Raw genomic sequence first — 72,089 nt, 5'->3', positions numbered from 1 at the left:
CAAGGTTAAATTTGTATTTGATCATTTGTTACACCTTTTTGTAGGGACTGTCACATTTAGCTTTAGTTTTATACAAAACTATAACATTCAAACAGCAGAACCGTATCAGATTTTATTTTACTGCTTTAGAGAATACAATGTGAAGACTTCAGAAACACTATTTGTCTAAAACTTTTCCTACCACTATAAAGTTTCATTTTAAAAATTTTATAGAATTAGGCTTTCAAAGAAAAGAGGATTTCTTATATTCATCATCTTAAATCTTATGTCTTTTAATGACTTTTATATTTTTTCCATAAATTCCATTGACCTCAGACTAGTACAGTTAATAGACACAACAAGTTTTGTTTGCTTAAATCTTTAATAAGTGCATTCTCAGCCATATTTTAAGCAACTGCATTGATTGTGTATTTAATATTTATGGTTTTCTTTGGGGTCTAATTCATCTTTATTCCATACTAATATTTTTTCCCAAAGAGAGTATTTGAAGTCTTACTACATATATTCCACATCTGCTGAATTAATATTGTGATTTACTTGTTGGCTTTTGAATAACCTTCTATTAGGCTGTTTTTTCTTGAGGATACAGATTTTGTAATGTGCTTGATTCTCCAGGACCTCTGAAAGTTAGATACATATGCTTTATGTCTGTGAGAGGAAGTTATTGAATTAAACATATTCTGTCTTACTTGTAAAATGTCATAATCTAGCTATGTGTAACATTTACATGGTTGTGTTTATACAAAAAAACCCTTTTAATTTTATGTAGCTTTACCTCTTTGAGTGAACTCTACATTCACATGAAAAAGAAATAAAAGAGAAGAGTAGAGAGTGAGAAGTTCTCCCTTCTTTGTCTCTTGACTATGCAGATTCTCTCCCTGGAGACAGGAACTGTTTTTGGATATCCTTCCAAGGGTATATTATGAATATATGTATTAATTTTCTGTGCAAATATCAACACACTCTTTTCCATTCCCTGTTTTTTCTTACTAAAATTGTACTTTGGGAAGTTTTTTTAATGCATATACGTTTGTCTTATTTTTATTTCAAGATACTAGAATGACTGTAAGTTATATCTTTCTGTAGATGAGTATAACTGACCTATTCATTTTTTTAAAAATTAAATACTTGTGGGGCACCTGGGTGGCCCAGTCTGTTAAGTGTCTGTCTTCAGATCAGGTCATGATCCTGGAGTCCTGGGATTGAGCCCCACATGGGGCTCCCTGCTCAATAGCAAGTCGACTTCTATCTCTCCCTTGCCTCTCTTCCTACTCCCGTTCCCTCTCTCAAATAAATAAAATCTTAAAAAAGAAGAAAAACAATCAAGTAGTCACGATATTTTTCTGCTTGGGCTATCATAACAAAATATCATAGGTTGGATAGTTTAAATAATAGGAAGTTATTTTTCACAAATCTAGATGCTGGGAAGTTCAAGATCAAGGTATCAACTAATTCTGTGCCTAGTGAGGACTCTTCCTAGTTTCTAGATGGCCTCCTTTTCACTGTGTCCTCACATGAGAGAGAGAGCTCTGGTGTTTCTTCCCCTTATCACAAGGGCACGAGCCCTATTGGGTTAGAAGCCTCATATTTAGCTTTTATCATCTTCTCACAGGCCTTATCTCCAATTTCACTCACTTTGGGGACTGGAACTTCAACATGAGTCTTGGACATCAACATTTAGTATATATACTTCTTGTGTTTAAGTAAATGAAAGAAGGCACAACATGAAACAACATATATAATCAAAAGAATAATGACCCCCAAATTCTGATTAGTCAAGACTGAGTTTGTCATGATTAGATGACAGCCATATTTGATGAAAATGTAATCCAGCTAGTCTAGTATAAGAGAAACTGAAGGTATAATTTACTGTACTAGACTTATTTACAGAGCCTTAGAAAATTATTTGAAAGAGAGACATAGAAATACACAGTTCGATCAGTCAGCTGAATGCTGTATGACAAAAGGAGAATGAAATATGTTGCAGTATATTTGCTTTTTTTAATGCAAGTATGAACAATACGCAAGAAAATCCCATAGAAGATTAAATGTTTATACTCTTAAATTTATAATGAGCGTCTGTTGTTGGAAAAGCCAAATTAAATGTGTACGATTTGAATCTAATTTCTTGATCTTTAATGCCTATGTTAAAATAGCCATAAGACCTAAGTTGTATGTGTGCCAGGAACACACATATCAGATCTTCAAGGGCTCACACAAACTTGTCTCCTCAGCTTATTGAATTAATTGTCCATTGCGTTGCTAACACCTACCAAAACAGTAGTTATGAGTTCCCTGGAGAAAAATGCATATTTTAATTTTTTATGGACCATACATGGACACTATTTTTGAAATGTCTATTCATGTACTTTTCCAATTTTCCATAATTTTGTATACTAAACTTAAAACTAATAGGGGATAGATGATAATAGAGAGATAGATAGACTTATTTATAAATTTCATTATTTCCCATATATATGACTAAATAAAATAAATATAATTTGTCTTCTCCCACTCCCATTGGTCAAATGTGAGTAAAAAAGTATCTTCTACCAATTTGACAACTGCCATTTAATTTTCTCTAGCTGTGCCTTGATTTTTATGCATCTCAATGTAACAACTTTTTTAAAAATTCTTTTTGGGTATTGCATATTTTAAAGAAACATTATGCTATCTAGAACCAAGACCTATACTTTAGAAGATTTTTAACTTACTGTATTTAGCATGTACATATTTAATTTATCAAGAATCTTTTTTGAATCTGAAAGAGTTCTACATCATTTTATATCTGTGTAGATACACAGTCACCCAGCATGACTTATTAAATATTCTGTATTTTTCCTACTTATCTGCCCTTCATACTCATTCAGTAATTAGAGCTATGTTCTGTTCCTAGATCTTTAAAAAGGAACACATGAAGTAATATCACAGTATCTTACATACATAGCTTTTTTAAAAAATGTTTTGATATTTGCTGGGGCAGATTTTCCTTGTTCATCTCAGGTAATGTATTTTTTTAAAATCATTCATTTTTTCTAATCTTGAGTGTTTGCCTTTCCATATATATTTCATTACATGCTTCTCAAATTCTAAAAAATGCCTGTTGAAAATTTCATTGGAACTTTTTAGAATCGATATATCAGCTTTTTTTCAGAACCTGTTTTTATCCCCTTTCTCCCCCCCACAATTAGGGGGTCTCTTCTGATTTGGTTATAGCACATTTTTCTGGGGTCTTTGCCACCGTTTTAGTAGTTTATTTGCTCCTTCATATCCTCTTATCAAGATCAGTTTTATCTTTAATACAATGAGTTTTCCAATCTTTTAGTGTGCATATATTTCCATTAATGTAGGTCTTTTTTACTGTTTCCCTTAGTTTTTATTTTTCCATAAAAGTCTTATGTACATTTGTATTTATACATTCTTCTCAAGAATGTGAAAATTTCTACTATCCAGCTATTCTTGATGTGTAGAAAAGCAATTGGTCTTAGCATATTGAATTGTACCAAGAATGCTAGCTAAACTTCTTTAGCTATAAGCTATAATACTATATATGTATATATACACTATAACACTATATATACATATATGTGTATATATGTATGTATGCATATATTTTATATATGTGTGTGTGTGTGTGTGTGTGTATTTACTTCTTTGGTATTTAAAATAGAGGATCATATCATAAGCTCACCTTCTTGATAGTCCTCAAAACTTTCTTCTCTCATTCTCTATATAATTGGATTGGTCATGAAATAAAATTTTGAAGTGAAGTGATGGTAGCAGTTTCTGTTATACTATTCCTGATTTAATGTTACCTTTTGAAATATTCACATGTAAAGTGATATTGCTGTGGGATTCTTGCAGATAAATTTTATCCAGTTAAGAGATTTCCCTCCTATTCCTAGATTACACAGATTTACACATATAACATAAATAATTATATATTATTTAATAGATGCTAAACTCTAAAAATAAATGCCTTGCCTTTATAGTAATACTGATATTAATTTGCACCAAAAACAAGGCTTTTTCTTCAATTATGCCTCAATACAAATGGAAAGAACAAAATGACAGGGAAGAAACAAGCCTGCTAAAAAGTCCCATTAGTAAGAGCAACTTCCTAAAGCTGGAAGGCTATAAGATTGATGTTTTTAACCATGAATCTTTAATTTTTTGAAAGTTTGCAAATAAAAGATGTAATAAGAGAAAAAAATAATGTTCCGGTGTTAAACCAGATCAGTATTGTTGACCTAAGCCTATTTCATGATCATCTATTTTGCTTTATTCTCTAGGGTTTATATATTTTTTAGAATCTTGCATCAGTAAGTGTAGTTTAGTTTTTAAATTTTCTTATACTGTGTTCATTACTTTTAGAATCAAGTATATGCAAGCTTTATAAAAATGAGTTAGAGCGTGTCTCTGACAATTGGAAAACTTAGGTAAAAATGATATTTATGACTATGATATTATTTTATGAGACATAAAATATGAAACTACTGGTTCAGTGTATTTTGAAAATGATCATTTGGGTTTTTGTTGCTGCTTTTAAATTTCTTATTGAGTAAATTCTGTAGTTTATTTTTACATAAAATACAATTTTTATATATGATTTTCTCTTTCTTTTCTGAATATATAATCAGTTCCCCTTTAGGTTTGTAATATTTTTATGCTTTTTAAATCAAACTTGGCAAATCATCTTAATCCTGTTCTCTGTCAAAATTTTCCATTACCATTTTGATTTTTCAATTTTCTGGACGGTCATTTATTTTGCTTTATATATTGAAGGCTACTTTATGATATTTGGAGATGGTAAACTGCAAATATCTGCAATTCGAGCAAGTAGAGCTTTTCAGGAGGCAATTAGTTACAATGATCAGGAATTTAGAAATAAAATTTGTGTTGGAGAATTAGAATTCATAGTCACAAAAGTATATGGATAATAACTGAAGTCATGGTAGTAAGCAGGATCACCCAAAGTAAATTTGTCAAATGAGAACAGCAGTGGGATAGGATCTAAATCTAGGAAAACTCAATATTTAAAAAAGAGCTGGACAAAGTGAAGCCTAGAAATGCTAAGTGAGAAGTAGCAGGCAGATTAGTAGGAGAAAATTCAGGAGAATCTGTCTTGGCAGATAACAGACCATTCACAACAAAGTGCATGAACAATGGAGAGAATGTTGTAGAAAGATCAGTTAATGATAAAGAAGTAAGTATTGAATTAGAGCAGGAAGGTAAAAATGGCATTGGCATGAAAAGTGCCAAATTGTTGGAGCAGCTGTGAAGAGAAGCAGATGGTAAATCAGAAGACTCTTTCAAGATATTTAATCATGAAGTAAAGAGAACTATTGTGAAATAGGAGGTCAAAACAGGAAATGCAAACATATAAGAGAGATATGAGAATATTTAAATGTTGAGGATGGGAAAAGAGCAAGAATTTTTGGAAAAGTGATGTTACTGAGGCAGAATGAAGACTTGGGATTCAGAGGATAGTTTTTCAACTATAATAAAGATGCATGAGGAGATGAAGGACTATTGGTCTTTGGTGGCAGGAAATTGATGGTATATCATCTGTTGGTTTCTATCTTCTCTGTGACGTAGAAGAGGAGACCATCTACTGGGTTTTGGGGAAAATATGAAACACATTTTTTGAAAGTATGGAAAAGACATGGACAAAATGAAACTTCCTGGCATCAAGCATTGGATATTTGGAATTTTAGGCTCCATTATCCAAGTGAGAATTGCCTTTTCTTACCAAAGGACATGTGAGAAGTCATTCCTATGCCACAGACAGGATAGAAACTGCAGAAAAATATCAACAAAGGACACACTGAAAATTGATGCATTATATAGCAAACTTATTAACTGGCAAGATCATCAGTTGTAATATTTCAAAATTTACTTTAAGGGAACACATTCTTCTATATGAATCAATCTTCAGGATGTATTAATTAAGCCAACTCTTCTATATTGTTCTAATAACAATCAAAATAATAGTTAAATCTACTTCATAATTACACATTAAGAGCAAACTTTCAGATAGAGTTGCCTAATATATCAGGATGATAAATGTGTACAATGAAATCTTAGAAGGTACTCAATCATTATGGAGAAAAAAAACTATTTCATGTGATCATCTGTCATGTTCTTTAAGCAATAGTTAATTAGCTTACCAAAGTCCCCATTTTTAGGATGAAATGTTGACTAATCTGAATGTGAAAATCCTTTAAAATATGAAAAATAAAAGCTCACATTAATCTTTAAGCTGAAAATAAGTTCTTTCTCTGTTAAAGCTGTTATCAGTGCCAGTATTAGATCATGAAAAAATATTGTTAGTATCTGAATATTAATATAAATAAACCACAGTGCAAGTCAGGAATAAATAACATGTAAAATATTTATATTTTCTTTAATATGTAATTGATTTTTAGTAAATATAGATATATTTAAGTGTTTAAAATAATTTTATATATAACTTATTTTTTCAAACTTCTTTTCTGTATAAGGTCTTATATATGTTTAAGTTTTTATATGTATAAGTTATATTGTGAGAAGATCTTATTTTGTAATCTTTGGACATCATAGCATAAGCATAATCTAGGCACCTGTTATCCTTCCTATGTTTAAATAATTTATAGTATTATTTAAGATATTGTATTCAAAGACCACATTGACATACATATTATTATTAAATAAGCAGTATTTTAAGATAATATTCAAAATAATAATATTTTAAATAAAAGCTGTTATTATGAAATTTCACAATCTATTTTAAGAAGAATATTGTTTGACCTGTCAATTCCCTGGTGAGCTGCATCTCTGATAACTGAAGCCTTTTTACATAATGAGATTTTATTTAAAATACTTAACACCCTTTAAAGATTTTTACTGAGAATATTATTGTCCTTGGATTAGTTCTTTATTTGTCAAAATTTTTACATTAGGAATAATGATTACTCCATTGTGAGGAAATTTTGCTCACTTAAAGAAAAGCATAAAAACAGAACAATCATTGTAAGTTTGATGCGATGTAACTGACTTAGAAGAAAATAATTACTACCTGTGATTTCTTGCTGAAATTTAAAAAAGCTTACATTTTAAAACTTGACTTAAATTTTATATAATTATAACTTATGTACACTATATACTGTATATTAGCTTCTGTCTTGAAACAAAGTAATAACAAAGCTTTCACATTAACATTTATGATGTTTATCATGATACTAATTCTGAATAGATGCCATTGAAATTATCTAAATAAAGCAATTAGGCAGAAACTATATAATATTTTGGTCTATTTGAAGTCCCAAAGACATCTGTTTGAATAACTGAGGCAGGAGTAGTCACTCACAGCAAAGAAGGCAGTGCCTCAAATGCAAATTTTATTTTCCACTCTAAAATACAGAAATAGTTAAAAAATCCTAATAATAAGTACTTAAAATAGTATTATTTCCTGTTTTCATTTATAAAGCCTATATTTGAATAATTTCAATTTCTTTTTCAAAAAGTGTTATGACTGTGCTCTACTGGAATTCATTTGACTCTCTCCCCTTATGAAATGTCATTCAGTTGCATAATTTTTTAGACACTTAGATATTAAAATAGTCTTTTTTTTCTGTTTTCAGGATACAGTCCCATTTATTTTAAAACATCAGTATCATATGTTATTAAAGGCTCTACTTGTATACCCCTCAACTACCCCTTTAAGAGAGAAGCAGTGCCTCTTGCTGTTTGGATTGTGTTCTACACATGCACTTCTTTGCTCCTCTTCCCAAAGATATTCCATGTCTGCTCAAGCCAGTGTTGTTTCGCTTTTCATAGTGGATTCAACTAATCATCTATAGACATGGAATGGCTGAGATCTGCCTCCAACAGGCCTCACAGGTCTGACCCCTCCAAGCATCCCATCTAGGGAATGGTGCCATGTCATATACTTCTTTTGACCCTAATGTGTGGTAGTCCCCAGCAAGCCACCCTCTAAACTCTTGCCTACTAGCTACAACTACAACTCTGAAGCGTGGAAAATTAGGTGAGATCTAACTTCTGTACCTCTTAAGAATCAGGAACTCAGTATGAAGGTCTTTGTTCTTTCTGGCTGATCATATTGCCTCTACCCAGTGCCCTTTCTGGCAGCGCAAGAGAAAGTCAGAAAACCTAGTGACTGATATGTTCACCCAGAATGTTTTCTACCATTCTTTTTCTAACAGATACCCCAAAATGTTTGAGTAAAGAAGGAAGAGACGTTTATAACATTGGGTATGGTATGATTTTAGAAAAGTGATCACAGAAGGCTCTACCTCAGCTTTTGTACAATTATTGTCATAAATTTATTTCTACTTTGTTTAAAAACCCAGACATACAGAGTTCTTATTTGGGAGTAAAACAGTCAATAGCAAAGGAGGCACTCACTTTCAGGCACATGGATTTGTGGGGATTGCTCTGCCTGAACCCCAGAGTTAGTGAAGGTCTAAAGAGTAAGTAAGGTACCAAGAGTGCAAAGCTTAAAGGGGAATTCACTTTCAAGGGCTGATCCTGCTCTTCCCTGAGTCTGAAAATGAGTACCTCCTTAAATTTTATTCTCTGAACACTTACGAATTTTACTATAGTCTTTTTATCATCCAATCTTTCCTTTAGACTTCTGAATATAGGAAATATAGCTATAAACTCTTACTGTCCTTAGCTATTAATTTTTTGTGTGTGTCTGTGTGGATCATTTCTTGATTGTTATCAATAATGATTTTGGGCTTTATTTTCCTAGTTCTTTGCATGATTGGTAATTTGGATTGAATGATAGGCACTGTGAATTTATTTTTATAAGTAATCATTTTTAATGACTCCTATATATATTATTATTATTTGTTATTAACATATAATGTATTATTTGTTTCAGGGGTACAAGTCTGTGAATCATCAGTCTTACACAGTTCACAGCACTCACCATAGCACATACCCCTCCATTGTCCATAAACCAGCCACTCTATCCCTCCCCCGGCATGCCCTAGCAACATTCAATTTGTTTCCTGAGATTAAGAGTCCCTTATGGTTTCTCTCCTTCCTGACCCTATCTTGTTTCATTTTTTCCCTCCTTACACCTCCATGACCCCCTGACCTGCCTCCAAATTCCTCTTATAAGAGAGATCATATGATACTTGTCTTTCTCTGATTCACTTATTTCGGTTAGCATAATACCATCTAGTTCCATCCATTGTCATTGCAAATGGCAAGATTTCATTTTGTCTTTTTTGATCGCTGCATAATATTCCATTGTATATATATACCACATCTTCTTTATCCATTCATCTTTTGATGGACATCTAGGCTCTTCCCATAGTTTGGCTATTGTGGACATTGCTGCTATAAACACTCGGGTGCATGTGTCCCTTCAGATCACTACATTTGTATCTTTAGGGTAAATACCCAGTAGTGAGATTACTGAATTGTACTCTTATACATATTATTGAGACTTATTCTGAGGCACAGTTATAAATTATTATAATTATTATAATTATTTTTAAAAGGCATGTTTTAGGAAATAGTGAAGTAAAATTGCCTTTATTTGAAACTGCAGATTGTTTACTAAAATATCATGAGTAATCTAGAAAACAACTTAGATATGGTAAGTAAAATTAACAAGGTCATGAGATACAAAATCAATATATAAAAATTGTTTTTATTTTTATATACTAGTAGTGAACCATTAGAAAATAAAATTGGAATATCTATTTATAGTAACATTAAATGTAAACTCAATGCTTTTGAGTCATTAAAGTATTTCTACATGTATCATTGTGATAGTGTTTTACCACCAACTAACTGCCTTTTTTCCTAGTTACTGTAACAAATATTTGATGATAGGCTTATTAATTTGCTTATCCAAACATTAATTGTATTTGTTTTTGTTTTATTTGTGGAGTCAAATAAGATTTGAATAGCATGCAAAAATATCTATTTACATCAGTATTAAACAAAATACATAAGAATAAATACCAGAAAAGGCCAATCTCTTCACTGAAAACTATGTAATATTGCTTAGAGAAATTAAGAAAGACCTAAATTATTTGTCCACCATGTATATGGATTGAAATACTCAAATTCTTTAGAGTCCATTCTCCCCACATTGATCGATATGGAACTCCAGTCTAAATTTCAAGGCATTTTTAAAGACAATTCTAGATTTATATGATTAAAAAAATCTTGGAATAGACATAAAAACTTTAAAAAATAATGTTGAAGTGGTCTTATAGGGGTTTTTTAGTCACAGGCCCTGAAGCATGTGCAAAGTAGACATTGAATGGCCACATAAGGAGGTCAAGTCATGGTACAGGTAGAGAGAATGTTGCAGGACCTAAAGCACACTTTTATTAGGGTCCATAGGTGGAGTGCTTTAGGATTCTCAGGCTAAGGCCATATTTGTCAATTGAAACGAAAACAAAACAAAACAGCGTTTCGGCAAGCTTTGGGGCATACAAGGGGAAGACACTGGAAGGTGGGGAAGACTGGTTATCATAAAGATCTTTGAGAGGGTCGCATAGGAACTTATATTTGCTTGTGAATCTGTGAGCTGTTTTCTAGGGCATGTGATCTTGGAAGGAGCTAGGATCAGTTCAAGGCCCCTGCAGGTATCTTGGCCACACAAAAAGGATGCTGAGGCAGCAGTCTTAGGCAGTTGTTTTGTTGAAGTCTCAACATGAGGATAGGACACACATACACTCTGTCACACACAAACACACACACACACACAGAGTCATCTTCAATACTATCTTTTCTTCCAATAATGTACAGAGTTATGCTATATCTGGAACATCTTCCCATATACGATAAAATTTTAGCTTGCTTTTATCCTTCATCTGGCTCCTTTTTCTCTACCACAACCACTCTTTTTATAATTTTCTGGAATTTTACTTTGTAATTTTTACACTTTGATAATTTTGACAAATGTTTTAAAAATATGATCCCAAGGGTATAAACTTATAAAAATATGACTTTTTAGAAAATAAAAAAAAAAACTCATGCCCTTCAGAAGAGTGTTACATAAAATATTTTGGAGTTGATGAACCAACGGCAAAGCTAAAAAATTCCCATAATTTCTCCTTTTATGTATCTTGATATCAATTTGTCTGAAATATTTATTTGAATTATTAACACTGTTTAAAAGGTAGGAATTACCTAAAGTTCCATTCAGATACAGGCAACAAAATGCTCTGATGTGCAGCTGAACATAAAACTAGTCAAAATCCTAAATCTAAGGGACCGATATAAAAACTTATTAATGAAAACCAGTTTTGCTGATAGAGTATCTCTAGTGTATTAGTGTGCTTTGAACTCTACTTATCTCACAAAAAAAAATTATTGCTATTTATCATGTTAATTAACAAACTGATGTTTAACAGAACTAAATATAGCCACAACACTTGTAATAAATACGTTTGGATTATGGGATTTAATTTGAGTTTTTAAAATGCTATCCAAGCAACCCTGGATTTTGTATTCTCAGTTACAGCACTGCTGTATGATGTAGAGTAGAACTCTTTGGCTCTCTCATATGCCCCGCCACCCGCAACTGCTATCTATGTTGCAGAATTTTAAATTGAATTACAGACAATCTAGCCATACTGTGATAGACACTGTGTTCAGAGTTTCATATGGTATCTTCCCTGACCGTGGGTAATTCACACTCTAGGAAGACAAACAATACTATTTCAGAGTTGCTACTGCTATTCAGAGTGTGTGTGTATATATATATATATATATTTTTTTTTTTTTTTCCCCTGGACTATCTAGACAGACTACAGTTAATCCTCATTATTTGCAGATTCCTCATTTGCAAATTCACCTACTTGCTAAAGTTTATTTGTAACCCCAAATCAATACTTGTTGTGTTTTCATAATCATTTGCAGAGATGCGTATAGCAGTGAGAAAATGAGCCGTCCTACATGCATGTTCTCAGCCGAAGCTGAACAACTGAACAAGGTGCCACTATGCTTTTTTGTTTCAGTTCTCATACAGAGATGACCAGAGGAGGGAGACAGAGTGGGCAGCTGCTCTGTGTGGTACAAGGAGCTCTGGTTTGGACCACTGGATAGGGTATGAATCCCAATCTTGGTACCTCTCAGTGAGGCAACCTCAGGCAATTTTAATACTTCTGAAACTCATTTTCTCTTGTAAAATAAAGAAATTAGAATCTAATAGGATGAGCTGTTTTTAGGATTTATAATATGAAATCTATTATAATCTAGGATTTTTTTAAACTTTATAATCTATATACATAAACTCCCCACCAAGATTAGTTTTCGGTATATATTAGAGCAGTGTTAGTGGCAGTTTTATAAAACATAACTGCTGTGGATGACAACCAACTGTATGTGTGTAACTGGTTCCTTAAAATATGTTGTCTCCAAAGCAAATTTCTTTTTTTTTTTCTCATTTTATTTATTTTTTCAGCGTAACAGTATTCATTCTTTTTGCACAACACCCAGTGCTCCATGCAAAACGTGCCCTCCCCATTACCCACCACCTGTTCCCCCAACCTCCCACCCCTGACCCTTCAAAACCCTCAGGTTGCCCCAACCTCCCACCCCTGACCCTTCAAAACCCTCAGGTTGTTTTTCAGAGTCCATAGTCTCTTATGGTTCGCCTCCCCTCCCCAATGTCCATAGCCCACTCCCCCTCTCCCAATCCCACCTCCCCCCAGCAACCCCCAGTTTGTTTTGTGAGATTAAGAGTCATTTATGGTTTGTCTCCCTCCCAATCCCATCTTGTTTCATTTACTCTTCTCCTATCCCCCTACCCCCCCGTGTTGCTTCTCCATGTCCTCATATCAGGGAGATCATATGATAGTTGTCTTTCTCCGATTGACTTATTTCACTAAGCATGATACCCTCTAGTTCCATCCACGTCGTCGCAAATGGCATGATTTCATTTCTTTTGATGGCTGCATAGTATTCCATTGTGTATATATACCACATCTTCTTTATCCATTCATCTGTTGATGGACATCTAGGTTCTTTCCATAGTCTGGCTATTGTAGACATTGCTGCTATAAACATTCGGGTACACGTGCCCCTTCGGATCACTATGTTTGTATCTTTAGGGTAAATACCCAGTAGTGCAATTGCTGGGTCATAGGGTAGTTCTATTTTCAACATTTTGAGGAACCTCCATGCTGTTTTCCAGAGTGGTTGCACCAGCTTGCATTCCCACCAGCAGTGGAGGAGGGTTCCCCTTTCTCCACATCCTCGCCAGCATCTGTCATGTCCTGACTTGTTAATTTTAGCCATTCTGACTGGTGTGAGGTGATATCTCATTGTGGTTTTTTTTTTTTTTTTTCTCATTTTATTTATTTTTTCAGCGTAACAGTATTCATTCTTTTTGCACAACACCCAGTGCTCCATGCAAAACGTGCCCTCCCCATTACCCACCACCTGTTCCCCCAACCTCCCACCCCTGACCCTTCAAAACCCTCAGGTTGCCCCAACCTCCCTCCCCTGACCCTTCAAAACCCTCAGGTTGTTTTTCAGAGTCCATAGTCTCTTATGGTTCGCTTCCCCTCCCCAATGTCCATAGCCCGCTCCCCCTCCCCCAATCCCACCTCCCCGCAGCAACCCCCAGTTTGTTTTGTGAGATTAAGAGTCATTTATGGTTTGTCTCCCTCCCAATCCCATCTTGTTTCATTTATTCTTCTCCTATCTCCTACCCCCCCATGTTGCTTCTCCATGTCCTCATATCAGGGAGATCATATGATAGTTGTCTTTCTCCGATTGACTTATTTCACTAAGCATGATACGCTCTAGTTCCATCCACGTCGTTGCAAATGGCAAGATTTCATTTCTTTTGATGGCTGCATAGTATTCCATTGTGTATATATACCACCTCTTCTTTATCCATTCATCTGTTGATGGACATCTAGGTTCTTTCTATAGTCTGGCTATTGTAGACATTGCTGCTATAAACATTCGGGTACACGTGCCCCTTCGGATCACTATGTTTGTATCTTTAGGGTAAATACCCAGTAGTGCAAATGCTGGGTCATAGGGTAGTTCTATTTTCAACATTTTGAGGAACCTCCATGCTGTTTTCCAGAGTGGTTGCACCAGCTTGCATTCCCACCAACAGTGGAGGAGGGTTCCCCTTTCTCCACATCCTCTCCAGCATCTGTCATTTCCTGACTTGTTCATTTTAGCCATTCTGACTGGTGTGAGGTGATATCTCATTGTGGTTTTGATTTGTATTTCCCTGATGGCGAGTGACGTGGAGCATTTTTTCATGTGTCTGTTGGCCATCTGGATGTCTTCTTTGCAGAAATGTCTGTTCATGTCCTCTGCCCATTTCTTGATTGGATTGTTTGTTCTTTGGGTGTTGAGTTTGCTAAGTTCCTTATAGATTTTGGATACTAGCCCTTTATCTGATATGTCATTTGCAAATATCTTCTCCCATTCTGTCAGTTGCCTTTTGGTTTTGTTAACTGTTTCCTTTGCTGTGCAAAAGCTTTTGATCTTGATGAAATCCCAACAGTTCATTTTTGCCCTTGCTTCCCTTGCCTTTGCCGTTGTTCCTAGGAAGATGTTGCTACGGCTGAGGTCAAAGAGGTTGCTGCCTGCATTCTCCTCAAGGATTTTGATGGATTCCTTTCTCACATTGAGGTCCTTCATCCATTTGGAGTCTATTTTTGTGTGTGGTGTAAGGAAGTGGTCCAATTTCATTTTTCTGCATGTGGCTGTCCAATTTTCCCAGCACCATTTATTGAAGAGGCTGTCTTTTTTCCATTGGACATTCTTTCCTGCTTTATCGAAGATTAGTTGACCATAGAGTTGAGGGTCGATTTCTGGGCTCTCTATTCTGTTCCACTGATCTATGTGTCTGTTTTTGTGCCAGTACCATGCTGTCTTGATGATGACAGCTTTGTAATAGAGCTTGAAGTCCGGAATTGTGATGCCACCAACTTTGGCTTTGTTCTTCAATATTCCTTTGGCTATTCGAGGTCTTTTCTGGTTCCATATGAATTTGAGGATTATTTGTTCCATTTCTTTGAAAAAAATGGATGGTATTTTGATAGGGATTGCATTAAATGTGTAGATTGCTTTAGGTAGCATAGACATTTTCACAATATTTATTCTTCCAATCCAGGAGCATGGAACATTTTTCCATTTCTTTGTGTCTTCCTCAATTTCTTTCATGAGTACTTTATAATTTTCTGTGTATAGATTCTTAGTCTCTTTGGTTAGGTTTATTCCTAGGTATCTTATAGTTTTGGGTACAATTGTAAATGGGATTGACTCCTTAATTTCTCTTTCTTCAGTCTTGTTGTTGGTGTACAGAAATGCAACTGATTTCTGTGCATTGATTTTATATCCTGACACTTTACTGAATTCCTGTACAAGTTCTAGCAGTTTTGGAGTGGAGTCTTTTGGGTTTTCCACATATAGTATCATATCATCTGCGAAGAGTGATAGTTTGACTTCTTCTTTACCAATTTGGATGCCTTTAATTTCTTTTTGTTGTCTGATTGCTGAGGCTAGGACTTCTAGTACTATGTTGAATAGCAGTGGTGATAATGGACATCCCTGCCGTGTTCCTGACCTTAACGGAAAAGCTTTCAGTTTTTCTCCATTGAGAACGATATTTGCGGTGGGTTTTTCATAGATGGCTTTGATAATATTGAGGTATGTGCCCTCTATCCCCACACTTTGAAGAGTTTTGATCAGGAAGGGATGCTGTACTTTGTCAAATGCTTTTTCAGCATCTATTGAGAGTATCATATGGTTCTTGTTCTTTCTTTTATTCATGTGTTCTATCACAATGATTGATTTGCGGATGTTGAACCAACCCTGCAGCCCTGGAATAAATCCCACTTGATCGTGGTGAATAATCCTTTTAATGTACTGTTGAATCCTATTGGCTAGTATTTTGGCGAGAATTTTTGCATCTGTGTTCATCAAGGATATTGGTCTGTAGTTCTCTTTTTTGGTAGGATCCTTGTCTGGTTTTGGGATCAAGGTGATGCTGGCCTCATAAAATGAGTTTGGAAGTTTTCCTTCCGTTTCTATTTTTTGGAACAGTTTCAAGAGAATAGGAATTAGTTCTTCTTTAAATGTTTGGTAGAATTCCCCTGGGAAGCCATCTGGCCCTGGGCTTTTGTTTGTTTGGAGATTTTGGATGACTGTTTCAATCTCCTTACTGGTTATGGGCCTGTTCAGGTTTTCTATTTCTTCCTGGTTCAGTTGTGGTAGTTTATATGTCTCTAGGAATGCATCCATTTCTTCCAGATTGTCCAATTTGTTGGCGTAGAGTTACTCATAGTATGTTCTTATAATTGTCTGTATTTCTTTGGTGTTAGTTGTGATCTCTCCTCTTTCATTCATGATTTTATTGATTTGGGTCCTTTCTCTTTTCTTTTTGATGAGTCTGGCCAGGGGTTTATCAATCTTATTGATTCTTTCAAAGAACCAGCTCCTAGTTTCATTGATTTTTTCTATTGTTTTTTTGGTTTCTATTTCATTGATTTCTGCTCTGATCTTTATGATTTCTCTTCTCCTGCTGGGTTTAGGGTTTCTTTCTTGTTCTTTCTCCAGCTCCTTTACGTGTAGGGTTAGGTTGTGTACTTGGGACCTTTCTTGTTTCTTGAGAAAGGCTTGTACCGCTATATATTTTCCTCTCAGGACTGCCTTTGCTGGTCCCACAGATTTTGAACCGTTGTGTTTTCATTATCATTTGTTTCCATGAATTTTTTCAATTCTTCTTTAATTTCCTGGTTAACCCATTCATTCTTTAGAAGGATGCTGTTTAGTCTCCATGTATTTGGGTTCTTTCCAGCTTTCCTCTTGTGATTGAGTTCTAGCTTCAGATCATTGTGGTCTGAAAATATGCAGGGAATAATCCTAATCTTTTGATACCTGTTGAGACCTGATTTGTGACCCAGGATGTGATCTATTCTGGAGAAGGTTCCATGTGCACTAGAGAAGAATGTGTATTCTGTTGCTTTGGGATGAAATGTTCTGAATATATCTGTGATGTCCATCTGGTCCAGTGTGTCATTTAAGGCCTTTATTTCCTTGTTGATCTTTTGCTTGGATGATCTGTCCATTTCAGTGAGGGGAGTGTTCAAGTTCCCTACTATTATTGTATTATTATTGATGTGTTTCTTTGATTTTGTTATTAATTGGTTGATATAGTTGGCTGCTCCCACGTTAGGGGCATAGATATTTAAAATGGTTAGATCTTCTTGTTGGACAGACCCTTTGAGTAGGATATAGTGTCCTTCCTCATCTCTTATTATAGTCTTTGGCTTAAAATCTAATTGATCTGATATAAGGATTGCCACCCCAGCTTTCTTCTGATGCCCATTAGCATGGTACATTGTTTTCCACCCCCTCACTTTAAATCTGGAGGTGTCTTCACGTCTAAAATGAGTTTCTTGTAGGCAACATACTGATGGGTTTTGTTTTTTTATCCATTCTGATACCCTGTGTCTTTTGATTGGGGCATTTAGCCCATTAACATTCAGGATAACTATTGAGAGATATGAATTTAGTGCCATTATTAGCCTGTAAGGTGACTGTTACTGTATATTGTCTCTGTACCTTTCTGATCTACTACTTTTAGGCTCTCTCTTTGCTTAGAGGACCCCTTTCAATATTTCCTGTAGAGCTGGTTTGGTGTTTGCAAATTCTTTCAGTTTTTGTTTGTCCTGGAAGCTTTTGATCTCTCCTTCTATTTTCAATGATAGCCTAGCTGGATAGAGTATTCTTGGCTGCATGTTTTTCTCGTTGAGTGCTCTGAATATATCATGCCAGCTCTTTCTGGCCTGCCAGGTCTCTGTGGATAAGTCTGCCGCCAATCTAATATTTTTACCATTGTATGTTACAGACTTCTTTTCTCGGGCTGCTTTCAGTATTTTCTCTTTGTCACTAAGACTTGTAAATTTTACTATTAGGTGACGGGGTGTGGACCTATTCTTGTTGACTTTGAGGGGGGTTCTCTGCATCTCCTGGATTTTGATGCTTGTTCCCTTTGCCATATTAGGGAAATTCTCTCCAATGATTCTCTCCAATAGACCTTCTGCTCCCCTCTCTGTTTCTTCTTCTTCTGGAATCCCAATTATTCTAATGTTGTTTCGTCTTATGGTGTCACTTATCTCTCGAATTCTCCCCTCATGGTCCAGTAGCTGTTTGTCCCTCTTTTGCTCGGCTTCCTTATTCTCTGTCATTTGGTCTTCTATATCACTAATTCTTTCTTCTGCCTCATTTATCCTAGCAGTGAGAGCCTCCATTTTTGATTGCACCTCATTAATAGCTTTTTTGATTTCAACTTGGTTAGATTTTAGTTCTTTAATTTCTCCAGAAAGGGCTTTAATATCCCCAGAGAGGGTTTCTCTAATATCTTCCATGCCTTTTTCGAGCCCGGCTAGAATGTTCAGAATCGTCATTCTGAACTCTTGATCTGACATATTACCCATGTCTGTGTTGATTAGGTCCCTAGCCTTCGGTACTGTCTCTTGTTCTTTTGTTTGTGGTGATTTTTTCCGCCTTGTCATTTTGTCCAGATAAGAGGATATGAAGGATCAAATAAACTACTAAAGGGTGGCAAAGACCCCGGAAAAATGCGCTGTAACCAAATCAGAAGAGACCCCAAATTGTGGGGGGGAGAAAGGGGATAAAAACAGCTTCTGAAAAAAAAAGAAAAAAAAAAAGAAAGAAAAAAATTTAAAAAATAAAACAAATAAAAAATATAAAAACGAAAGAAAAATATATATATTTAGATGAACTAGTCAAAAAATGTTAAAAAAGAAAAGGGTAAAAGTTTAAAAAATATTTAGCAGAAGAAGAAAAAAGAAAAAAGAAAAAAAAAATTGAAAAAAGAAAAAAAAATTGAAGTAGCTCCAAGACTAAAGAATCATGGGGAGAAAGCCATGAGTTCCGTGCTTTGCTTTCTCCTCCTCTGGAATTGCTCTGCTGTCTTAGGAATTGAATCTGCTTTCTCCTTGATAGATGAACTTCGTCCTGGCTGGATATTTTGTTGATCTTCTGGGGGAGGGGCCTGTTGTAGTGACTCTCAAGTGTCTTTGCCCGAGGCGGGATTGCACCGCCCTTACTGGCGGCCGGACTAAGTAATTGGCTCGGGTTCGCTTTTGGGAGCTTCTGTTCCGGGAACGCTTTCCGTAGAGTTCCGGAGGATGGGAATGAAAATGGCGGCCTCCCAGTCTCCAGCCCGGAGGAGCCGAGAGCCTGGGGCCCCACTCCTCAGTGCGCCCCCAGAGGACAGCACCCAATCACTCCCGTATCCCCAGCCTCTAGCCGCGCTCCGAGCTCACCCAGCCCGCGACCAGTTCAAGGTAACCCCGAGCTGAGAGTTTAGTGCTCGGCTCTGTCTCTCCAGCCGGCTTCTCCGTTCTGATACCTGCGAGCTCTCCGACACTCCGACACCCCCGATCCTTCTGTGACCCTGCGGGGCCTGGGGCCATGCTGGCCCCGCATGGGCTTCACCCTGGTTTAGCCCCTGGAGCAATGTCCCTCAGTGGAACAGACTTTTAAAAGTCCTGATTTTGTGCTCCGTTCCTCCGCCGCTTGCCGGGAGCCGGCCCCTCCCCCCGCGGTCTATCTTCCCGTCGTTTTAGATTCACTTCTCCGCCAGTCCTACCTTTCAGAAAGTGGTTGATTTTCTGTTTCTAGAGTTGCTGTTCTTCTTCTCTTCACTCTCCCGTTGGATTTGTAGGTGTTTGCAATGTTTAGATAGCTATCGAGCTGATCTCCTGCTACCTGATGTAGTCTCAGGCTGCTACTTCTCCGCCATCTTGACTCCTCCTCCCCAAAGCAAATTTCTTTAAGAAAGAAGCAAAGAAACAAGTAAAATGTACATCCTGAACATCTTCAATTACCTTCTAGAAGTCTATTGAAGACATTCATATTAAAAGGCAGTGATCCGTTTTGCATGGAGCACTGGGTGTTGTGCAAAAAGAATGAATACTGTTATGCTGAAAAATAAATAAATTAAACTGTAAAAAAAAAAAAAAAAAAAAAAAAAAGGCAGTGATCACCAGACTCCTGAGGCTTAAGTTTCCAGGGACAATCTCAACAATAATATCAAAGGAATGGATACGAAACAAACAGAACTCCTCTCTATCACAATTGAGACCTTATTTTTCAGCTTCCATTTCTGGATATATTGAAGGAGAGAGTCCCTCTCTGTTTATGGTCAAAGATAATGGCTATTACCTGTTGACAGTTTTAACAGATCCACTTAGAAGAACCTGACTAGATTGCTCTGTGACAGTATCAGCAGGAGTTCTCACCCCCAGCTCAAGCAATCTATAAACCCAGCATGAGAGACCATGATAAAATCAGTTGTAAAGCTCATACAATGGGTGAAATAGGTAGTAAGTCTGCATTTTTCATGAATTTTGAGGGGAGAAATGGCACAGCAGTTAATCACAGCATGATAACTTTAAAATGACTTGCTGATGAGTTCCCAAAAAAAGGCCCTAGTAAATCATTGAAGGGTATGGAAAAACTATTTGCTAAGCATAATTTAGCATGCTTTCTGCATAGGTCATTTATAAAGCATCATGCCAATTCTTTGCCACTTTTAAGAAAGGCCTAGATGATGCTCATTTGTTCCACACTTAGCTGGTAGGGAAATTGTTCAGTAATCTCAACCATATATGCAGAATTGGAGAGGAAAACCCACCCTCTTAAATCCTTTTTAGTTTCTTTACTTAAGAAAAACAACTGTTTCATTTTGTTTTGGTTTGGTTTGATTTTTTAGTGATTAAAATATACCATGCATTGAGGTTGGAGTAATATTTGACCCTTAGTATACTATATCTGTGTTCCATTTCCTGACTTCTCTTGCCTCTCCCAAATGTCTTTGTCCTCCCACATACGAAGCCAATGTGTTATATTCAGATGTTTGTAATTCTTCAACTCAGTATTTTTTTTTTTACCATTTAGAACGTTCATTTATACTTACTAAAATCAATTTTAAAGAAATTTAGACATAGTTTTATCACAATCACACTTACGTATATAAAAGGGAAAATAGAAGCAAAATAAATTGTCACCCATGACTTTGAGTCAAATTCTTCTAAATCACTTTTTTGTCCACATTTTTCCAACAGTATTCTCGAGATGAATCATCAACTAACTTTTGTCAAGCTTAAGAAATATGAAGAACAATGAGAAAAGATTGTCTGCAATACACTATTTCTCAACCTCTTCTTAGAAAACAAAAAAACATATGAGCCATATGTAAAATAAAAGCAACTTAGGGGGCACCTGGGTGGCTCAGTGGGTTAAGCCGCTGCCTTTGGCTCAGGTCATGATCTCAGGGTCCTGGGATCGAGTCCCACATCGGGCTCTCTACTCAGCGGAGAGCCTGCTTCCTCCTCTCTCTCTGCCTGCCTCTCTGTGATTTCTCTCTGTCAAATAAATAAAATCTTAAAAAAAAAAAAAGCAACTTAGAAGATACGATCACATAGAAATTATCCTACCCAATTTTTCCATTGAAGGATCACGCTCAACTTTGTTGCTGCTGTTGTTATCGTCTGTATTTTTCCAAAGTATAAATATTCAAAAATTTAAAATATTAACTTATCAAAGAGTTTATTCCATTCATTAATTAATGAGGGAACCCTAGGTAGTTCTGAGATCACTTGACAGTCCAGAAATTTATGGATAATATTCGAAAAGAATATTAGAATAAGATAGCAAGGTTACATGTTAAAGCCCTGTAGAACATTATGCCCCCTCTGGGGTGTCTTTACTGAATAGGATTCAATTTAATTTGTTCTAAATCTAGAAGTTAACTTCACTGAGTCTGAGGCCTCAGTAAATAGAAAATATCAAAATAAAACAAAAATATGCCTCCCAGAACTTAAATAAATCGTCCCTTTTTTATTTTATTTATTTATATTTAAATATTTTATTTATTTATTAGAGAGAGAGAGACAGCAAGAGTGCATAAGCAGGGAGAATGGAAGGCAGAAGGAGAGGGAGAAGCAGGCTCCCCACTGAGTAGGGAGCCGAATGGGATCCTGGGTTCTGCTAGATCCCAGGGTTCTGAGAGCATGACCTGAGCTGAAAGCTAGTACTCAACTGCCTGAGCCTAGTGCCCCTAAATGGTCCTTTTAATAGGCAATGTTTCAGTAGAATATAGGAAAACATCCTTTGGTCTTATTTTAAATTGTGTAGATTTTAATAGCAGTTATTACTTATCTTTTTTCCATACTAATTATAGTTTAAATGGGATATTGGCTAATCCATACACATATATTTAAGAAACATTTATTTAAAGTTTAAAGTCTTTATACTTTCACTTTATTGTATTCTACTTACTATTTATTCTACTTACTAAATTCTTCAGTCAAAAGACATAGAGTGGCTAAGTGAATAAAAAATAAGATGTGTCACTAAGCTGACAACAAGGGACTCACTTTAGATACAAAGACACACAGAGACTGAAAGTGAAGTGATGAAAAAAGATGTTCCATGCAAATGGAAACAAAAAAAAATGTGGACTGGAATAGCTATACTTTACATCAGGCAAAATAGACTTTAAAACAAAGAGTGTAATAAAAGACAAAAGTCGGGTGTTGCATGATGTTAGAAGAATCAATCCAACAGGAGGATATAACATTGGTAAATATTTATGCACCCAACCTAGGATCACATACATATATGAAACAAACATTAACAGACCTAAAAGGGAAAACAGACAGTAATACAATAATAGTAAAGGAATTTAGTACCCCTCTCACATCAATGGATAGATCATTCAGACAGAAGATCAATAAGAAAACATAGGTCTTAAAGGACATATTAGACCAGGTGGACTTAACAGAACATTCCATTAAAAGATACAGGACATTCAATCAAAAATCAGTAGAATATACATTCTGCTCAAGTGGACAACAAACACTTTCCAGGATAGATTATGCATTAAGCCACAAAGCAGGTCTTAATAAAATTTAAGAGAATTGAAGTCATATCAAATATCTCTTTGAACTACAGTGGTACAGCAATTGCAGTTTTAAGAGGGAAATTCATAGTGATAAATGCTTACCTCAAGAAACAAATCGCAGATAAACAATCCAAATTTACATCTAAAAGAGCTAGAAAAAGGAGAACAGATGTGAGGATGTGGAGAAAAGAGACCCCTGTGAGCTGTTGGTGAGAATGAGAGTTGGTCATAGAACTACCATGTGGTCCAGCAATTCAACTACTTGATACTTATCTGAAGAAAATGAAAACACTAACTTGAAACAAAATACACACCCTCATTTTCATTCCTGCATTATTAACAAAGGCCAAGAGATAGAAACCACTTAAGTGTTCATCGATAGATGAATGGGTAGAAAAATTGTGGCAGATATATTCAGTGGACTATTAGTCAACTGTAAAAAGTAAGGACATTTTGCCATTTAGGACAACACAGATGGACCTTGAGTGTAAGTGAAATAAATCAGAGAAAGACAAATACCATATAACCTCTCATAAATATGAAATCATGAAAAATAAAAAAGAAAACCAGAGGCAAAAACAAAAACAAAGACACCTAGCTCATGGATACTAAGAACGAATTGGTAGTTGGTGGTTGCCAGGGGCAGGAGTGGGTCGTGGGAGAAATGGGTGAAAGGAGTAAAAACAAAAACAGACAAATAAGAACAAAAAAATCAACTTTATTTTGTTTCTTTTACTGTTTTAAAAACATATGCTAAATCATTATTTACTCCATGTGTCCATCTTAAACTAACTTTGTAAAAGATATATATAAAATATCTCCATCCACTCATTTCTAAAGTAAATGTTCCTTGACTTTAAATGAGATTGCTGAAGTGAATCTGTGGGTTGTTCATTTCTAAAGTAAATCTGTGGATATGTTCTTTTAATGTATTAAATCATATGAGTTTAGGTAAGAAGAAAATTCTGGAATCATTATGTGCCATTCTCTTTTGGGGGAATGATGAAATTTAAACCCCAACAGCTTAAGTGGTGTTTTAAGATTATAGTGCTAGTCTATGACAATCTAAAGCCTGGAGGTCATTTATAAAACAGTCTATTCTTTCTAATTTGCCAAGCTTGAATCTGATTCACAATTTTAGATGGTGTGTATTAACTTAATTTCCATATTCCTCATATACACTGTTATCATGGACATCTATTTAAAAATCGTATTTTCTTTAGAGGAAATTAACTTTTTGAGATAGTCTTCATTTTGTTGTATATTTCAAAAAGAGATACTTTGTGCTTTATGAAGTATTCCTAAAATCAAATGATCTATAAGAAATAAATTTTGAGTCATATGTGAAAATGTAGGTGACATTTTAATCATTACATTTATCAAAAAAATGAAATACTCATAATTTGCAAATAACCTTTCTCCTACAAATACTCTATAATTTATACATTTAGTAAATGATTGAATAAATACTTATTGGATATTCTATTGAGTTTCTGAGATATAAAGCATTTTCCAAATAAGATTACTACAGTACTATTTGATAGATTCAATTCTGTCTGGTGATAAAGTTAGTAATGGATTACTGGTATTTTTTCCTGCTGAATCTTAGGCACTATTTTGTAATGAAAGGAGTATGGATTAATCCAGGAAGCTAGAGACATAAATTCAATTCCCTCTCACAAACTAGGGCTTCTTATAGTAATGCTTGAACAAATTATTCAAATTCTCCAGACCACAGTTTCTTTATCAATAAAATAAAGGAGGTGGATTAAAGGATATTTAAGTCCTTCCAGAACTAACATAGTAAGACTTTCATAAGTGTTGCCAAAATAGTGATACTACATGGTTCGTTTGCTTAGAATTCATTCAGAGAAACAACAATAACAACAAACAAACAAACAAAAACCAGTGTTATTTTATTAAGCTTGATGAAGCATCAGTGATCAGCATAAGCTTCAAACCACCCACAGATATTATAATTACCTTGGCACTCTTAGCCAATTAATATCACATTTTTACAAAGTTAAGTATTTAAACTCTACTTCATGCAGAGGATTGTTAAAATCACTACACATTTTATTTTTAACAGTTACCAAAAGAAAATTTTATAACTCACTATAGAAATGAGAGTAACTTAATTAACATAGTATTTATTCCATCTCATTTCATTCAAATTGTGCTTTAAGTCATATCTGCTGAGAGTTCTCTCTCCCTTAAAATTTAAAATAAAATAGGCCCAAACTTCAACTGTAAAAATATTGAGAGATTGAGCACCCCAATCAAATATTTCCAAATAGTATTTCTGTAGGGATGTGAGGAAGTATAGTGTGCTTAATTCAGGATTCCCATTATCTACTGAATTTTGGATATTTCTAATATATCAGTACTTCCAGTTTTTTCATCCTTTTCACTTTGCCTTCACATTCACTAAAAATTTTAGACAACAGTATGGAAAGTACTGCAATAAGTTACAGGCAATAATTAAAATATATTAACTCTTCCTCTTTGAAGTCTTTAGCTATGACCCCCCAATGAGTCATATTTTATTCTGCTATGGGAGGTACTGTCACGCTGCCTTATTCTGATTCAACATTTTCTCTTCTCTTGCTAGCTCACTTTTACAGCTCTTGTTTATTTCTGATGTTCATTGAGAACATGTTACAAATACAGAATGTCAAAGAAATTATCTATGGAATGAACATAGCTTCTTCTGGGGTGCCTGGGTGGTTTAGTCATTAAGTGTCTGCCTTTAGCTTAGGTCATAATCTTAGGATCTTGGATCCCAGGATCCAGCCATGTGTAGTGCTTCCAGCTTGTGGGGAATTCTGCTTTTCTCTCTCTCTCTTTGTCTCTCTCTTTACCTTTGCCCCTCCGCACTGCTCATTTTCTCTCTCACAAATAAATAAATAAAATATTGACAAAATAAAAAATAAATTAAAAAAGTAAACATGCATGCAGATGTATATAATTATTTTTTGTATATTTTCTGGAAGGGTTTAATATGCGTTAGAAAAGCATAGAATTGGGTTATGGACATTGGGGAGGATATGTGTTATGGGGAGTGCTGTGAAGTGTGTAAGCCTGACAATTCACAGACCTGTACCCCTAGGGCAAATAATACATTATATGTTAATAAAAATACTATTAAAAATTTAAAAATAGGAAAAAGAAAAGAAAAGAAAAGCATTAAAAAAAATATGAGGAGAAATTTTGGTTAGAAAACCAGGGTAAGGGGCGCCTGGGTGGCTCAGTGGGTTAAAGCCCGTGCCTTTCAGCTCAGGTCAGCGATCCCAGGATCCTGGGATGGAGCCCTGCACTGGGCTCTCTGCTCAGCAGGGAGCCTGCCTCTCCTCTCTCTGTGCCTGCTTCTCTGCCTACTTGTGATTTCTGTCTGTCAAATAAATAAATAAAATCTTAAAAAAAAAAGAAAACCAGGGTAATTTGAAGTATTTATGTAAAAACCTCCATTTTGCCTGGTTATTTTCATAAATAATTTGAGAAATTATTTTCTATGAAAATGGTACCAATACATTTATAAAATTCTGTTTACTAATGCTTGGTAAAGCAAGGTACTTTGAGGAGAAAACTAAGAAGTTTCTGTTTCTATTTTAATAGTACCAATCTGAAATAATAGAATGATTTTTTCGGTGATAAAAGTGATCTGGAATTAGATAAGGCTGATGGTTGCTCAACGTTATTTAAGACCACTGAATTGTATACTTCAAAAGGCTAAATTTCATGTATGTATCAATACAACTGTTAAAATAAGATGAAAATAGTAAGTAATATTTATGATATGAATTAGCACTTTGAAGATTACAAAAACATTAATTTTAGTAGATTTAAGATAGAATTAGAGATCTTTATTGTTTTTGCATTTCTAACCTCCAAAAGTATTTTGAAAGCTCATACATAATCCAACACAGTTCCAAGATGCCATCCAAAGTTTCTTACTAGATTAAATATTTGAAAGGTAAATAATTTCCAAATTTGAACATCAATGTTCAAAATGACTTTAAAACTTACATTATTTTTGAACATATCAAAAACATAATCATTTAATTCATACCACGATACACTTAGAAATACAAAACGATTTGCATGAACATGATGCAACTGGGAGGTAACATCTGTATCAAGAAGTATATAAGAAATAATGGAGATATGAACTCAGTGACAAAATAAGGAAAGGGGAATATGCTAGAGATACTTGAAGAATAAACTGATAAAGGAAACTGTGAACGAGAATAAAATAGTGAATCTAGAAAACTCTTCAGTTAGTTATGAACATTAAAGATTTATTGATGAATGTGAATAGTTTGCCTATGCAAACTTTGGATTACAGACTCTGCAGTGTTAATAATACAATTTACATTAAAATGTCCAATATACACTTATAAGTAATCTTTACCTATAGGTAAGAATCTAAGCTCCCTCTTGGCTCAAACTTGCCTGTGGAAAAATCCATGCTTAAGGTGGCAGAAGGTGATCAGCGACCCTAACAGCAAAGAATATTGATGCTATAGGTAGGTTCTCAAACCTTTTTGATTAATATTGTCTACAAGACTAACAGTGAATCCCACAGTAAAAACAACTTCTAATCTAAGAATGTTATAAATTTTCTAAGTTTATCAACCATCCAACTGAGAGACAGTTTAATAATAATAATACCCACAAGGGCTAATAGATTTTTTAAGAAGAATTTTCAGGCTTGAATACTATGCTAGACCTGTACTTCTCAAATTTGGCTGCATTTAGAATCACTTGGAAGCTTTGAAAAATACAATATCAAGAATGCATACCCCAAATCAGAAAGAACTAAATAGAGGACCCAAAATTTATATATATATATATATATATATATATATATATATATATATACTCATTATGCCCTTTTTAAAAAGATTTTATTTATTTATTTGACAGACAGAGATCACAAGTAGGCAGAGAGGTAGACAGAGAGAGAGGAGGAAGCAGGCTCCCCGCTGAGCAGAGAGCCCAATGAGGGGCTCGATCTCAGGGTCCTGGGATCATGACCTGAGCCAAAGGCAGAGACTTTGGCTGTGCCACCCAGGTACCCCTATGCCTTTTTAAAATATATATATATCCACATATATATTCATTTTATGCCCTTTTGCCATAATGTAGGTTTTCAGATTCTTGAAATTCAGAAATGTGACAGAGATACAGAATTATAACATTCAGTGCATGTGGAACAGTATCCTCTTATAAAATGGGTAAAATGTTTTGTTTAAATACACACACCCCTAAAGTAAAAACTATAAAACCATGGACACAAAGAAGAGTCTAACATCTTTTTTGGTTCCTACAAACATATGAATGTTATAATTTCCTGTGATTATCGAAAGTGTTATGTAGTGATTAATAATATCTTTGGAAGAATTATACTGAATACAGATTATAGTTTATATTTCAAAGTTTAATGTTTTACCAAATTATTTATAATGATAATATCCTATAATGATAATATCCTATATAATGATATATCCTATATATCATTATAAATAATTTGGTAAAACATTAAATCAAAAAGCATTATTTGATGTTATTTAATAAAATTCCATCACACTGGGGTGCCTGGGTGGCTCAGTGGGTTAAAGCCTCTGCCTTCAGCTCGGATCATGATCTCGGGGTCCTGGGATCCAGCCCCACATGGGGTTCTCTGCTCCGCAGGGAGCCTGCTTCCTCCTCCTTCTCTGCCTGCCTCTCTGCCTACTTGTGATCTCTGTCGGTCAAATAAATAAATAAAATCTTAAAAAAAAAATTCTGTCACACTGTTTGAAATATTTTAGAGAAGGTAGAAAGGATGATTGGGAGAGGGGGAGCGGGCTATGGACATTGGGGAGGGGAGGCGAACCATAAGAGACTATGGACTCTGAAAAAGAACCTGAGGGTTTTGAAGGGTCAGGGGTGGGAGGTTGGGGGAACAGGTGGTGGGTAATGGGGAGGGCACGTTTTGCATGGAGCACTGGGTGTTGTGCAAAAAGAATGAATACTGTTACGCTGAAAAAATAAATAAAATGGGAAAAATAAATAAAATAAAATAAAATTTAAAGATTTCAAAGAGTTACTTGGTTTAAAACAACGTAGCTCAAAGATGGAAGCTAAAATTACATTTAAAGTTAGATAAATTAATTTAGGGTATCATAAATTTAAAAATTGGAAACAATTATTAAAGAGACATAAAACTACTTTGTCTATCAAAGTATGTGGAGATAAATTTCACAAAGTAATTACACATGGTGTTTAAATTGCTCAAATGTATACTTTATTTGATTGTATAAAACATACTAAAACTAGGATGCCTGGGTGGGGGCAGTCTGTTAAGCATCCAACTCTTGATTTTGGCTCAGATTGTTATCTTGGTGTCCTGGGATTGAGCCCTGAGTTGGGCTCCTCCTCTAATGAGGAGTCTGCTCTCCAGCTCTCCCTCTCTTTCTGCCCTTCCTGCTTGTGCACTCTCTCTCTCTCTCTTTCTTTCTCTTTCAAATAAATAAATAAATCTTAAAAACATACTAAAATCGTAACACTGATTTGTTTGGTCAATAGTACAATGTGATTGAGTTATTCCTCTTTTTGGGAATTAGATATTAAGGTACAGAGGTGAAAAAACTATGTACACAAAATGCCTTACAGCCTAGTCTTGGAGTGAAAACATGGCCTTCATTTTTATATCCATAGAAAATATGACCCTGTAGTTCAGTGGAAAATCTTTGGAGTGGCTGGAAAGGGAAAAGATTGTTTTTAATGCCAAGTTTTTTTTTTTTTATTTATTACTCCTTTCTCCTTTATTTTATTTCAAGTATTCTGGACTTTGTTTAATATTAGCTTTTGATGTTCCTTAACAGATTTTGAAGAATTATGACATTTGTAGAATTGGAAGATACTTTACTATACAGAAGGAGGATTTGGTATAGGGAAATGTGACTTTTCTAGAATTATGGAGCAAAACACAGTAATAGTCTAACCTAGATTTGACATCTCTAGCATTATCTTCCATCTGTTCTTCAAACATAGGCCAGCATGATGCATTTTCAAAAAAGAATGACTGGCCAGTGAATCTTGTGGTCAAATAGAAAGATAATCTCTTTCAGTCCCATTCTTTCTGCTAAATCTGGATATTTTTATTCTTGTTATAAATGACTTTGGGACCTTACCACCATTCATCATAATGAGACCTATTCTTTTTTTTTTTTTTTTCCCAGTGTTCCAAGATTCATTGTTTATGCACCACACCCAGTGAGTGCTCCATGCAATACATGCCCTCCTTAATACCCACCAACAGGCTCACCCGTCCCCCTGCCCTGCTCCCTTCCAAAACGCTTAGTTTGCTTCTCAGAGTCCATAGTTCTATCTGTATACCTTTAGCAACTAAACTCTCTTAGGATTGATTCCAAAACAGGTTTTGGTGTATAGAAGACAGATAATATGGCCTTTATTGATACCACATATTGGTAATATATAGTACTAAAATGTACTTTTTCTATTTTGCTTTCATTATCCAAATCATCTTCCCAATTTCTTAATTAAGCTTACGTAATATTAGACACAAATTTAAAATAATCTAAAGATTTACATTTATTAAGTTATACAAAATACATATAAAAATAGAGTAAGAATATAAAAGATCAAAATATCAGTAGCCTCAAGTGATTTTTGCCAAAATAGCCTAAGAAATACCTGATAAAATTAGAGAGAGAGTGGGGTGCCTGGGTGGCTCAGTCATTAAGTGTCTGCAGCTCAGGTCATGATCCTGGGATCCTGGGATCAAGTCCCGCACCCAGCCCTGTATCAAGCCTCGCTTCCAACCCCACATCCAGCCCTGCATGGAGCCTGACATGGAGACCCGCATCTGGCCCCCTGTTCTGCGGGAAGCCTGCTTCTCCCTCTCCCGCTCCCCCTGCTTGTGTTCCTTCTCTCACTGTGTCTCTCTCTGTCAAATAAATAAACTCTTTTAAAAAATTCGATAGTAAAAGGAAATTTTGATAGTATTGTAATGTGTAATGCCATAGGGATTAATATTACTAAGATTTTTTTCAGAAACTATTTTACCATAGTTATTTTTATTTTATTATAATATTGCAATATAGAGATTTTCTCAAAAATATTTTACACAAACTAATTACACAAATCTGAAATAGTTATAAATTTAATAAAAGTTGTCAAGGCAACAATATAATATTAATATTTTAAGATTGAATTGGAACTATTTGAACAGCTTCCATAAATGCTCACAAAGGTTAACTACTTTAAATTATGATGTATGTCCTTCTAATAAAAATATCATGTGTAATTTTAACTAAAGTGAAAATTAAATATATAAACATCATTTGTTTTTTAGTTAATTATGAGAATGGGAAATATATTGTTAATTGATATAAATTAATATAGTATTAAAGACTTTTACAAAATAAACAGACAGCAAAACATTTAAGCAATAATGGCATGGCAAGATAAGAGAAGAAATAAAACCTTAGGTGGTAAATTTATTTCTGAATACATTTTCAGGAATGTTATTTAGCAATTTATAAATCTATTAAAGTGGAATTGCTAGTGATGGTGTGTGAAATAAATTCAGTTTATTCCATAAAGTAAAATGAATTAGTTTATTTCATGGTCATTTTAGGTGACCATAAAGATAATGAAAACATAAATTTTACTATTCAGTCAGAAATTACTTTTATTACTTTTGATTGATAGTGACTATAACCATCAAATTCTATTGTCTGATGACTATCTTGGGCTAGTGCTCTGAAATTTGCTTTGTACCTGTCTTTGGAATATAATTACACTAGATGCAATTTGAACTTAATCTTTTTTTGTTTTGTTTCATTTTGCTTTTTGCAAAGTTAGAAATGAAAATCAATATTTTTACCAAGCAGAAATGGAAAACAACATATTAATGCATAAGTGTGCAAATTAGAGAGGTTTAATGTGACATATTTGCCAAGATCAGGACTGACACTTGACAAAACTGGAATATTTCCAAGTTTGACTACAGTGCTTCCTGAGTTGTCTTTAAAGTCTTCTGTTTCTTTCCAGCTTATATTGCTTTCTGTATTTAGCCTTTACACCATTTTATAAGTTAGATAACTGTCAACTCTTAGCCACTTCATAATCTCTTAGGTAGGAGATTGCTATTTTAACTAGGAATTTCATACATTTGTTCAACAACTAATTGAGAAACACCAATAGGCCAGATCAGGTACTGAGTTAAGTCCCAGAGAGAATATGGTGAAGAGGTCAGAGAAGATGAAAAGAACACAGTAATTACTAAGGAAGACAGATGGACAAATAGGAATATATGACATCATGTGGCAAAGCTGTGGAAGTTGTAATGGAGTGTTGAGGAAAGGCGTTCACCCAAACAACATGAGTTAGGGAAGGATCCCAAAGGAAAGGGGGCATATCTTGACCGATTTTAGGTAGACTGAGAAATAAATGGAGTTAAGAGGATGTAAGTTTGGGAAATTCAACAAACGTGTTGAATTGCACGCTCAAAAATGCAGTGGTAAAGATATAGTAAAATAATTCCTAGTCCAGGGACAAAGATTTTACTGAATACACTTTGGATGCTGAATCATGTGGGGAAGAAAAGGGAAGGTATCTTTCCATCAACGTATATTTTTCAAAGGTTTATGTATTTTGATTAATTTATATGTTTTTTTATATAAGCTAAATATAAAAATCAGTTTGAGATTTGGACACTATCAGTTTTTCAAAGGCAGAGAATATCACCTGAGCTAATCCATTGACAGAAGTCAACTGTGCATTTATCATTATTAACTCATAAATACTGATTACAATGCATTTGAGAGATTTTTGTTTTGTTTAATTTGCTTTTAAAAGCAAGATTTCTAGGGTCACCTGGGTGGCTCAATGGGTTAAGGCCTCTGCTTTTGGCTTGGGTCATGATCTCATCAGGCTCTCTGCTCAGTAGGGAGCCTGCTTCCCCCTCTCTCTCTGCCTGCCTCTTTGCCTACTGTGATCTCTGTCTGTCAAATAAATAAAATCTTAAAAAAAAAAGATACAATTCTAAAAAAAAAATCAAGATTTCTAATGCATAATCTAATTAATGAAGAAATAGGTGCATTTTTATCAATCAAATGCTACAAAAACTTATAGGTAAACCATATTTCCATTAATGTGATTTTTCACAACAGTTTAGTATCATTTCAAGATATAAAATATTGAAATCTCTGGCCTCATTTTAAGCAAAAATACTGACATGAGTCTAGTCCAAATTCTTGTTTTAGATATGCTTCTACTCATCACTTAGCTTTCATGATTCTGTACTATTTTAAAGTTTCTCGTCACAGAGCAAAACATTATGATCTATCCAGTATCCCATGAAAAGCACCTCAAAGAAATATATTTCTCTTGCTTTTTATTGCCTACAGTGACATTTCTAAACTGTTTCTGATTACTGAATCCCTTTCATACTATGTATATATTGTTTCAGATGAATTCATTTAGTAAAAAATATCTATCAAGTAATCATTTGGGGAAGGTAGGAGTATAGGAATGATTTTATGTTTTTCTAGTGATTCCTGTCAGAATGTCTTCAGTAGAGCTGTGGGCATAGAACCTTAAAAACAGTGAATTTTTGTGTCTTCCTCAATTTCTTTCATGAGTACTTTATAATTTTCTGTGTATAGATTCTTAGTCTCTTTGGTTAGGTTTATTCCTAGGTATCTTATAGTTTTGGGTACAATTGTGAATGGGATTGACTCCTTAATTTCTCTTTCTTCAGTCTTGTTGTTGGTGTACAGAAATGCAACTGATTTCTGTGCATTGATTTTATATCCTGACACTTTACTGAATTCCTGGACAAGTTCTAGCAGTTTTGGAGTGGAGTCTTTTGGGTTTTCCACATATAGTATCATATCATCTGCGAAGAGTGATAGTTTGACTTCTTCTTTACCAATTTGGATGCCTTTAATTTCTTTTTGTTGTCTGATTGCTGAGGCTAGGACTTCTAATACTATGTTGAATAGCAGTGGTGATAATGGGCATCCCTGCCGTGTTCCTGACCTTAATGGAAAAGCTTTCAGTTTTTCTCCAATGTTCCATGCTCCTGGATTGGAAGAATAAATATTGTGAAAATGTCTATGCTACCTAAAGCAATCTACACATTTAATGCAATCCCTATCAAAATACCATCCATTTTTTTCAAAGAAATGGAACAAATAATCCTAAAATTTATATGGAACCAGAAAAGACCTCGAATAGCCAAAGGAATATTGAAGAACAAAGCCAAAGTTGGTGGCATCACAATTCCGGACTTCAAGCTCTATTACAAAGCTGTCATCATCAAGACAGCATGGTACTGGCACAAAAACAGACACATAGATCAGTGGAACAGAATAGAGAGCCCAGAAATCGACCCTCAACTCTATGGTCAACTAATCTTCGACAAAGCAGGAAAGAATGTCCAATGGAAAAAAGACAGCCTCTTCAATAAATGGTGCTGGGAAAATTGGACAGCCACATGCAGAAAAATGAAATTGGACCACTTCCTTACACCACACACGAAAATAGACTCCAAATGGATGAAGGACCTCAATGTGAGAAAGGAATCCATCAAAATCCTTGAGGAGAACGCAGGCAGCAACCTCTTCGACCTCAGCCGCAGCAACATCTTCCTAGGAACAACGGCAAAGGCAAGGGAAGCAAGGGCGAAAATGAACTATTGGGATTTCGTCAAGATCAAAAGCTTTTGCACAGCAAAGGAAACAGTTAACAAAACCAAAAGACAGCTGACAGAATGGGAGAAGATATTTGCAAACGACATATCAGATAAAGGGCTAGTATCCAAAATCTATAAGGAACTTAGCAAACTCAACACCCAAAGAACAAACAATTCAATCAAGAAATGGGCAGAGGACATGAACAGACATTTCTGCAAAGAAGACATCCAGATGGCCAACAGACACATGAAAAAGTGCTCCACGTCACTCGGCATCAGGGAAATACAAATCAAAACCACAATGAGATATCACCTCACACCAGTCAGAATGGCTAAAATGAACAAGTCAGGAAATGACAGATGCTGGAGAGGATGTGGAGAAAGGGGAACCCTCCTCCACTGTTGGTGGGAATGCAAGCTGGTCCAACCACTCTGGAAAACAGCATGGAGGTTCCTCAAAATGTTGAAAATAGAACTACCCTATGACCCAGCAATTGCACTACTGGGTATTTACCCTAAAGATACAAACATAGTGATCCGAAGGGGCACGTGTACCCGAATGTTTATAGCAGCAATGTCTACAATAGCCAGACTATGGAAAGAACCTAGATGTCCATCAACAGATGAATGGATAAAGAAGATGTGGTATATATACACAATGGAATACTATGCAGCCATCAAAAGAAATGAAATCATGCCATTTGCGACGACGTGGATGGAACTAGAGCGTATCATGCTTAGTGAAATAAGTCAATCGGAGAAAGACAACTATCATATGATCTCCCTGATATGAGGACATGGAGAAGCAACATGGGGGGTTAGGGGGATAGGAGAAGAGTAAATGAAACAAGATGGGATTGGGATGGAGACAAACCATAAATGACTCTTAATCTCACAAAACAAACTGGGGGTTGCTGGGGGGAGGTGGGATTGGGAGAGGGGGAGCGGGCTATGGACATTGGGGAGGGGAGGCGAACCATAAGAGACTATGGACTCTGAAAAACAACCTGAGGGTTTTGAAGGGTCAGGGGTGGGAGGTTGGGGGAACAGGTGGTGGGTGATGGGGAGGGCACGTTTTGCATGGAGCACTGGGTGTTGTGCAAAAAGAATGAATACTGTTACACTGAAAAAATTAATAAAAAGGGAAAAAAAAAAAAAAAACAGTGAATTTATCTGTCCTCACTTGCAATATACAAATTCAGATGAGATTCTAGTTCTCTTACCACACTTTTCAAGCCAAAGGGCTGGGGTGAGTTAATTCGTTTAAAACGTGGAAAAGTTTTTATTAGTGCAGCTTCTCAGTATCTGGCTTCATTTCCTTAAATAAGCACCTTACAATTGATAGGCCTTTGTCTGTATTAAATTTGTAGCTCAGACATCCTGGCTATTCTGTATCTTACGAATATACATGCTCAGCAATTTTAGTTATTGCTTTTATTTTCAATGTTAGGTAAGATACAAAAGATAATTATATCAGTTATTGAAGTTTGGGAATAATTTAAATTAGAAAAAAAAGTTTGAACCCCTTATGAAAAAGAACCCCTAAGTTCCAATTTATATGACACTTAACAATCTCCTAGATTCTATCCAACACTTCTCGAGTGTTAAATAAATGAAGGTGTCAGAATGCGTCTGCATGTGATTAATGAATTTAAAATTTCAGACTATTTCTTCAGCATCATCTGTGTGTATTGTTTTTATTTTGGATATATGAGAAAGTTGCAGACCTTTAAATGTTACCTACTCCATTGATACTTCACATAAAGTTTAAAAAGAAAATTGCAATTAAAATTATTTAAGGTAATATGAATCATCAAGCCAATTTTTCTTTTATATGAAGTGTAATTATTAGGTGATTTGAAAAGAAATCAGTTGTCAAAATGTTTTAATGACTTAAGAAAATGATATAAATTCTTAAATTTATACTTAATAGAATTTTACTTTTCACAACGTTAGGACCCTTTTACTTAGGGCCACTGAAAAAGTTCCCCAAAATGTAAAAGCAATCTTTTGAAAGACAACAGAAAGTAGCAAAGTAGGATAAGTTTGAGATGCTGTGGAAGATAAGCGGATAGAGGTAAAGTCTGGAATCTTAATCTACTTTTGTTTGAGGTTATTCCTGATCAGGAAGAGGTCATTGAGAGTCAGATCTGTATTTTTTTTTAATTTTATTATTTTTTAATTTGTTTATTTACAGCATAACAGTTTTCATTGTTTTGGCATCACACCCAGTGCTCCATGCAGTACATGCCCTCCCTATTACAGGCGCAGCTACATAATTTGTAGGGCTTAGTGAAAAATGAAAATATTGGGCCTCTGCTAGAGGTGAGGAAATGATTTTCCCAACTTAGAGGCACTCCACTCCAACTGATGTAAAAGTGTGATCCCCTGAGACTTCAAACCCGAGGTTGTAAGTTCTCTATACCTGGATGGGATGGGTTAGAAGCCCCTGCCTAGTCACCTACCAAATGCACTGTGGCACTGCCCCCCTAGGCTGTAAGGTCACCACCTTGCCCTTCTCTGAGACACCAACAGACTCCACAAAACAATAATTCAAAGACAAATTTTTCAAGAATTTCAAGGCTGTGATTATACAGAATCATAGTTCAAATGCAGGCCTTTCTGTGTGTGGACCCTGAGTGGCAGACTGCTGTGGTCACATGCTCATGAAAATGGCCCTGGGAATAAGGTAGATAAGGTGTCTATAAGAACAACTCAATAAAAATAAACAAAATAATAATAATAATAAAGAACAACTCAACTATGCTTTGTCACAAAAGCAGCCACAGACTACAGTAAATAAGTGAAGCAAGTATGTACTCTGATAAAACTTTATTTGCCAAAACATACAGGGGGCCAGATTGGATCTCAGGTTACTGTTTGTTATATAGAGAGCACAAACAAAGTAAAAATATTTTAAAATATTTTATAATGGAAACTCTCAGGATCTCTAGCTCTCTCCATGACATTTTGTGATGTGGCTTTACTTCTCTGATCTAGATTCAGTTAATATCTCTCCTCTTATAACATCATTAGGCCCAGATTATTATTTTAAGGTCTATTAGTTCAAGAATATCTGCTACAGAACATCAAGAGCACATCCTTCTCAGGCATAAAACTGTATATGTCTTTGAGCAGGATTTAAGAGGATCAGCTGTGTATTTGTGTTCAGAGCAAGATTCTGAGGCAGAGCTACATAGAGTTGGTTTAATACTCAAAAAATCCTGTACTACATAGCAACTGCAGAAAATTAAAGTGAGATTCATGTGGAAAAGCATAGATTTGAATCATGTCCAAATTGGCAGGAGTGGAATCATAGACAAGAGGTAGAGCCAAGTATCTGGAATCAGATACTATGTTTTTTGGGAAATGGTATGGGGACGGAGGTACAGATTGTAGAGTTGTGGGACTTCCACTGAAGAGTTCCCTTTCACCGTAAGAACTTAAATATAAAAATCCACATTATCAAGAGGTACTGTGTTGAGTTTATGGTTATTATAAAATGACTTAACTCCATTAAAAGTTTGACTAGTTCTAGTTTTTCATATCCCCATAATGTTCATAATTGCAGAAAATATCATAATTGATAACAATTCAATAAAACAAGTTTATAGAATTTAGCTTCAGGTTAGCTACATAGAACCTATGGTAGAGAGCCACAAATGATGAAAGGAATGCATTTCTTTCTATAAGTAGCTTTTATCAGTAAATTCTGAATTTGGTGTGATCATATTACATTAGTTATTTGTAGAATATTTTTTCAAATATTATTTTTGTAGCTTAATAGAGGATAACACAGTATTTTTATAATTTAAAATAAGAGTACTATACAATAGAGAATATGAGATTCTTTAAGATGGAATCAATGATTAGGTAGTAAGTATAATATTATTTGCTTATCTAAATTAATCATTAAGTACATTTATTTTATCTTCACACTTGAAAGTATTGACTTTACATTTTCTCATCCTATTTGGAATATAACAGACAAAAGTTAATAGTAACTTTTGCACTTTCTGAATATTCTTATACATTATTTACCTGATGGTGTTACATATGTACATATATATATAGAGAGAGAGTAATAAAATGTGTAATAAAATATTTGTATTTATATTTTTATTTTATAAAATAAGTTTCTTTTAAGATTAAAAATAATTTTAATGAAATCATATAAATATGAATATTATAAACAAAATAATTCAGAAAGCTACAAAAAAATTTAAACTTTTTATTGTTCAGTAAATTCTTTGTTAAAGAATTAGTCAGGGCACCTGGGTGGCTCAGTGGGTTAAAACCTCTGCCTTCAGCTCGGGTCATGATCTCAGGGTCCTGGGATCAAGCCCTGCATCAGGCTCTCTGCTCAGCGGGGAGCCCGCTTCCCTTCCTCTCCATCTCTGCCTGCCTCTCTGCCTACTTGTGATCTCTGTCAAATAAATCAAATCTTTAAAAAAAAAAAAGAATTAGTCATTAGCCACTCAGTCCTTTTCTTTATCTACACTCTTTGAAATGAACAGGAGTATTAAATAACACACATTCAGCCCAGTAAATTTTGAAGATCTAATTGGCTGTATTAACTAATTCATGAATAAGGCAGCATCTCATCTAGCAAGTAGAGGGGAACTCTAGAGTTGTACAAAATGAAAGGATTTTATAGGCAGGGCAGGATAATTAGCAAACAAAGTAAAAAGTTATTTCAGGCAAGATTATCTTCCTTTGGGGTAAGAGCAGGGAGTTTTAGGGGTAATTTAGTAGGTAAATTACCTCATCTTCCCTTTTTTTGTTTGTTTTTTAAGAGTTGGGCAAAAAAATCTTAAGCAGGCTCCATGCTTAGCCCAGAGCTCCACACTGGGCTTGATAATCACCACCCTGAGATCATGACCTGAGCTGAAATCAAGAGTTGGAGGCTTAACCAACTAAGCTATCCATGCACCACTACCTCATCTTCCTTCAGAGACTGGAGAGGGCCCCTGTGGAAGGTTACTTCATTGGTGCTGACCAGAAAATTCTGACTGACCGATTAGGACTCATTTCTGGGGGGGATTGAAATGGCAATTTGTTTTGAAAGTAAGCCCTGGTTTGGTAATTTGGCTAAATAGCATTATTGACTTCATTTTGGGACTGTGGTTTTCTTTTTTAACAGGAATAAAATATACCCTCCCCCCAAAATATACCTCTTTGGTATAAGGATTATTTTGAGCTGATTATTTAAAACAAAACAAAACAAAATAAATGGGGCATTCTGTAAACTAAGAGTTACCCTTTTGTAAGAGACATATGTATATTTATTAGGGAAATCCTCATTTGTAATGGTGTCTCCCTAGCTGTACCAGGACTAGGAAGATAACGAAATCTCTAGAAATTTATCAGTGTTTTCCTTGGTAACCTCCCATAACTGGCCTCTGTTCCAGGGCATCTTTTGTCTTTAGCTGAGATAGTATTTGAGATGTAGTGGCTTGGGCTATTGCGGGGAGTTACTAAGTTTTCCTGGGTATTTCCCATGTATATAGAAGGTATACATGCCAATAAACTTCTGTTTTTATCTTGTTAATCTGTCTTTTATTACAAAGAGATCTCACCTAAGAACCTAAAATGTTAAAATGCTTTCTTTCCCCTACAATTACTTGTCTAGTAGTAACTTTCCCTGAGTAATATTTTGTTATTAGATTTTAATTCTTTATATTTCTATTTACTACTAGCGTGCCCCCCCCCTTTACCCCAGCCAATTACTGCCAGGAGGCCCTGCATTTCTCCAATTTATTTTCTCCTTTCCCAGTATAAATCTGTGATTTCTACATAGGCTCTAATGAGTAAAAGGAGATTACACATTCCTTCTATGCCTCTTTCCCTAATTCTGTCCCACAAACAGAATTATTTGTCTAAATCAGACTTCCCTGAAATGCTTCACAAACATAGTTTCCACTTAAGAAAGAAAAACAGTTAACAGTTACCCATTTCTGTGCATAAGTCCTTTGTTCATTACTGGAAAGTTCTAACCACCTTTGCTTTCAAAGGTATTTTTGAAACCTTTGCTTCAAATTCTAATTTCCTGCTGTATTCTTTCCTTTCTCTCCAAAACCCCAATTCCTAAAAACATCAGGTAGTGTTCTTACCTACACTTTGTTAGCTTGATATCCATATTTCTGCCCAGAAGAGCTCCTTCCACACCAGACTGAGCTATTTTTTAAACAATAGTAGTTTTACTGAAGTAAAGGAGAAAACAGAAATAGGATAATGTCTAAGTACTAGAAAAGAGGATTCCATTATATTCACATAATATAATAGCTGCACAGAAAAATACCCAAAAGCAAAGCCAAAAACAAAAACTGAAAAGGATATTCAAAAATTACTTGTAATAAATATTTTCAAGTAAACAAATCTCCCTTTGGTAAGGAGGTATTTTATTCAGAAAGAGTATTGCAATAAAGACAGGGAGGGCTATTTCAGTTGGAGGAGTGGGACACTTGCAGTAGGGAGAATTCTCTAACCATAGGATCAGTACATTTCTCAAAGGCAGAGAGAAAATGGCTCTCTTAGATAGGACTAGTAAATAGCATTAGAATGACTCTGTGTGGGTAGATGGGATGAGTGGGTGACAAGATGGGATAGTTGATGGTTGATAAGAGGATGCTTTTGACTGAACCTAACTCTAATGTTAATTCACTTATATAATTAACTAATATTCATTCATATATTTATGTATAACCTTAGCATACCTTTTAAAAATATTAACTTTTATAACAATTTATGAAAATTCTCTTTCTGTTCACTCTCGTGTATTTACTTAGATTTCTTTATGGATTAAAAATTATCTAAAACTTTAATATTCTTAAAATTATTCAATCTTGAGATACTTGCTGTGTGATTTCATCTATCAAATCAAATTCTGTAAAATGATTTTTTAAGAAATAAATGTAAAAAATTTGGTTAATATCTAAATACTAATTTGAAATATATACTAGCATGCCCAATTCCTGTTAACAGCCAGCCATATATTCCAACTAAACAACAATTTAATATTTAGAGACAACTTTTTTTCTTCCCAATATCTTCAACTTTCTTAAAACTAATGCATATAAAAATACTGAGAAGTCCCTATCCCAATTTTTTTCCAATAAAAATTTTTTCTTATAATTTCTCAGGTAAAATTAGATTTAGTGTCTAAGCAGCCTCCTTAATACCTTTTAAATAAAACAATAGCTTTTCTTATACAACTTGCAAAAATTATTAATAGATAATTTGCCTATAATCATCTGTTTTAAATTATCTTATAACGAAGGTTTCTCAAAACACATACTTCAGTTACAAAAATGTACAGTTGACCCTTGAACAAAACAATTTCGAACTGCATGGGTCTGCTTATATGCAGATTTTTTTCTGTAAATACACCACAGTACTATAAATTTATTTTCTCTTTTTTATGATTGTCTTAATAACATTTTCTTTTCTTTAGCTTTTGTTATTGTAAGAATACAGTATATGTTACATATAATATATAAAATATATGTTAATCAATTGATTACATTATTGGTAAGGCTTCCAGGCAAATGTAGGCTATTAGTTAAGATTTTGGGGAGTCTAAAGTTAAATGTGAATTTTCCACTATGTGGAGGGGATCAGTGTTCTTAACCACTGTGTTGTTCAAAGGTCAACCACATTATGTAAAAATTACATTTTGTTAAAGTAATCATATATTATTTTTGGTGGGGGGCTTCTCAATGAGGCACCAAGACAGAAATTTCCTTTTTTTTTTTTCAAGATTTTATTTATTTATTTATTTGACAGACAGATCACAAGTAGGCAGAGAGGCAGGCAGAGAGAGAGGGGGAAACAGGCTCCCCACTGAGAAGAGAGCCTGATGTGGGGCTCAATCCCAGGACCCTGGGATCATGACCTGAGCCGAAGGCAGAGGCTTTAACCCACTGAGGCACCCAGGCGCCCCACCTGTGTACTTTCTTAAATTAATTGGATCATTTCACATTTAAAAGTTTTGATTGTTTTCCTATTTTGCTGTACATGAAATGTTTACTCAGAATATACAAGGTCTTTTACTCTGAAAATAATTTGAGCCAAAATTATCTACCAAGTGTAACTCTTAAATTGGAAAATATGCATTATAAACTGACATTCTGTGAATGTAAGTTAGATGATTTTTAAGAAAATAATTTATGTAAGAACTCACATGTCCTCACGAATAAATCACTTGCATAAGTTACTGCCATAAAATACAATGTTCAGTATCAAATCACATCCAATTTCCAAACAAAGGCCACACATGTAGCCGGGAAAGAGTTAAATGGAAAACAGTAACAACTCCCAGCCCCTCCTTCGGGAATGGGAAAATTTGATTTAGTACTCACACTGACATTTTTCACTCCCTACCTGAATCTAAGGCCGTCTCTGTTATGGCCTCATATCCCTCACTCCAATGGTGGCAGAGAAAAGTAGACCATTCACTACTTGATGCAGCAGGCAACTTTTATAGGGCCAAGGTTGTTCTCAATGTCATCTGGTATTTTGGTCTAGAAAGTAGCAAATTAAGGATCACAGTATTAAAGCTAAAGAAAGAAGTGCATACAGTTATGACTCTGCATAAATCTGAACTTGAAGCAGATTCCAGTGGGGTCCATGCTGACTATGCTCTTTCATGAGATCGAGAAGATTAATGAGTAACACAGAATAAACTGATTGAAAAAAAAAACAAATTCTTGTAAAGATCTGGATGGAGGATTCCCTTTGTTAGAAACAAATATTTTGTCAATTCCCAGTGAGGCAAAAAATACCTAATATTAGAAGGATAATATAATTACCATACATACACACCCCCCATATGAAACATTAAACTAGATATATATCACATAAATCTAACAAACTAAACTAAGGTGCAAAACATAACGAAATAGAATATCAATGCAAAACAATATAAAATATTGGCAAACTGTGATCAGGTTCTAATTATATAAATGACTGTCCAATCTACCTGTATTTGTAATAAGTGTAATTAGTTCAGAAAAGGGAGAGGTCAGTGTGCATTTTGACCACTTGTGTTATATTTCCAATATAACTCTATAAGAGATCAGTCTCTTGTGTACAACATATTTGAGTGCTAAAATATGCTTTCACAAAAAATGAATGCCACTAATAGACTTACTCATAATTGTTTACCACCATCATTTCTAATGTTATTAGTATCAAGGTTTATTAAGTAGCAGGCATTTAGGTCACTGCAATGGAGTTGGGTATACAACTGTGTAAGATTTTGCATCTTCCCTTAAGTAACTCAAAAGTTAATCAACTTGTAGTCTTTTTAAGATATAGTAATGAAAAACAGACTATAGAATACTACCAGGAGTCATTAAGTGCCCCTCAATGATATATTTTAAAATAATTTATAATCTGTTAAGTCTGAGTCAAATGGTAGTTATCATGGGCAGACATATCTTTTCTATATCTAGTTGGTTTTATGAAATAATTGTTGCAATTCATTTAAAAACAACTGGAAACAAAGAAGTATCTGGATATAATCAGATGCTTGGAAGTGGTTTTAGGATTTATAAACTACCCAAAACAACTAAAGAAAGCCAAATCTGTCTATATTTAGAATAAAATTAAATACATGTAAAGTGTGCAAAACAGATTCTAACACATAAATGTATTTATATCAAGGAAATTCATGTCAAATGGAAATATTGTTCATTCGATTTGTATTAATTCTGTTCAAGTCGGGGCGCCTGGGTGGCTCAGTGGATTAAGCTGCTGCCTTCTGCTCAGGTCATGATTTCAGGGTCCTGGGATCGAGTCCCGCATCAGGCTCTCTCCTCAGCAGGGAGCCTGCTTCCTCCTCTCTCTCTGCCTGCCTCTCTGCCTACTTGTGATCTCTGTCTGTCAAATGAATAAATAAAATCTTTAAAAAAAAAATTCTGTCCAAGTCTTCTGGCCATTTTGATCTCTCAGACTTATGGTCTACCAGCCTTCTAACTCATTAGAAAATCAAGCACCTTTATTTCTAGATTCCAGGGAAATTATATTCCATTATCCACAATATTGGGCACTTGGCCTACATGAAATCTTGTGGGTTTTTTGAGGTAGTCATCAAAGGGATCTTCTGGGGATTCACTTTGATTTTGAGAAAGGAGATAATTTATGTATCTCCTTGAAGCAGTATTGTTGGGCCACAACCAAACTCTGACTACAATTTCTAATAAATGCACTACTGTCCTTGCAGGCAAGGCCAGGATCATTTGTATGACAGCTTAAATCAACTCTTGGGGCAAATTTAAAATGTTATGCATCTGGGATTTAAATCTTGGAAATGCTGATAAGGTTTTTTGATTGGAAAGTCAATATTTAAAGTTCGAAGTAAATGTGCAGTTAAATTGAAAGATGTATTAAAATGTAGTATGGAATAGAGCAAAATAATAGGTACCTTTGTTGTGATTTTAAAATGCAAAGATTCGGAATTAGTTATCTCACCCCAAAATTAAGCTCTATTATCTTATAAAGTATACAAATTGTGCACGGCATAATACTTATTCATCAACAACTGTCAATAACTCTCCATAATCTTTGAGAATCAAACCTGTTTACTCAAAAAAAGGTTTTACCTCAGGTTGCACACTTATTAGTGGCAATTTTATGTTAATTGTGAATTTCCGACTATATATACATTCATACATACATATATATGCTTAAACACATACATATAGGGGCGCCTGGGTGGCTCAGTGGGTTAAGCCTCTGCCTTCGCCTCAGGTCATGGTCTCAGGGTCCTGGGATCGAGCCCCACATCGGGCTTTCCGCTCAGCGGGGAGCCTGCTTCCTCCTCTCTCTCTGCCTGCTGTTCTGCCTCCTTGTGATCTCTCTCTCTGTCAAATAAATAAAAATTTAAAAAAAACACATACATATATATATTAAATGAATGAAACATAATTTTGTACCATTCAATGTGTGTACGATGACTCAACTTTAAAGATATATTCCTGGAAAATTTTCAGGAAAGAAACATGAGGCCACAGAAGGGAACAGAGAGTGGCAGGGAGACTGAGGCTGTGAATGAATTTGTGCAAGCTGTATAAGTAATTATATTTATTAACATAAAAATGAATAAATATACTAAATAAAAATATTGAATGAAATGAAACATCTTTTATAGTACTAGGGATTTTTAATTATTGTGTTCATTTAAAAAATAATACTGCTGTCTGCTATATAAAAATATTGCTCATTTATTAACTTAGCTTTGCTACTGGTGATATACATGCTAAGAAGAATTTTACCTATATTTGGCACCAGTTTAAAAAATTAATATCCTTCTGGGGCACCTGGGTGTCTCGGTGGGTTACGCCTCTGCCTTCGGCTCAGGTCATGATCTCAGGGTCCTGGGATCAAGCCCCGCATCGGGCTCTCTGCTTGGTGGAGAGCCTGCTTCCCCCCCTCTCTCTGCCTGCTTCCCTGCCTACTTGTGATCTCTGTCTAATAAATAAAATCTTTAAAAAAATTAATATCCTTCTAATATTATCTTATTCAGGTCTGTGGGCTTTATGAGTCTCAATTCTAGAAGCACAAATTGGCTTAATATTTGATGTTTTAGTTGACTTTTATTTAAAATATAGCATATCTTAAGAAGGTATTAAAACATCAGCTCTAAAGTTTAAACCTTCTCCTTCCTATCTCCTTCCTTAATTCATTCTCCTTATTACCCACAGAGAATTTATACCACTGGAACTAGACATTGGGGCTACTTAGAGTTTATTCTATTACTTTAATACACAATCAATTTGGTATTATTATTGGAACAATGGTTTAATGGAGAAAATTATGAGTTGGGAGCCAGAAAACTTCATTTACACCCAGTTCTGTTCTTGAGTTCCTTCTGGGTCTGAGATGTAAGACTGTTTTAAAAACCGCCTAAGAGTCCATAGTCTCTTATGGTTCGCCTCCCCTCCCCAATGTCCATAGCCCGCTCCCCTTCTCCCAATCCCACCTCCCCCCAGCAACCCCCAGTTTGTTTTGTGAGATTAAGAGTCATTTATGGTTTGTCTCCCTCCCAATCCCATCTTGTTTTATTTATTCTATGGACTCTGAAAAACAACCTGAGGGTTTTGAAGGGTCAGGGGTGGGAGGTTGGGGCAACCTGAGGGTTTTGAAGGGTCAGGGGTGGGAGGTTGGGGGAACAGGTGGTGGGTAATGGGGAGGGCACGTTTTGCATGGAGCACTGGGTGTTGTGCAAAAAGAATGAATACTGTTACGCTGAAAAAATAAATAAAATGGAAAAAAAAAACCACCTAAGACTCCCCTCATTACAAAGGTAAACATTTGGTACATGTAAAGACATGGGAACATATCAATCTGAACTTTCTTTCCTATGCAAAGATAAATACCCACTGAAGCAATGATATTAAAATGAGACTTCACAGATGGTTGCATTCTATAGTGGCAGCAAAAGCTCTCAACAGGATTCTCCCTTTGGTTTTCATGCATTTCAAATTTACACATCTGGTTGGATCGAATGCATGACAGAAGGTGTTTGAAGAACTATACTTCAGAGAGAATTAAATCAACAGATAGTTCATGAATATTGTTAATACTTTCAAGAATTAAATTTTAACTCAATTCAATTTTACCTCAAAGAACACAGTTTTCATCTTAACTGTTTTACAGCAAACTTATATTTTTCTTGACAATGAATTTTCATCAGACAATGAAGTGGCATCAGACAATAATTATATTTTCAAACATTAGTATTATGTTGTTCTTAATAACTAGAGATCTTTACATGTGATAACATACATTGGTACATATAAGTACCATTGTAAGATGTATATCTGCCTATGTAAGTCAACATGGTAATTTGAAATATTATAATATACTGATTTGCAAATATTATTCTTTATAAACTATTTCACTTGTTACTATTTTGTTAGATTACAATCATCATTCTCTATAATTCATTTTATTGTATTTGTGTTGCATATTATATTTTTCAAAGTATTTTTACATGCATCACCTTATTTAATCCTTTTACTTTGCAAAAACCCCATGTGATAGGAATAAGATATGTTACTATTATACTGATGAAGAATCAGTTTAGAGTAGTCAAAACACCCAGTCGAGGACACCCAGTTAGCAATTGGCTGACCAGATTTCCAGGACAAAAAATTGACCTTTCTACCAAAATTCTCAAAATGTAAACACCCTACATTTATATAGTGGGTTCTCATTCTGATTTTGAAAGGTACAACTCTAAAATTGGAAGTGTATTTGTTTTTGTGTGTCTGGACAAAAATATAGATTAAATACATACAAATTACATTTCTTTAAAATACAATTCTTTAAAAGAAAGAATTGGCAAAGGCTTGAGACACATGGCATATATTCCTGGACAGAACACAAGAAATAGAGACCTTCCATTTGGCCAAATGCTTCAATTCTCTAAGCCTCAGTTTCCTTTTCCATAACATGAGATGTTTGGACAATGTGAGTGCTAATGCATCTTCCAATTCTAGGTGTCTCTATGTCTGACTCTATCTATGTTAAGGATGGGTAAGTGACCATGAGCAGATGATCAAAATTCATTTTTGTCTTCCTTGACCTAAATTATAGTACATCATTTCATGAAAACACTTATTAATAAAGAGTAAGCCAAAATTTTATAGCATAGTTAACTCAATGCCAGAATTCTCTTTGCTGTTTTATGTGTGTGTGCACTGACCTTTCTGGATTTGATTACTATAGTACCTAAATGATTCACCTTTTAATAAGTATTGTTTGACACTTAAACCTCAGTGTGACAATTTTTTTTTTCCTGTAGCAGCCATCTAGTCTGAGTAGATTAGAAGTTTCAAAATTATTATCCAACTAAATTTCATTGATTGGTCAGTTTCTCCCATTCTGGTAACATTTATTTTATTTTATTTATTTTCAATGTTCCAAAATTCACTGTTTATGCACCACACCCAGTGCTCCATGCAATACGTGCCCTCCATAATACCCACCACCAGGCTCACCCAAACCCCCACCCTTCTCCCTCCAAAACCCTGTTTGTTTCTCAGAGTCCACAGCATTTTAATCATAAATCACTATATTTATTCAAGACTTTTCAGAAAGTATTATCTGAGTAATCACACTTCTATATGTTTGTTGGTTTGTTTGTTTAAGAAATTTTACAGAACAATGGAGCTATGTTCTTAGTTTATGTAGTTTCAAAGCAGAGTAAGAAACAGAGAGGGAAAAGTACTTCTCCTTCAACATTTCTCAAATGTTTTCTGGAAAACATTATTGCCATAAGCTGTGCTCTGAAGCCAGATAATTTTGGAAAACGTTGAGCCTCCTCAATGATGTAGTACCTACCACCATTTCTTATGCTCTGGCTATAAGAATCAAAAAGCAGAAGTAACAGAGTTTCCATTCAGACATTATCTAATCTGCAGAGTATATATTTTGCTGTGTAATAGAATACTGAAGGAAATTTAGAGACAATGGAGAACAATTTGACTGAAAGAGCATTACTTTAATAACTGTATTTCTTTCCATTAATTTCCACTTAGTTCACTTATTGTTTAAACTGCATTATCCATTTTGCCAAAATTATAAAAGAAGCTATATTTTATGTCCCTGATGATGGAAAATATCCTTGTAATACTCAAGGTGTAGCAAGATTCTTGTGTGACTGGAGTGCAGTGAGAGAGAGAGCTATGAGATCAGAGACCTAGCACGATGCTGGATCATGTGGGGCCTGTAAAGCTTTATTAAGGTATGAGATTTTGAACAATAGAAGAGGTCATATGAGAGTTTGGAACAACAACAAAAAAGTGATATAATCTCTTCATACTTTGAAAAGATTGTCATTGACAGCTATGTCATGAATAGATCCTGGCTGTGTTTTAATGTTAGAATAGATGATGAAGAGCCCACTGCTTAAGAAGATACTTTTGGGGGTGATTACTGCAAATGTTATCATATTGGATAGAGGTAAAGCTAGACTTATTTGCTTATTATATAATATAATTTATTTTGAGAATTAAATGAGGTAATGCTTGTGAAACTTTTAACAGTGCCTGATACAAAAGGAATGCTAAATATACACGTGCATTAGATATTTGTAAATCATTTTTTTCATATATGTAAGTGTAGAGATATAATATCCAGAGAGTTTACTAGAAATCCGCAATTGCCAGTTTTTAGTGCACTCTTGTAATTGTCCAACAATCAAATTATTTTCTCTATTTTTCTTATTCTCTCTTGTTCTTCAACTGCTTTTCTTGCTTCCTTAATTATCCTAAAATGTTTATTTTTTTAATCATCTAATAACCTTCCCAAATATTTCTTGAGGGGGGAAGGATTGCAATAATTTCTAAGCCATATTAAAAACTTATTGTGCCAGGAACTGTTCAAGGGACATTTCATTAGTCTTCTTAAAAACCCTCTAAATTAGATTCTATTTTTATTGCTACTTAACAAATGAGGAAATTGACACACAGAGAGGTGTAAGTAACTTTCTCAGGGTCACACAGCTAGTAAGAGGCAAAGAAGGAAATTCAGACTCAGGCAGTCTGACCCAAAAGCCCTGCTCTGTTAATCATTCTTTTCTGAGTACAAATTTGAAAATCTATCGGCATCAGCACTTTCTGCAGGGTTCCTGCTCCCAGCAAAGTCCAATCCCTCCTCACATTTCCTGGATCCATTATTCATCTTCTGTTTCTTCATCTCTCCCTTTCCAATGACTCATTCCCATCAGTATTTAAGGATGTCCTAATATTTTATATATCTGCAAATCTTTCCAGTTAAGCAGACTTTTTTTCCCTTCCTACCTTCCTCCATCCCTCCCTCTCTCCCTCCTTCCCTCCCTTCCTTTTTTCCTTCCTTCCACCCTTTCTTCCAGGGGAAATCTTCCTAATATATCTGTTAGCCTATAATCTCTACTTCTTCAGTTTCAATGTTTGTTGTTTGTTTTTTAATGAACTTCCAATTTCCCAATTAAATAATGAATATACCCTTGTTATAAGATACTACAGATAACATGCCAAACCCACTAAGTTCTGAGAGAAAGCACTCTTAAGTTTGCTAATTTTGCTATTTATCCTCCCTGATTTTCCTCTGCAATCTTTCTTCATTTATATGTGTATAATGTATATCCCATATACTTCCATTCAGAAACATTTAGGGTTTCTCAGGTGTGGTTCATCTTAATTATAACACACGTATATTTATTTGAATGATATTTTACATAGGATATATTTTGATACATGCTAATGTAAATCCATAGCCATCTGTCTAGTTTTAAAATTTGTTTAGCAATTCTTATTCATTTGCTTTGCCATATGAATCTGAGAATGAGATTCTCAGATCCCATAAAAATACAGTTGTTATTTTGATTTTGAATGTACTTGATTGAAATTTATAGATTAGTTCAAGGACATTTAACAACCTGATGATATTGAGTCTACCCACAAGCATGTTAAATCTCCCTAAGGAGTCTTGTCTATTTTATGTCTTTTATAAAGACTTAATACTATTATCTGTTAAGTTTTCACATAATTCTTGTTTGATTTCTGGTTTCTGTGACTTTGTTATACACCACCTCATACAGTCATTTAAAAATATCAAATTTTTTCTAGCATTTTTAGACAGTATCCACATATCTAGTCCACCACAGGATGAAAACCCTAAGTTTTCAGGCACTTCAAACCACATCAAGTTAGCTTTTGCCTGAAGCACTTTCAAGAAATTGCTTCTGATAAATCCAGTGATGACTACCATAATGTAAAAGCATAGATGATTATGTTCATTCATCAACTAACTAGTCCTCCCAGTTCTATGTGATACAGGTGACCATCTAGGTTTTGTAAATATTTCCTCCATCTCTCTTTCATGATACTTTAGTCTCTGACTTTCTTCAAAAAGATAAATTTCTGCCATTCCTTCTCAGCTACTTTTTTCCTCCATATGGTCCTAAATGGGAAGTGGGGACAAAAATTAGGGAAACTTTTAGCTATTAATAAGGTCCTGGTCATTTTTTGCTTTAGAGAGTGTTTGGCTTCCTAGACTGGTATTTTCATACATGAAAATTTCATACATTTCATACATGTATTTTCATACATGATCTAGTCATTGTCTGATTTTATATTTGATATCTTAGCCACATCTTTTGGTCATTCACTTGTGAGAGGTTGACCAACTCAAAGAAAGCTGGAGATCCAGATCTTCTCCACTTGGAGATTGTTCAATTATCTTCAAAGACAGTATATTCCAAGATTTTCTTACCTTTTTTGTTTTGGTATCATCATGGTGATTATTTGATTAAAGAAAAACTCCTTAGAAGCAATTAAATCTCTTAATGCATAATGGATAGAATGCAACAGATCAGCATAATGATCACTACGACAAAAACAGTTACTCCATAATCTTTGTAATGTGCTTTGAAATAGGAACCCCAGTTTCCTAACACAGGCCAAGAGAACTAATCCCATAGGCCAAGAGGACCAAGCTTCGAGAACAAAATAGTTTTTTTTTTTTTTTCCTTAAGTTGATGTACAACCGGTTCTATCTTGCCTGGTTCATTGATCAAAGTACAATAGGATGTGTTGGCAATGGCGCAGATGACACTAAGAGTAGCCAACAAGAAATCTAGACTAATGTTACTGTCCATCACTATTTATGCCAGTAAGTTGAGACCGATCTATATGTATTCCATCTAGGGAAGATGTGGTATCATTAATAACTTCTGCCAGAGTAAGTAGTATATTTGAATAATTAGGAGTGGCCTTATTTTGGAGTTCATGTCTGAGCTGGACTTCCCTGGGTTATGTATTAGGATACCTACTACTCTCTTCTAGGCAGTAGTGTTTGGTTAATTGCTCTATGAAGTTTGTTGAATTCAAATTTAGAATTACTTAGGTTCTTTTATTTATTATTATTATGTTATGTTAGTCATCATATAGTACATCATTAGCTTTTGAAGTAGTGTTCCATGATTCATTGTTTGCATATAACACCCAATGCTCCATGAAATACGTGCCCTCCTTAATACCCATCATTATTCTCACTCACCCCCAACCAAAACCCTCAGTTTGATTCCTGGAGTCCATTGTCTCTCATGGTTCATCTCCCCTTCTGATTACCCCCTCTTCATTTTCCCCTCCCCCTTCCCTAGGTTCTGGTCAGTGTAACAAAGTACCACAGACTTGATGACTTAAACAACAAAAATTTATTTTCTCATGATTCTGGAGGCTAGAAGACCCAAGACTGAGCTTTGGCATTGTTGGTTTTTGTTGTTGTTGTTATTTTGTTTTTTGTTTGTTTGTTTTGAGGGCCTCTTTCCTTCGCTTGTAGATGGCCTTCTTTGTTTTGTGTCTTCACATGGTCTTTCTTCTGTATGTGTCCGTATCCTAATATCCTCTATAAGAACACAAGTCATATTGGATTAAGACCCACATTAATGTCCTTATTCAATAATAATAACCTTTAAAGGTTCTGTCTCCAGATGTAATGTATGTATATAAAACATTCTGATATATTGGGGATAAGACTTCAGTGTATGAACTTGAGGATTCACAGTCCAGTCTATGCCATTTAAAGAACAAGAAAAAGTTATTTATCCAGAACATGCTATTCAAGGGAGTCAGGATCCATTACTTGTGTTTGGCAGAGACTTGAAGGCAGGCAGAAGAGTGGGGAACATTTCTAGATGGGAAAAAAAAAAAAAAGGCTTCAGATTTGCTCTGATTAGAGGCTATTAGTATGGGAAAGCTGCAGTGTCAATTGGAACCCTCAAATTTAATATTTTAAATAAATCATTCCTTATTGTCACAAATACTTATTTTTTGTTTAGTTATGGCAATTAATTACAAAAAATAGAGCTCTGCCATTTTTATAAAGTAGCTAGTAATATTAACTTGTACATATCTTTTTAATAAAAAATTATAGCACTTCTTCTTTTTTTGTTTTCAGTATAAACAATCTATAAAATTTGCACCCATCAATATCAAATTGGGGGAGTAAGAACAATTAATAAATTTTGATTTTTTTTTAAAAATCCAAAAGCACATTCTACCAAAAAGGAAGATATATGGAAACCTTAGGAAATAGAAGCAGGGGATATGCTCTTTAGTTTATTTTAGAAAAAAGCTATTCATACAGTTTTCCTGTTGGTAATGTTTACTTTAAAGCTTTTTTGAACATACCCATCTAGGGGCTGCAGAAAGAGGATGTGTTAGCATCATTCCAATCTTTCCTGTTTGTTAAACCTGTACTGCAGGGTGGCAGAAATGAGGAAATGATCCTGATTGTTCCATTGTGAAATCTGGGCTGCTTTGCTAGAATTATCACTTTCCACATTATATTGTAAGGTGCTTTTGATACATAGCTTGATAAAACAAGTGACAAATGTGATATTCCATTATTTCTTGAACTAATGCATCAGGGACTGTAGCTGTAATACTTCATGTTTTGATCCAATCTTGAAGTAAGGCTAAATTAGAACAAGAAGAATTAGATACAATTAATTCACTAGATCATGGAAGAAAAAAGCAAGTACTCTAACATCATGCACCCCAATAGAGATATCAAACAATTTAGGATCACAGAAAAATATTATGGCTTTAGATTATTCTGATTTAACAGGAATATGAAAGCCTTACAAATATATACCAGAATAAATATGAACTCGTATCTTGAGTTATGACTGACTATAATATCATGATTTTTATTTTAAAATATTTTCTGGGTGCCTGGGTGGCTCAGTTGGTTAAGTGATGCCTTTGGCTCAGGTCATGATCCCAGGGTCCTGGGATTGAGCCCCACAATGAGCTCCCCGCTCAGTGGAGAACCTGCTTCTCCCTCTCCCTCTGCTGCTCTGCCTGCTTGTGCTTGCTTGCTCTTTGTCAAATACATAAATAAAATCTTTAAAAAATAAAAAATATTTTCTGAATTTGTTCATTTCTTCTTAAGTACATAATTTTGTGTAACTTAGTAGGTAGATGAGTCACTCATATTGATTTTTATTTTTTCCATAAAAATATTTAAAAGTCCACCAACTTTTTAAAATCGTAAAAAACTATAATTTCATTTCTTATGAGTTTTGCATAAAATAGCAACAGAAATAAAGATAACAATAACAGTAATTTATATAGAGAGTGCTTAATAAGTGCCTAGTAGAGTTCTAATCATTTTACATGCATTAAATCACTTACTACATCACAGAAGAACTTACATAAAGTTAACAAATTACATTCTAGGTTCTGAGAAATTACATCACCAGAGCAGATCTTATTAATTAGGTTAATTAAAGGTATAAAAAATCAAGATGTTCTAAATCTTATTGATGAAGCAAAAGGTTAATATATCATTTGGTTCTGAGAGTGGCTCTTAATTAGATAGCTCTAATCTATTTGAACTCTCTTTCTTGTCTTTCAGTCAGCAGCTGAAGCACCTGTTGATTCCTGCCCCTGGCTCTGGCACCTGGCCCACAAATGCATACTAAACTTATTTACCAACACTGAGCAGCATGTATAAAATCAAGAGTAGGGGTGCCTGGGTGGCTCAGTGGGTTAAAGCCTCTGCCTTCAGCTCAGGTCATGATCCCAGGGTCCTGGGATCGAGCCCCACATCGGGCTCTCTGCTCCGCAGGGAGCCTGCTTCCTCCTCTCTCTCTGCCTGCCTCTCTGCCTACTTGTGATTTCTCTCTGTCAAATAAATAAAATATTTAAAAAAAAAAATTAAAAAAAATAAAATCAAGAGTAAATAGATCCTGTCCTGACTTTAGTATTCATGTTAGTTTTTAGTATTTATGTTGATTTTCCTTTCCATTTGAAACTGATATACTGCTCCTCTGCATTCTAGAACTTGAATGTTTCCTTCCATGTAATCTGGATTTTGAGATTTAGGCCATCAGTTAGCTCTGTCTTTCTGGTTCTGTCCGTTTATAGTGAACTCGTAGGTGCTGCATTTTACCTTTTTTTTTTCCATAATATTCCAGTTGATCACAGAAGCCTGAATACTAAACTCAACACTGTCCTTTGTTTTTCACTAAATGTTATTGATAAAACATTTGTGAAGCATCCTCTATATAATTCACACCATGGTAAGTGTGGCAAATGCCATAGTGATAGCACAGGTCATTATCCCATATCTCTTGGAGCCATTTCCTGTCATAGATAAACTCATTTTCCCTTGTTTGGAGAATTTTTATTTCTGTCAGATTTCCTATCCTTGACTTTGTTGGCATTCTTTATCTTTTCATTGATCAAAGATCAATAAAATATCATGGGCCTAAGGATTTTCCAAAGTAATGAGTAGTAAAATTGGGAGTAATGTTATCTACACTTTTCACTGCAGCATAAGAAGCATAGATTGTTCAGGGTGTCTGGATGGCTTAGTCGGTTAAGTGTCTGACTTGTGGTATTGGCTCAGGTCATGATCTCAGGCTCATGGAATTGAGCCCCATGCTGGGCTTCAGGCTCAGTGGGGAATCTGCTTGAGATCCTCTCCCTCTTCTCCCTCTGTCCCTCTACCCCACTGAAGAGGCTTCAGTGAAGTGAAAGAGGGGATAGAGGAGTCTGTAATTATAAGGCCTTCTGGACTTCCCTGAGTCTGACCATATTGTACTAGTGCTATTCTGGGATAGATTACTGTTGAGACTGCCTAACCTTAGGACATTTTATACCTGAAGCGCTTAACCTTATTAAAAGCCACTCAATACCATGGCCTGGCAGTTAGTTCTCACTCTGGTCTAATAGCAGACATGCAACTTTTTTAAAGTTTGAGAGACAGAAAATGGCATGACCTTTCTCCAGAAACTTTGGAATCTTAACCTATTTTGGTTTATCAAATACCCCCATACTCCAATTTCAACACATTCATGTAGCTTCATAAAATATGGTAAATAATTTGGCTTGAGTGTCAGGAAAACTTGAATAGCCATCTGGATTTTACACAGTGCCATTTCTTTTTTTTTTTTTTTTTACACAGTGCCATTTCTTCATTGGAATTTTACTCAATTGCAAAATGGGCAGCTTCTTAAATCAACTGAAAAATAGGTTGAATCAGCATTTCAAAATTTTTGCTACTTAAAAATCCAGAGACCCATCAAATGCTATGGATTATGAATAGTGGTGAGAGATGAGAGGAATAGTGGTGTCTTTTACCAGAATATATTCCAGGATGCCTCAGACCAATGGACTTTCAAAAATATCAGTAACAGTTGGCCTATGATTCTTCATGCTTTTTCTCCTACTCTCTGTATACATGTATTTATTAAGGCATTTAGAAATTTGTCATTTATCAGCAGTGTAGTTGACAGGATATAATCTATAAATGGACCTGAGTGCCATTTTTATGGAATCAAAATAATCAAGATTTATGAAGACTTAGTGAGCTAAAGCAGGGCAATTAACATCCCCGATGAAAGGCTGTAAAGTTATGTGTCCATGTCATGAAAAGATGAACTGTTTTTGATTCTTCTAGCATATAAATATGGAGAAGAAAAGATTCACTAGTTAGTTTCATATCAAATGCTAGAATCTATGTTGCTCTTTTCCAGTACAGTTATCTCTGTGAGTCTGAGTTCTTCAAGAAGCAAACAAGAAAATAGGATTGGGCATGCAACAATTTTATTAGATAAATTCCTCTGGGAAGAATTGAGGGAGAGGCAGAAAGGCTGGGAATACTGTAAGATCATGATGTAAGTTGATCCTTCCATGTCTGGATGGGTGTTTAGGGACTTAGAAAGAACTACATTGGAAAATTGGTGACAAGGAAATCTGAAGAATAGGTAGGAATAGACCATTCAAAATAGGGAAAAAAAATGTGAAGATATCTGTGTCTTCTATGGATGTTCACCAAAGGGTGACCTCAGCAAAAGATTACAATAATCAAGTGAATGTAATGACCCATTCTGTGGGTCGCAGTCAGCCTCTTTTCCCAGCCACGCTAGTCACTGTCCTATGAGTTTATGAAAACAGTGACTATGGTATCAGGAGTGTAAGCTATGAATAGGCTCAGCAATATGGACTTATAGTCACTAAGTATGATTTTGTTACAGACACTTCTGAATGTCCAGTTTACCAACAGCAGAGATCAACACTAAGTCCTCTATATGGCACCACTCACTGAGATAATCTGTCAGCATTCTGATGGAAGATTAACTACACTGGACCAGTTCCATCATGGAAATGGCATTGTTTTGAGTAGAAATGGGAATGGGACCACTTATTATTACCTCTTGTGACCCACCAGCAAACTTTTGCTTCCTGTCTCCATGATCTTATGCTCTGCTAGCCTAGAGGGCTTAGTTCCAAAAGGAGTAGTGCTTCCACCAGTAGACCCAATCATTTCATCGAACCAGAACTTAAAATGGCCACCCAACCATTCTGGTTCCTTATACCTCTGAATAAACAGGTAAATAACAGAGTTATTGTGCTGGCTGGGATGGTTGATCTTGACTATCAAGGAGAAATTGGACTACTGCTTCACAATGAAAGTAAAGAAGAGTATCTCTGGAATACCAGAGATCCCTTAGGGTTTCTCTTAATAATAATATGCCTTGTGATAAAAGTTAATGGAGAACTACAACAGCCAGTTCAGGTAGGATGACTAATGGCACAGACACTTTAGTATTGAAGGTTTGAGTCAGCATACCAGCTAAAGAGCTACCACATGCAGAAGTACTTGCTGAGAGCAAAGGAATGGATAGAATGGGAGTGGAAGATAGTTAAAATGTTACTTATGCAAAGGTGACGTTATGACTGCTGAGCAGTTATAGAAATGATGTGTGTAATTGATATGAATACTTCTGTAATTTGTTGTGAGTGTTTGTATATTGTATCAGTCAGGATTCCTCCAAGGAACAGAACCAGAAAGAGAGTAGGAGATATACATTGTGGGGGCTGACAAGTCTGAAATCTATTTGAAGGGCAGGCCTATAGACTGGAAACTCAGTTTCCAGTTATAGCCTTGTCTTTATTCTCCTGGAAACTTCAATTTTATTTTATTTTATTTTATTATTTATTTATTTTGCCATTAAAACCTTGAACCGATTGAATGACGCCCACTTATAATACTGAGAGTGAATCTTCTTCACTTAAAGTCAACTGACTATAAATGAAGATCATAGCTATAAAATACACATATATATTAAATATCTTTAACTCCCTTTCTTATCCCTTTATCTAACATAAGATAGATTAATAATAGCTAAGTTAACAGTAAAGTATTTGCATTGTAGGACATCAAGGAGAAAAGTGAACATCACCCAAGGACTTTCATCTTCGTGTGAGGAAAGTAGTAGTGTGGTTTTGTGGTACACAGGGCAGCTGTATCATGTTAAGCTGAAGTATGGCTTTAATGTCTTTATTTGGACATGGAGTGTTGTGTGTGTGTGTGTGTGTGTGTGTGTGTGTTTAATTTCTATGCCCAATGACTTTAATGTCTTTATTTGGAAATGGAAATGGAATGTGTGTGTGTGTGTGTGTGTGTGTGTGTGTGTGTGTGTTTAATTACTATGCCCAATGTGGAGGTTTAACTTAAGATCCCATGATCAAGAGTCATATACTCTACTGACTGAGTCAGCCAGGAATCCCTTGAGTGTGGTTTAGAAGATGAATATGGGTACAAAGTTGACAAGGGGTTGACTGTGTTGGTTGGTTTTGCACATCAAATTAGCTAGGCCATAGTACCAAGTTAGTCAGTCAAGCACTAATCTGGTGCCACTATCTACATCTGTATCTTATTTCTATGGATCTATAGGTATAGCTCTATCTACAGATATGTCTGTATATTTGTATCTATAGATATCTGTAGGAATCTCTGTAGATAGAGATAAAGATTGAGATAGCAATGTATAAAGGTACAGATATATTTTCTATGATTCTGTTTCTCTGGAGAACGTTGACTGGTTACAGATTTTGATAAAGACTGAAGATTATGCAGAAGCACCCTAGACCACTTTGCAATCAAAGCAAAATGCAGCAAGTTCATCTTGGAGTCCTCATCAAGTCAAAGGTGGCCATCAGAAGAATGCTGTATCTAGGCACCTGTGTGGCTCAGTCAGTTAAGCATCTACCTTTGGCTCAGGTCATGATCGCCGAGTCCTGGGATCAAGTACCACATCGGGCTCCCTGCTCTACCCCTCCCCCTGCTTGTGATCTCTCTCTTTCTGTTAGATATATTTTTTTTAAATTAAAAAATAAATAAATAAAAAGAAGAATGCTGTATCTCTCAGCAATGAACTTGCTTTAGCATTTCTGTAATGTTATTGAGTGGTTGAGATCACTCCATGGGAAACCTGGCCTCAGTGAAAATGCAGTGATATATTTCAGAGTTCAGAAGCTAGGACCCTCGCTCAACTAAGCTTTCTATTTTGGAAGTCCGTGAGGTACATTCTCACAGCTGCCACCATGCTGCATGTGGCATAGAAGCTATGACTTGAGTTACCACCTACTTTTACTAAAGGAGACCATCATTACTTCCCATGATTTAGCTGGCTTGTGCAAGGCCCAGGCAGGTGACTGGTTTGTGGATTTTATATGAACAACCAACAGTATTTTCCAATTCTTCTGATTTCCCATCTTGATGTGTAGTATGGATGATAAAGTGGTTTTTATTTAGAACTTCCTTCCAATATGCTTAAGTCACAATTCACAGGGGCTCTCATAAAATGTTTTGCCAAGTAATTAGTATATCTGTCCCAAGTTTATGCTTGGTAATGGTAGAGATAACCACAGATTTGGATCTACAGATGCATTGGACTCTTCCAGTTTCTAATACTCTGAAATTTCATAATCTTCCTTTATCTGAGAAAGCAAAATTCCATGGCAACCTCCCCAACCTTGAATACAGATGTTGCCTAAGAAAATAGCCACTACTGATCTGTTCAAAGTTTTGCGTCTCTCTCAATGGGGCATTCTTTATTGCCTGAGTAAAGGTTATAATTTTTCTCTCAGTAAATAGTGTATTTTCTGGACCTCTCTGGAACAAAACCATGTGGTCAGTTCTTATCTCTCACTTGCATATTAGATTCATTCTAATATTCTTTCTTTCATGAAACTTTAATAATATGCTAGGAAGTTCTGTCATCTCCATTTAATTTCCTCTGGATCCTTGTCGATCCAGATTAACCCAAAGTGTTTCCTCTTAATTGTATCTCATCCCATTCCACTTACCTCAGGTGAAAATTTAACTAACTAGATGTCACTACATAGCATAGGGGTTATTTCCACCAGAATTTTCATCAACAATATGATCTCTATTGATTTCGGGCAAGGAGAAAAAACTAATTCTAAATCCCAAACTAAGGGTCTGCTTACTAGGACAATTTATGTACCAACTTTTATTTCAGGTTCTTAAAAAGGAGTTTGATGTAAGGGACATGTACTATAGTTTATTGGAAATTGTAATCTCAAAAGGAACATAGAAACAAGATTATTTTCTTACTTAGGACATCACAGGACAGACCTCGCAGCAAAACCTTGCTTAATGGTCCATTGAAGACAAATTAAGAGGAAATTTATCTCTCAGTTACATAAGGTATTCTGATTCCTTTGGTCAAAGTTTCCCCTTGATACCTCAATGCCACCAAATTCTCAGGTTGCACTCCCTTACTTATTTTGAAGTCACTTGAAAAGCCTGATTCTTTGCCTTGTAGCATAGTACTTGATCTGAGACTGAAAGGATAGGAAGAGCCAGATATCCTGGACATTATCCTCATGTGACAGAGCTACACAAAATGGGATGCCATCATAGTGGTTCATTTGAAGCAAGTAGCTGAATTTTAGAGAGACAGGCATAGCCAAGGGAATTTTGGTTGTTAAATATGATGCACCAATGTAATTACTTCAATTTTTAAACTCATCAATCTAGTAGGTGTTCCTATTATTAAAGTGAAATTATAATAATTTTAAGGGCTAAGTTGTCAGTGCCTAGCGTATAAATAAACAGCTCAATTCCAGTCAGCAATGAGTTTGTCTAGACAAATACATACTGTTTCCCAAGATAGAATTCATGAGTAAAGTATTTGCAAGAAAATTGGTGCATCATGCCTCGATTCATTTATTCACTCAACAACAACCATTAATAGGCAAGATACAATAATTAGTTTGTGGGTTAAGAATAGATTACAGAAAAGCAGATCCTGCCCACAAAGTGTTTGCTGCCTTATAGTTTCATTATGTATTTTTGAAATGCTTTAGTTTCTAAAAATGTTCACATTTTAAAATTTATTTTTTAAACATTCTTGTGCATTAGATATAGGCTGTTATTGTCATATAGGAAAGGGACTACAAAGGAAATTAAGTCATTAACTTCAGAGATCATTTCCATCCACTAGACAAGGAGTTGACAAATGCCTTACTGTGTACACATAAAGGTTCCTGGTGGGGTTCAGAAAACCAAAAGCTCACATCATGAGAAAACTGGGTGAATTATAGACAAAGATCATAGATCAAAATTTGTATTGTACTAGAGTTAGAAGATCCTTAGAATTGAACTTAACACTCAGCGTTTTTATTTCTTTTATAACTTCTTGAGAAATAATCACTCTGCCTCTTTTTCCCATAATGGAAAACTTACTCTCTATTAATACAGACTGTCCCTAATTTATCTAACTGCAACCCATCTGTCACCTACCAATATATAAATTCTATTAAAAAAAAAAATCTTAGGGGTGTCTGGGTGGCTCAGTTGGTTGAGCGACTGCCTTCAGCTCAGGTCATGATCCTGGAGTTCCAGGATCGAGTCCCACATCGGGCTCTCTGCTTGCCTGGGAGTCTGCTTCTCCCCCTGATCTCTTTCCCCTCATGCTCTCTCTCTTTAAGAAAAAAAAAAAAAAATCTTATATGACAGGCCTATTCTTGGAATTTGATATATCATATGACATCAAAAAGTATTATTTTTTCATGATGTTTTAAGGGTGCCATTTATATTTTGTTGTATACATAATTCCTAAGACATAATCAACAAACTAAATATTGAAATGATTTTGAATGTTAAAATGTTATAGCCTACGTTTAACTTTGATTTTCAAGTTTTGTTGTTTTCAGAAGCACTATACTTAAATGTTACACTAAATTTTTAGTACCTAGAGAGGTCCAAGTGGAAGGTAAAAAACAGAATTACTGATAGAATTGTAAAAAGTTCAGTTATCCAAAATTTCAGAATTCATTAGGTTTTATAGCACACCTGCACAAAAGTTGTTAAAAATATGTGAGAATACAAGGAAAGATAAAATTAAATGAAATACATATTCAGTAATCTTACAGAGAAGATTGGATTATTTATATGGCATATGCAAATAGAATAATAAAAATTAGCATATATTTAGATGCAAAAATGGATAGAAATATTGAAATATATATGCTTGCTTGTGTTTTGAGAACTATATATGCATGTGTTTTTCAAAACTTAAGAGCAGTCCCCACAAAATGTTACAGTATAGAATGGAAGGCACTATTTGCAAACTATATATCTGATAAGGGTTTTATGTACAAACTATATAAAGATCTTACACAATTCAGTAGCAAAAAAATAAAATAAAAAACTACAATAACATATTTTAAGAATTTGCTAATGACCAAATAGATATTTCTCCAAAGAAGTCATGTATGTGGCCAATAGACATATTGAAAAAAATGCTCCATGTCACTAATTGTTATGGAAATGAAAGTCAGAACCACAATGAGATGTACTTTCACACCTGTAAGGTTGGCTATTATATAAAAAAAGAAAAAGGCAGGTGTTGGTGAGGATGTAGAAAAATTGAACCCTGACACATAGTTGATAGGAATGCAAAATATCGTAGCTGCTATGAAAAGAGTATGGAGGCTTCTCAAAAAATTCAAAAATAGAACTGTAATGTGGTCCAGCAATCCATTTCTGGGGGGTTTTTCAATGGAATTTAAATTGGGATCTTGAGAAGATATTTATACTCTCATGTTCATTGCAGCACTATTCACAGTAGCCAAGATGTGAAAACAACCTGAATCTATATCAAAAGGTGAATGGATAAAAGAAATACTATTAGTCTTAAAAAAGAAGGAAACTCTTCAATAAACAACAATATGTATGAACCTTTGGACATTATGTCGAGTGAAATAAGCTAGTCACACAGAGATGAATACTGCATGATTTGACTTATCTGAGGTACCTAAAAAGTCAAATTCATAAATTCAAAGGCTGGAATAATTGTTGCCAGTGGATGGGGTGGAGGGAAGGAGGAAATGTGGAATTGCTAATCAATAGGCATAAGGTTCCAGTTAAGCAAGATGAGTAAGCTCTAGAGCTCTACTGTACAACATTATATCCATAGTAAACTTATGTATTGTACTCTTGCATTAAGTGTTCTTACCCCATTATAACAAAATTAAAAGAAAAAGCAGGGGCACCTGGGTGGTTCAGTGGGTTAAGCCTCTGCCTTCAGCTCAGGTCATGATCCCAGGCTCCTGGGATCCAGCCCCACATAGGGCTCTCTGCTCAGTGGGGAGCCTGCATCCCCCTTTCTCTGACTGCCTCTCCGTCTACTTGTGATCCCTGTCTGTCATATAAATAAATAAAATCTTTAAAAAAGAAAAATAGGAAAAGAAAATACATTTAAGATATTGTATACATTTGAAAGTTAATCCAATATGCACAATAATATTCTTAAATTAACCCATTCATGTAAAAATCCAAATGTAGTTAGAAGAGTGTTGATTTATTATAGAGTTTTTACATTTTTTGCAAGTGTTCTAAGTCACATGGCCAATTATAACTAGGAATTCAGGCAAGTAAGGACTGAAGAGTAACTGTGTTGTTTCAGAAAACATACTCTATTCATTCTTTCATTGATGATTTATTAAGTCATTCATTAGCAAATATATATTAAGCATCTATATTTATCATGCATTGCTTTAGGTATTAAAGGATATTTTTGAAGGTAAAATCATAACTCAAATATAAAATAAATACCCATTAAAGATGTTATTTAAATCACCATTTAATGAGGAAACTAAGAAAATATTACAACTAACTCAAAGGAGAATGTAAGGCACAAACACACACATGACATTAGGAACATGAAATGAATTTCTTACCAAATGCACAACTGATAAATATTCCACAATGTGATAATCAGTTGTATTTCCAAGGGTCGCAAATTACATTTCAATAGAGGATCATTTGCATTCCTATCAGTATCCTATAGTTTACAGAGCTGTACAATAACTCAAAACAATGAAAGAGGAAGATACCTCAGAAGTGCTAGATATGACACACAACAATCATTTTTCCCTCATTCCAAAGTCTTCCAAATTTTTTTTTTTTCCTGAAGTGGGCTTTGTGTATACGTCATTGATCAAAAAGCAGATAAAAACCTTCAACCTCATGGGTTCAGATATTGCAATTAAGATGTTTTCACAACTTTTTTCACGACCTAAACAAACAAAAAAGAAACAAAATAAACCCTACATTCCCCTTTAGATAGGATATTCACTGAATTTGGAGCAAATAGATTTTGAAACATCTATTTCCTTATTTAATGTGCGTGGGACACGGATGTTTCAACAAAGATATTGTTAAATGTTTACCATGTGTTTGCCAACTTTCTTGTTGGCAAAATACAAACAAAAATGTTCTTCTCCTTTTAGGGAAGAGTTAAAGGTGGAAAATTGGAGGCAAAAAATATAATTTTCACAGTGTATGTTTAATTCTGCATGTTTTTCATATGTTTCTTAATTTTGTTGAAATGCACTTTTTTTTTTCAAGTTGGTTCAGTGATTTAAATGTTTAAATGACTGAAAGCACAAGCACTGAAAAAAGAAGACGTGGAATTAGATTCAGACTCTGCCAAATACTAGCTGTGATACATGGGGCATATTCTTTTTCTGGGACTCAGTTTCTTCATCTATCAAATGGAGATAATAGTTCTTTATTTTAGAGATGCTGTGAGGCTTAGTTAATTTATACATGTTAAGCACTTTAAAGAAAGATTGTCTATTATGAGCTAATAATTGTTAACTTTTATTATTATTTCTCTCTTTTTTTTTTTTTTTCCTGCTACCTATCTAAATAGTAAGATGGTTGAGTATAGCAACCATCATCTGGAAACTTTTAACATCAAATGTATTTTAAGTTGAATTTTAACCACCTTGCTTCAAACTTTTACCATATCAACTTGTATATTCTTGGAGAGACAGAGAGAGAGAGATGATATACAATTATATAATAATATATATTATACATAATACATATATAATAGCATACATATTATTCCCTTCTGTGATCAACTTCTATAATTTATAGCAATGGTGGTAAACTGTCATTGGCCTTTATGTATGTTATAATTATCTTTACTTGGTTGAAATAATTAAACTTTAACTTCATGCCACTATATTTTGTTAATTTGCAAATATAAAATTTATTTAAGACCTTTCATTTTAACTTGTTAGTTTTCTTTACCTTGAATGAACTCCTAGAAATCCTAAAATGGCCTGGATGTTGGTGAGGAAGTAGAAGCATCATTTATAGTTTCTTTACCCACTTATGTGTTTACCTACATACTGTTTCAAATGTAACTTCATTAGTATACATGTAAATCCAAATTAATTCATTGGTAAAGATCTTTAAGTGATAAATTCTGTAGAGTAAAAAATATTGATTTTAGTGCTTTAAAAAACAAGATTAAGGGGGTTTTTTGAGCGAGAAAAAAACAGGTTTAGAAAACTTTTTATTGGCATGACTGGGTGGCTCAGTTGGTTTAGTATTTGCCATCAGCTGGGGTTGTAATCCTGGGGTCCAGGAGGCCCACATTGGCCTCCCTGCTCAGCGGGGAATCTGCTTCTTCCTCTCCTTCTACCATTCCCCCTGTTTGTGCTCTGTGTCAAATAAATACATAAAATCTTCAAAACAAATTTTTTTTTATTATTGACTGCTATTATTATTGACCATGTCCCATGGAATGCAGACAAGCTATTAAAAATAGGTATATATTCTTAACTATTTAAAAATGGAAGAGAAAATAACAGAATATGCTACATAGATAGCACTTCCACATATCATTTCTTTTGGTTCATAAACCAATTTGTATGTTCCAAGAATAAGAATTTTGTAATAGTGGCACGTTATAATAAGCAAACTAAAGTTGAGAATACTCTTAAATGAATAAAGAAATCAATTCATATAATAGGTAGAGAGAACACTAAATATGAAATTGTTTTCCACATAAGCCAGATATTATCAGGAATAATAGTTTATTAGGGTTTTTCAGAGAAACAAAACCAATAGGTAATGGAAATAATTTATCTATCATCTATCTATCTATATCTTCTATTTACTTATTTTTTTACTACCTCTTCATCTATCTATTTATTTATTTATAAAAATAAGAAGAGATTTACCATGAGGAATTGGTTCACATGATTATGGGGGCTGAGGAGTCTTAAGATTTGATATCTACAAACTGGAGGAAACCTGGTGGTATTGTTCAGTCTCAGTCTGAAGGCCTAGGATTGTATGGTATAATTACAAGTCCAAGAGTAGAACACCAGTGTTCCAACTCATGCACTTATTCAGAGAGAGAGAATTTAACCTTAGTCTGCCTTTTTGTTCTATTCAGGCCCCCAGGAGAGTGGGTGATACCCACCATCATTGAGAAGTGCTATCTCCTTTACATAGTGTACCATTTCAAATGCTCATCTTTTCTAGAAACACCCTCACAGTCAAACACAGAAATAATGTTTATCCAGATATCTCGGTATCTGGATAAATATTATCCAGTGAATTTGTCCAGTGAAGTTGGTAAATAAAATTAACCATTATAAATAGTATATTTTATTATTTTAAAGAAAGAAAAACAACATACAGTGTTAGAATCAAAAGATATATGAAAAATTGTTAAATCTAAACTTTTTCCCCCCAATGGGAAATAAGTTCTGTAACTAGTATTAGTTCCACTGTTTCTTCATAAACTCTTCTTTCTTTTATACTATATTGCCTTCAAGAAAAAAAAAATTTTTAAAGATTTTATTTATTTATTTGACACAGAGAGATCACAAGTAGGCAGAGAGGCAGGCAGAGAGAGAGAGGAGGAAGCAGGCTCCCCACGGAGCAGAGAGCCTGATGCGGGGCTCGATCCCAGGACCCTGAGATCATGACCTGAGCTGAAGGCAGCGGCTTAATCCACTGAACCACTCAGGCGCCCCAAGAAAAATATTTTTAATGGGGAGAATTTTAAGAGAATTTATGGTGAGACTGGAGATTGTGACAATATGCATCTTTGTATTTCTGTGCCCTAAAATATAAAATGGAGGTAAAAACTTGTGCTAATTTCAAAGGTAGAAGATTAAAAGAATAAAACATAAAACATTCAGCATAGAGTCTTATGGATGTTAAGCCCTCAATAAAATGTTAACTCTTATTCTGACATCTTGAAGAAATTGTTTTATTCTATCACCTAATTTCTCTTTTCATATTTCTCTACATTTTCTCTGGAAACAAGTTACAATTCATACTTCCAGTATACTTTTATTTTATCAGTCCTAACCCTAAATGAGACTTCTGAGAGTTGCTTACATGCCATAATTCCTCTTTTCATTTTTAAGGTCACATTTCTAAGGACTTTAAACCCACCATACTTAAAAATGTTGTAATATCTCTGGAGATTTGCAATAATCTTATCTAACCACAGGACTAATTGTTTAGAAGTACATACATTTACATGAGAAACATGTATTTTCACATATAGAATATGTAGGCCTACAAATAGAAGATTTCTTCATATTTGTAGCCAGGGCACACAATCTTAGAAAATCTATCATGTCTTACAAAATTTGAGAATACAGGATATGCCAAAATTTTGCTTGGGGTTTTCATATATATCACCTTTTTTTTTTCTTTAAGATTTTAATTTATTTATTTGAGAGAGAGAGAAAACAAGTGGTAGGTAGGATCAAAGGGAGAGAGAGAGCATAGAAGCAGACTTCCTACTGAGCAGGAAGCCTGATGCAGGATTCAAAGCACAGGACCTAGAGATCATGACCTGAGAAGGAAGACACATAACCAACTGAGCCACTGAGACACCCCAATATATCACTTTATTTAATGGCTCTAGCATCCTTATGCCTTAAACTTTCTTCTTTAATTCCCCTTTCTCCTCCCCCCACATTTTTTTCCTTCCTTCCTTTCTTTTTTTCTTTTTTTCTTCCTTCTTTTTCTGTAGTCATCATTCTGGAAATAACATTTCAGTCTTAATATGTGTTAAGGAAAATAGTATAGGTATATGCCTTCCAAGAGAGATTTTGAATATTGAATAAAGATTTCTGCAATTAAAATTACTTTGCAATATAATTATTTCCTCATATTTGTATCTGTAAGGCATAATGGAAAACTATAGGTAGTAATGTCTAAGTGCACCCGGGGACATTAGGACACGTTTCACAGAAATAGTAGTAACCAGTGAATGAGAGTGGTTTTGGATCCTCAGTTTATTACCAACAAACTATATGATCTTAGAAGAGTTATTTGATCTTTCTGAGACCATTTTTGCTCTTAGATTGGAAAGAAATAATATTTACCTGGGAAGGTAATTTGGCTAATAATTTGGCAAATCTAATTTAGGGAATATAGTTTCCGCAGTGCATAACATTTGGATAAAAGATTGTATGATAAAGCACATGGAGAAGTTTGGGTTGTTAATTCTAGGTCATAGAATGATAAAGACATAAGTTTTATTTTCTGTATTCTAAGACTAATATTCTTTTCATCCCACCAGAATACCCCTATTTGTAAGGAGCATTGATCAGTTTTATCTTAACTTATTAAAGTATCCTTATATATAGAACAATTGCAACTATCACACACACACACACACACACACACAATAAGCATGTATTAAGAAGTTAATAATTTTAGGGGGAGGAGTCAAGATGGCGGAGAAGTAGCAGCCTGAGACTACATCAGGTAGCAGGAGATCAGCTCGATAGCTTATCTAAACATTGCAAACACCTACAAATCCAACGGGAGAGCGAAGAGAAGAAGAACAGCAACTCAAGAAACAGAAAATCAACCACTTTCTGAAAGGTAGGACTGGCGGAGAAGTGAATCTAAAACGACGGGATGATAGACCGCGGGGGGAGGGGCCGGCTCCCGGCAAGCGGCAGAGGAACGGAGCACAAAATCAGGACTTTTAAAAGTCTGTTCCACTGAGGGACATTGCTCCAGGGGCTAAACCGGGGTGAAGCCCACGCGGGGCCAGCGTGGCCCCAGGCCCCGCAGGGTCACAGAAGGATCGGGGGTGTCGGAGTGTCGGAGAGCTCGCAGGTATCAGAACGGAGAAGCCGGCTGGAGAGACAGAGCCGTGGACTAAACTCTCAGCTCGGGGTTACCTTGAACTGGTCGCGGGCTGGGTGAGCTCGGAGCGCGGCTAGAGGCTGGGGATACGGGAGTGATTGGGTGCTGTCCTCTGGGGGCGCACTGAGGAGTGGGGCCCCAGGCTCTCGGCTCCTCCGGGCCGGAGACTGGGAGGCCGCCATTTTCATTCCCGTCCTCCGGAACTCTACGGAAAGCGTTCCCGGAACAGAAGCTCCCAAAAGCGAACCCGAGCCGATTACTTAGTCCGGCCGCTGGTAAGGGCGGTGCAATCCCGCCTCGGGCAAAGACACTTGAGAGTCACTACAACAGGCCCCTCCCCCAGAAGATCAACAAAATATCCAGCCAGGACGAAGTTCATCTATCAAGGAGAAAGCAGATTCAATTCCTAAGACAACAGAGCAATTCCAGAGGAGGAGAAAGCAAAGCACGGAACTCATGGCTTTCTCCCCATGATTCTTTAGTCTTGCAGCTACTTCAATTTTTTTTTCTTTTTTCAATTTTTTTTTCTTTTTTCTTTTTTCTTCTTCTGCTAAATTTTTTTTAAACTTTTACCCTTTTCTTTTTTAACATTTTTTGACTAGTTCATCTAAATATATATATTTTTTCTTTCTTTTTTATATTTTTTATTTGTTTTATTTTTTAAATTTTTTTCTTTCTTTTTTTTTTCTTTTTTTTTCAGAAGCTGTTTTTATCCCCTTTCTCCCCCCCACAATTTGGGGTCTCTTCTGATTTGGTTACAGCGCATTTTTCCGGGGTCTTTGCCACCCTTTTAGTAGTTTATTTGCTCCTTCATATCCTCTTATCTGGACAAAATGACAAGGCGGAAAAAATCACCACAAACAAAAGAACAAGAGACAGTACCGAAGGCTAGGGACCTAATCAACACAGACATGGGTAATATGTCAGATCAAGAGTTCAGAATGACGATTCTGAACATTCTAGCCGGGCTCGAAAAAGGCATGGAAGATATTAGAGAAACCCTCTCTGGGGATATTAAAGCCCTTTCTGGAGAAATTAAAGAACTAAAATCTAACCAAGTTGAAATCAAAAAAGCTATTAATGAGGTGCAATCAAAAATGGAGGCTCTCACTGCTAGGATAAATGAGGCAGAAGAAAGAATTAGTGATATAGAAGACCAAATGACAGAGAAAAAGGAAGCCGAGCAAAAGAGGGACAAACAGCTACTGGACCATGAGGGGAGAATTCGAGAGATAAGTGACACCATAAGACGAAACAACATTAGAATAATTGGGATTCCAGAAGAAGAAGAAACAGAGAGGGGAGCAGAAGGTCTATTGGAGAGAATCATTGGAGAGAATTTCCCTAATATGGCAAAGGGAACAAGCATCAAAATCCAGGAGATGCAGAGAACCCCCCTCAAAGTCAACAAGAATAGGTCCACACCCCGTCACCTAATAGTAAAATTTACAAGTCTTAGTGACAAAGAGAAAATCCTGAAAGCAGCCCGAGAAAATAAGTCTGTAACATACAATGGTAAAAATATTAGATTGGCGGCAGACTTATCCACAGAGACCTGGCAGGCCAGAAAGAGCTGGCATGATATATTCAGAGCACTCAACGAGAAAAACATGCAGCCAAGAATACTCTATCCAGCTAGGCTATCATTGAAAATAGAAGGAGAGATCAAAAGCTTCCAGGACAAACAAAAACTGAAAGAATTTGCAAACACCAAACCAGCTATACAGGAAATATTGAAAGGGGTCCTCTAAGCAAAGAGAGAGCCTAAAAGTAGTAGATCAGAAAGGAACAAAGACAATATACAGTAACAGTCACCTTACAGGCTAATAATGGCACTAAATTCATATCTCTCAATAGTTATCCTGAATGTTAATGGGCTAAATGCCCCAATCAAAAGACACAGGGTATCAGAATGGATAAAAAAACAAAACCCATCAGTATGTTGCCTACAAGAAACTCATTTTAGACGCAAAGACACCTCCAGATTTAAAGTGAGGGGGTGGAAAACAATTTACCATGCTAATGGGCATCAGAAGAAAGCTGGGGTGGCAATCCTTATATCAGATCAATTAGATTTTAAGCCAAAGACTATAATAAGAGATGAGGAAGGACACTATATCC

This window comes from Meles meles, chromosome 5 (genome assembly GCF_922984935.1).
Source record: "Meles meles chromosome 5, mMelMel3.1 paternal haplotype, whole genome shotgun sequence".
In the NCBI taxonomy this organism is placed as follows: domain Eukaryota; kingdom Metazoa; phylum Chordata; class Mammalia; order Carnivora; family Mustelidae; genus Meles; species Meles meles.
Note: the sequence above shows the minus strand (reverse complement) of the source record.